Below are 55,062 nucleotides of genomic sequence, written 5' to 3'. Positions count from 1 at the left end.
CTTAATGTCGCAAACTTTTCAGTGTACGGGTCTTTCACCTCCTTGGTTAAATTTATTTCTAGGTATTTTATTCTCTTTGAAGCAACTGTAAGTGGGATTGTTTTACCTAATAGCTGTTGGTGTATAGAAATGCGACAGATTTTTGTATGTTGATTTTGTATCCTACAACTTTACTGAATTTTTCGTTCTAACGGTTTTTTGGTGGAGTCTTTAGGATTTCCTCTATGTAATATGTCACCTGCAAATAGTGACAGTAGGCTGGATTCCCTGTCCTTAAGAAAAAGAGCCACAGCTGGTGTTTAATATATGTTTAATATAAGATACAGAGGATTGGCAGAGTTGGTGCAAAACCAAGAGATTCAGTTCTAGTCAGTGAGTTAACAGCCTAGACACCTGAACCAAATACCGGCCCGGCTGGCTCCAGTCCTCCAAGGCCCGCCACAAGGCACCAGCCAGAGGCCCCAAGACTGATAGAGATTCTAAGTCTTCAAGAAGTGGCTGAGCGTTCTCGTTCCCAGAGTGAATCAAAAGACTGGCCCTAGTCATCACAGCAGGTGTAATTTTCGGGACAGACTTGAGGAGAAGGGGGGGGTGCAGAACTGGACACGGGGACCCGGGTTACCGTACGCTGACGACACGCAGTAGTCCCAGAGGCTCTTGGCTTGAGTGGTTAGCCTGTCCACCTTCCCACCCATGGCTTTGCCCTCCCTGACTGTGCATGGTAGGGAAGAAGGTGGCCATCCGATTAAGGAGAAGAGGTCTTTCCAGAAGCTGTATTTGGCATGAGCGAAGGCCACTGTTGGCGCTGCCAGCGGCCGGCACAGGCACAGAGGGCCCTGAGGAGTTGGGGTGAAAGGAGGAGACTGCAGGCGGAGCGGGGAACAGCCAGCTTGGCTCTCTGCCCCAGGAGCCCAGAAGGATAAAGGCCATGCAGTAAAGGGCGACACGTGGTCCTCCTCTTTGGTCAGGCAGAGCCCCAGCACGGCCGGGAGGTGAGAGGGCTGAGGGGCACAGACTCTGCCCTCGGGCCCGAGCTTTAGGCTCATCACATTGAGGTGGTGATGCAGCGAGGGGCAAGGCAAGGAGACGGTGGTCAGGCTGGGAATCTTTGGCTCCTAGGAGCTGCCCTTGTCCTTGTCATCCACGAGGTCATACCTGTGGGAAGAAGCAGAGAAGGCTCAGGTAGAAAGGGGACTTGCGTCCTCTTAGAAATGAAGCATGACCCAGGGGCTCTTGTACTGCAGTCACTGGTTCTCCCCTCAGTATGCATTCTTTTCTCCCTTCCCATGATTGGGATTTCTCCTGCTTAACTCTCCAGGCCCAGCCCCAGCCCACCAGATGCTCACCATTGGGCCGCTCCCTGGGAAAGGTCTATCTCAGCAAGGTCCAGCTGCACCTGCATTGGAGGATGGTGTGGGCCAGATGTTACTTTGGGGTCTCCAAAGACCACATCCCATTGTCACACACTCCTGCTCCAGACCAGTGCCGAGGGGATCGGGTCACATGTATAGGAGTGTCACCTGCGGTGCTTCCTCCCTAAGTCCCTGAGGGATGACAGCCTTGCTCCCAGCAGCTTCCAAGCCTTACCTTCGCCTTGCTCATCCTCGCCCTCTTACCTTCCCCAGCAGCTCACGCTCTCTTGACATGAAGGAGGAATTAGACTTCACAGAGACATCCAGCTTTCGCTTCAGGGCCTCATCCAGGAGCAGTTCCCACTCAAATCTGGGGGAGAGGGGCGTGGGGGGAGCTGGGTATTAGAGGTCGGGGTTCCCTCCCGAGCTGCCCAGCTCCGCCTGAATGCCTACTGACTGACCGTTCATTGAATTCAGGGTTCAGGGTCCTCTTCTTCTGTGAGGTCTTCCTCTTGGTGCCCCGGTTCTTGTCTGGCAGTAGCAACAGTGACACATAGGGGTCAGGGGGGTCCCGTCCATTCTGTCGAAGGGCCCTGCACAGGAAGGTGAAGGTGAGAAGGCAGCCCCAGGGGAGGGCGGCCAGGAGCCGGGACGGGAGGGCGGACGGGGGTCTCACCGGCAGCTGTGAACAATGCTGACCAGCTTCCGTTCTTCACCGTAGTACCAGACGGTCAGTCTCACCTGGCCCAGCGGCCCGGCGGGGGCCTCCAGGGCGCTGTGGGGAGACGGAGACAGGGCTGGGAGAGGGCAGTGCCCAGGGAGCCCGCAGCTCATCCTGCACATTCCCGGCCCCTCACCTGTCACCGTGTGGCAGGCGCTGCCGCAGCTCTGGCGCTGAGGGGGCGCTGTGCGGGAGGCCCCCCCAGAGCTCCGGGTCTTCGCTCAGAGAGGAGGAGCTGCGGCTGTGGGCTTCCACTCCCGAGTGCTGCGATACCAGGATCTGGGCAGGCGAGAGAGCGGTGAGCAGCCCCTGGCTGCGAGAACACGGCCCCTGGTCTCCGTCCCCCCTCGGCCCGTCACGTCCTGGCACTCACCCCAAGCTGTGCCCTCAGGAGCACCTGCCCTTGACCACTGTTAAGTGTGAACCAGCGGTCCAGGCAGAGCTGGTCAGCCGCGAGTAGCTCCGAGAGGGGCAGCGAGAGCGAGCCCAACGTGCCCATCCCCTCACCCCGCACCTGTGGAATCAAGAGGCAAATGATTTAACCCTGGTGTTCTAGGTCCAAACGCTTGGGTGGTTTTGGAGAGAGACTCCCCTTTGTGACGGCCCCAGGGCAGCCATGTTGCTGGCCCCGCTTCCTTTCCTAACCAGACTGGACTGTGCTCTACTTCCTAAGCTGTCACAGATTACACCCGAGGGCTGTCATAGCTGCCCAGGGTGGAGAAAAAGAACAGCAAACATGGAATTGCATGGTTCCTGCCCAGCCACCCCTCATTTCCACACTCCAGATGGAAGGACCTGCAAACCCTTCCTGTCTTCTGAGTTCTAGCATCATTCTAGCTAATACGCCTGTATGTCTCCTGATTTGCCAGCTTTAGTATCTCCTCATTCCCGGCTGTGCGAGGGCAGGAACGGAGCTCACGGACATCTCTGCCAGTGCTGGGAACAGTTACGTTATTCTAAGGTCTCTTGGTTTCTGTTGACGTAATTCTCTAATTATTTTACCAATTTCAGAAGGTCTTTGACTCCTCACGCTCCAGAAGAGGAAAAGCATCCCTATATTACCTCCAGCCCCCTCTCCCGGCTCCCATACCTCTTTACTTTTGTTCACCCTTCAACCCCGTGAAATCCAGTTTCTACTCCATTTGTGCCACTGAAGTTGCTCCAAATATCAGTTACCTCAGTTTCAAAGTCATAGTCATCTCATTTTGTTTCTCTGAAACATTTGGCCACTTCCTATCTTTTCAGACCCCCTTCTGTCCTGGCAAATGCCCCCCTGCCCCGGTGACACCTCAGGCCCTCTGGCCCTCTTCCTCCGTCTGCTCCGTCACTGCGTCACTGCTCAACCGTCCCTCCTGGGTCTTCTCACTCTCCAGGCCCTCAGGCTGCTTGTTCACACCCGGGACTACGGTGCTACGGGGGCTTGCCCATGGTGCTCAAACAAGAGGGAGAGGCAAGAACACCATACCTTCTGGATGGCTGTCTCCCCTTGGATGGTCTCAGAGATCTCAAATTCAAAAACTCCTGCTTTGCGACTGCCTTCAGCTCAGGTCATGATCCTGGAGTCCTGGGATCGAGTCCCACGTCGGGCTCCCTGCTCAGCAGGGAGTCTGCTTCTCCCTCCGACCCTACCCCCTCTTGGGCCCTCTCTTTCCCTCTCTCTCTCTCTCAAATAAATAAAATCTTAAAAACAAAAAAACAAAAAAACTCCCGCTTTGTCCCTTCCCTGTGTTAGCAATGGCACCCTTCTCTGTCCCGCTACCCCAGGCGAAAAACCCAGGAGTCCACTTCTAGGCTGTTCCTTCTTTCTCCCCCCACGTCAAAATAACCACCACTAAATACCATCGGCCAGATGCCTGGGTGGCTCAGTCGTTAAGCGTCAGCCTTCGGCTCAGGTCATGGTCCCGGGGTCCTGGGATCGAGCCCCGCATTGGGCTCCCTGCTCGGTGGGAAGCTTGCTTCTCCCTCTCCCACTCCCCTTGCTTGTGTTCCTGCTCTCTCTCTCTCTCTCTCTTTCTGTCAAATAAATAAAATCTTTAGGGCGCCTGGGTGGCTCAGTTGGTTGGGCAACTGCCTTCGGCTCAGGTCATGATCCTAGAGTCCTGGGATCGAGTCCCGCATCAGGCTCCTTGCTCAGCAGGGAGTCTGCTTCTCCCTCTGACCCTCCCCCCTCTCATGCTCTATCTCATTCTCTGTCTCAAATAAATAAATAAAATCTTAAAAAAAAATTTTTTTAAGAAAAAAATAAAATCTTTAAATAAATAAAATAAAATAAATACCATCGGCCTTCACCATGTCTTGCTTCAGAGCCTGATAGCTGACCTCCCTGCCTCCAGCACCATCTTCCTTCAGTCCACCCTTCGCCCTGCTGTCAGCAGGATCTTTGTAAAGGGCAAATCTGGGTATGTCACCCCTCACTCCTTCAAATGTTTCCCTATGCCTTTAGGATAAATCCACATTCTTAGCATAAGAGTCAGGAGCCCTTTTCCTCCTGCTCCTCTCTGCCTCTTGGATCTAGTTTGCCTTCTTTCTCCTCATTCCCTTCTCTGCCTGAGACTTTTCCTTCTCTTCTTGGTTGGAGCCTGTTTACCCTTAAGCTCGGGGGTCGTCTGGGGCTGCGCTCCTGTCTCCGCCGTTTCCCCTCAGTGCCTTTCACCGTGGCACTTGTCAAGATAAGAACTAAATCTTCTCTCTGAATGCCCGGTGCGTGGTTCAGTGCCTAGCCCGTGGTGGCAAAATGTTCATAGAATGAATTTATGGTACCTGCAGCTCCAGGCTCTCAGTGTTCGGTTTCCTGATGAGAAAGGAGGCACTCTCGTCCCAGACAGGGGCCGAAGTTTGGGCAATCATCTGGTGGAGATGAGGGGTTATGGTCAGTGCTTGGAACGCTCTCCTCTGCAGCTCTCATCCCTCCCAGATAGCCCTGCGCCATTTCCTAATACCTTCGTCTTATGAGAAGTATCTCCGACGGTGAGAGTAGCGTAAGGGCTGGGAGGCTTGGTCCCTTTTCGGAGCTAGAGAGAGAGTATCGTGTTGAATATTTTTTTTTTTTTTTAAAGATTTTATTTATTTATTTGACAGAGAGAGAAAGAGCACAAGTAGGCAGAGAGGCAGGCAGAGGGAGAGGGAGAAGCAGGCTCCCCGCTGAGCAGGGAGCCCGATGTGGGGCTCGATCCCAGGACCCTGGGATCATGACCTGAGCCGAAGGCAGCCGCTTAACCGACTGAGCCACCCAGGCGCCCCTATTGCATTGAATATTAAATACGGTCTTACACGGTGAGGCCTTACACGGTGAGGCCGATCTCCCGCTCCCCTCACAGATCACATCCCCGGCCAGCGAGCAGGTCCCCGTGGTCACTTGACAGCCACCACCCTCCTGGCCTTGAAGAGACCATTCTTCCCACCCCAGCACCACCCTGGGAAAGAGGAATTTGGAATTTACTACTCCAGATGGCCCAGGAGCATCCAAACCCGAGGGAGGCGGAGGAAGGGCCGGGGCTACGGGGCGCGGGGAGCGGCTCTCACCGGCAGCTCGTCCGCCCGCTCCAGATACACGGACAGCAGGGCCGCCGCCAGCTCGGCGCTCTTCTGCGTCTGGATCAGACTGTTCACCTGCAGCACCTGCAGGAGGACACGGCGGCCTTGCGGAGCCGAGCCGGACACGCCGCGCCCGCCGTCACCCGCCGTCACCCAGCCGGAGCCCCCTCCCTACCTCCTCTAACTCGGCGGCCGTGGGCCGGGGTGTCAGACGCTCCAGACGCAAGTGCAGGCGGCCAGATGGCACGTCCTCCAGGGTCAGCCACTGCGGACGCAGGCGGGCTTAAGACTTCGGGGCGTGGGGACCGAGGGGCTAGGGGACTGAGACGTGGGTCACGGTCAGGAGGGGTCACGAAGGCCTTGCTCACCTCATCGAGGAAGCCGGTGTTGAGGACCGCGGTGAGACTCACTTTGCACCTGTGGAGGAGAAAAAGAGAACAAGAGGCCAGTGGTCAGAGCCCAGCCTCCATCTCCCCAGAGCCAGACTCCCGTGGCCTGCGGAGGCCTCGCCTGCCTTCCCCTCCGGACCCTCACCCTCTCACCTGCCCAGAAAGTCATCCTTGTCCAGGTCCTTGTCAAAAACCTCAATGTCTAGCTCTTGGCCTGGAATTGATGTGACAATCACCTAGTGGGAGAAAACAGTGCAAAGACGGGTTGTGTCTTTTTCTTCTTCAAATGACTGGGAACCTTGCCCTCAACCACCCGAACCCCAGACGGCTTTCGGACCACTCTGAGAGCTAGAGGGAAGAAGAAGGGACTCGGAGGAGTCCTGGCTGCTCAGTTCTGACCTCAAAAACCTCATTCCAGCGGGGATTGAGATCTTCCCGAACAACACGGCTCCGGAAGCTTCGTCCTGCCAGCTTTAGTTTGACATAGGGGTCTGACTTGCCCTTCACCAGTCCCCCCAAGAAACGGTCTTTGGCAATCAGGTCCTGGGCCTCTAATACATGGATCCGAAGCACATTCTGCAAAAGGGACAGATTGAGGCACCAGATGGCAGTCAGAGAGAAACCTGTCAAAACCAGCCCTGAACCAGGCTTTGCACACCTAGGCAACAGACCCTAGCTAGTCCTTTCCAGATCTAGACTCACCTCTGTCCCAAAGTGACTATCAGGAGTAGTGTGAGAAGGTCGAGGTGGGACATCCACGCTGCTGCCTGTCTGGGGGCTCTCGCTGTCCAGGTCCCAAGCCCCAGGAGTTCCAGGCACAGTGGGAAAGTGCACTTCTGATGAATCCAAGTACAAGATCTGGGGAGGGTGGTGTACTTGTCCAATCGAAGAAGCGGAGCGAGCCACCAGCAGGCAAGGGATGTGGGGGTTGGGGGCAGAGCAGAGGCTCGGAAAACGGGTCCCTGCCTTGGCTGGGCTCATCTCTAGAGGGTTCCTTCCACACTCATGCTACTCATACACCATTTTTTCCCCAGTTTGGTCAACAAACATTTTTTTGTGTGCCTGCTAGGTGCTTCCACATACACTAGCTCGTTAGGTCTTAGAGGATTCCTCTTCTTTACTCTTAGTACCAAGGAATCTACAAGGCCCCTCACCACCCTCAGCGCTTCCTCTGTCTCCGTACCCTCATAACCAGTTTCATGTAGAGCCTGGAGTTTGGGCCAGAGCTGCTGAGCTGGAACCACTGGTCCAAGGTGAGTTCAGGGGCAGTCAGCAGGCGAGCCAGCGGCAGGGTCAGTGCCCCTAACGTCAGAGCCCTGGAGTCATCCTTCACCTAGAGGCACAGGAAGAGGAGGAAGAGGGGATGTGGTGAAGTAGGAAGACAGAGACATAATCATTTCAATGAAGGATCATTGACCATAAAATCACTTTTATTTTTTATTTATTTTTAAAGATTTTATTTATTTGACAGAGAGAGAGAGACAGCGAGAGAGGGAACACAAGCAGGGGGAGTGGGAGAGGGAGAAGCAGGCCTCTGACTGAGCAGGGAGCCCGATCCGGGGCTCGATCCCAGGACCCTGGGATCATGACCTGAGCCGAAGGCAGACACTTAACGACTGAGCCATTCAGGTGCCCAAAATCACTCATTTTAAGTATACAACTCTCAGGTATGAAGAATGATTCTAGGGACGCCCGGGTGGCTCAGTCGATTAAGCATCTGCCTTTGGCTCAGGTCATGATTCCAGGATCCTGGGATCGAGTCCCACATCGGGCTCCCTGCTCAATGGGGAGCCTGCTTCTCCCTCTGCCTGCCGCTCCCCCCTGCTTGTGTGGTCTCTCCTCTGACAAATAAATAAAATCTTAAAAAAAAAAAATTACTCTGGGGCGCCTGGGTGGCTCAGTCAGTTAAGCATCTGCCTTTGGCTCAGGTCATGATCCCAGAGTCCTGGGATGGAGTCTTGCATCAGGCCCCCCGCTCAGCAGGGAGTCTGCTTCTCCCTCTGCCCATCCCCTCTGCTTGTGCACGCGTACTTTCTCTCAAAAATAAATTAATTTAAAAAAATGATTCTAAAAGTTTAGGGGTACCTGGGTGGCTCAGTCAGTTAAGCGTCTGCCTTCGGCTCAGGTCATGATCTCCAGGTCCTGGGATCGAGTCCCATGTCAGGCTCCCTGCTCAGTGGGGAGTCTGCTTCTCCCTCTCCCTCTGCCCCTCCCCTCCACTCATGCGCTCTCAAATAAATAAAATATTTAAAAAAGAAGTTTGTTAAGCAATATCTCTACCCAGCATAGGGCTTGAATTCATATCCCCAAGATCAAGAGTTGCATGCTCTTCTAACTGAGCCAGCCAAGTGCCCCTATAAAGAATGATTCTAGAGGGGTGCCTGGGTGGCTCAGCTGGTTGACTGACTCTTGGTTTTGGCTCATATCATGATCTCAGGGTCCTGGGATTGAGCCCCACATCAGGCTCTGCACTCACGGGGGAGTCTGCTTGAGATTCTCTCTCTCCCTCTGTCCTCCAGCCCATTCGCACATGCGCTCTCCAAAATAAAAAAATACTAAAAAAAAATAACAATTCTAGAGAGACCGTTGGGAAGAGTGGGGAGCATGAAGGAGATGGAGAGTCTAGGTAGATGGACTGGAATATGATCAAAGGGAAGAGAGAGGGACGTGGTACAGACCTGGGAAGGCAGAAGAGGGTATTCAGGAGGGGCTCAGGAGGTGATTATCTCACCTGCACATCGAGCTCCTGGCTTCGAGGATCTTGTAAGAAGAACCGGAAAGCCTCCTCCCACACCGGGCCGTTGGTGCAGTAGACAGCCTGGAGGTGCACAGGGTGGGATCAAGGGTGCATACTGCAGTACCATTCCTGTTTTTCCAGAAAATCTTTGCCTTTACAGGCAGCCCAAAGGGGAGACTTCATCCGAAGAACAGTCCTCCCACCCAGATGTGCGTGCGTGCGTGCGCGCACACACACACACAATCTCCCACAGTGCTGTCCTAGCCCTCACCTTGCTCTCCTGGGTCATATCCTGAATTGAGAGTTGTACCATGGGGTTGGGTTCCTTGTTCCCCTTCTTCAGCTGTGGGGGTAGAATTCAGAAGTCACCATCTTGGGTGTTTTTGGCTTTGTCTCAGTGAAGGAAGGTGGGCTCTCAGAATCTTTTCCCTGAGGTGGCTCTGATCCCCTCCTTGGAACCCTTGTGTTACATGCCGCTGCTTCTGAAGCCGAGTGGGGGAGGGGCAAGAGCGGGTATGGGAATGCTGCATCCAGAGCTTCCTGTTCAGCCGCCCTCAGAAGCCACACTCACAGGAAGATCCTGGGCCCGATCCAGATAGACAACTAAGATGGCGGCTGATGGGGGCTCTGGGCGGGAGGAGATTCCTCGATTCCACTGCAGAACCTGGAGGGAAGGCGGCGGTGGGAGTAGTCAGACCCTTGCCCTCTAGTCCTTGATATTTCCAGCTTCCTATTTCCCACGTTGGTTACCTGCTCCAGTTTTTCTGCATTTGGTAAAAGTGACAGCCATTCTAGCTTTAAGTGAACTTGGCCTTGCCCACCTTGCAGAGGAAACCACTGGCGGGAGAGGCAGAAGAAAGTGAGGTATAACAGAGATCAGATACTCACACAACCTCTTCCCCACCGATGTAGCAAGACGTCAGCCCAGTGGGTGAGACCCCGCTCCCTCTTCCTCTTCTCTAACTTACGTCATCCAGTACCGCAGCCTGCAATACCTTCCCCACGTCCAGCTTCATCCTGGGGGGGGGGCAGTGAGTAGGGAAAAAGGGGAGACTTGTAACTAGGAGCGTGTCATGGGTCCTCCACTCACCCACCTAGAAATAAGTGGCCAATCTCAGACTCCCTTCTTATACTCAGCAGATACTTTGTGTGTGTGCGTGTGTGTGTGCGCGTGTGCGTGTGTGTGTGTGTGTACACGGGCACGCATGGTGGAGGCGAGGGGTGGGTAGGGCGGGAAGGAAAATGATACACAATTCTCAGGTCTGGAAAAGGACCGTAATTACCTCTGTGACCCTGGTAGCACTGAGGCTTTAGAATCCTAACACAGGCAGAGTCTCACCTGCCCAGAAAGTCATCTTTGTCTGGATCCTTGTCAAACACCTCCACCTCGATCTCCTGCCCTGGGACCTCATGCACCATCACCTGAAGGACACACAGGGACAAGGGTCTCATGGGCTACATTATGAGGATCATCCAGTCAGCATCTTCTCTCACGGCTGGTCCCCAGGGCCTCCCCCATTTGACAGTCCCACTCCTCAGCTCTCCCACCTCGTAAGTCTCTCCCCACTGGGGGTTGAGGTCCTCATCAATGACTCGACTGCAGAATGCCTGGGTGCCCACTCGCACAAGTGCATAGGGGTCTGACTTGCCCTCAATCAGGCCCTTCACGTATTTGTCCTTGGAGCCCAGGCCTCGGGCAGCCAGCAGGTGAATCCGAATAATGCCCTGTGCAGAGGAATCAGATCATGAGAAACTAAGGACCCAGAAGAGGTTCCTGAGAGGAGGACTTATTGGATGGAGGAGAGGCCATACCCTGGGAAGAGGGGAACGCAACTGGGCCACATCATGAAGGTCAGGCACAAGGGGCACCAATAATCGGTTGGGCAACACCAGGAAGGTGGCAATGGAGTCCATGATCATGGTGTCAGAGAGGGAGCTGAACGGGGGAGTAGAAAAGGAGGTGAGTGTGGCCCCAACTTCCAATATCCCCCCAACCCCAGCTCCGTTTCCCACAACCAAGAGAGACCTAAAGCTAGAGGGACATCCTTTCTTGAGGATCCTTTTTTGCTACTCTTCTCCCCGGATCCCCCACCTACTGCTCTGAACCTTCCCTGCCGTCCCAGCTCTTCGTTTTCTGTTCACCCCACGAAGCAGCCTGCAGCCCTCTTCGCTCTCTACCCAAACGCGTGCTCCCCCACAGGAGGAAAATCACAGTATGGAACTTCTCAGGGGTATTTGTCATCTCTCCAGCGAGGATGATCAAGGCTCCTGGAGGGTAGTGGCTGCATCGTTTCCTGTTTTGTATCCCAAAAACCTGCAGCCCAGCGCTGGAACATTGAGATGCTCAATAAATCCTTGACACCTGAGTCCTGGGATATCCAGGAGGTTGGTCATCCCCGTCCAGTTGATATCTAGGGTCTGGAAGGAAAGAGCAGTGGGATCAGGACAGAGGACATGGTGGCATGGTCACACCCATCCAACAGTTGCCAGACCCCTCAGCCCTTCCTCCCCCAAGCCCCAGAGCTGGCCACCCTCTCCCTCCCAATCCTGTTTTCCCTGCTTCCCCATTCCCCTCAATGTTCTCCCTTACCGGACGTCGGATGAAGAACATCGACACAGCCCCCACGATAGGAAGGTCCCCCATGAGTGGCTCGAGAATCACCCGTAAGACACCATGTAGCTGGGGCAAGAGAAGAACATAGCATTTCTCCACAAAACGCCACCTTTCCGCCCCAAACTTCCCCAGCCTTGATTTTTCCAACATCCCACTTCCCCACATCTGATGAAATTTAGGGCAAAGGCTCCCTATTATGGGGGCCCCTGACATCTGCCCCACCTGCATGCCTTTGACTCCTGCTTTGCAGAAATATTTCTTCACTTCCACATCAATTTGCACATCACCTACATAACTGGTGGTTGATAAGAAAGAGAACAAAGAGAGTTGGTACTGGGCTGAACTGGGGGGAGAGGGGATGAAGCGGTCAGAGTGACCAGGATCCTGTTGAATGGGAGGCTGGAAGAATGAGCGGTATTACCTGATGTTCAAATCCAACAGGATCTGTTCTTTGCTCCGACCAGGGTGAACCTTGACACCTACGATACGAAATGGCTGTGGAGAGAGAAATTCTTAAGAGAGAGAAAAGGGAAAGGGGGGAGTATCTCAGCCCCTTCTGGGCCACCCACCTTCCCTGCCCTGTCTCCTTCCTCCCGTTACTTTCCTTCCTACGTACATACCTTTTCACCCAGTTCCACTCGTGTAAATGTAAATGTCTGCAGATGGGTGTTAGAGCCTCGAACAGCCGGGGCCACAGTTTCAGCCAGAAGCTTCTCCATGTACTGCCCCAGAAAGGGCCACACCTGGGCCACAATCTGGAAGGAGAGGGAACCTGTCATAGGAGAGCCTAATCATCCCCCTAAAGACAAGTGCCTACAGAGGGCACTGGGGCTAGACCTGAAGCGTGGCAGGGTCTGGCTAGAGAAACGAATCCCATTCCCCGCTCATGAAAAACAGACAATCAGCGCTCACCTTATTTAGCCACTCAGCCTTTTCCACATCTGGAAAGCTGACCTGGAGGCGAGGAAGGGGGAGAGAGAGATGAGCACAGCCTCCACCTGGGGTTTCCTACTAAGATGCTGGGTGGCACGCCCACAGAGGAAAGGAGAAGCTGTGACAGGACCTCCTCACACCCAGGGTTCGGTGGTGGTGGTGGTGGTGGGTGCTGGGATGTCCAGAGCATTCACTCCTCCACAGGGTTTGGGGGTGCCGCGGTCTGATGGGGGGCCCTGACAGGCTGTCGGCCACGCAAAGTTGCTTTGTGGACAGCTGGGGGATGTGAAATGATGACAGCTGCTGGAGCAGTGGGGGAGGGAGGAGAAGGGCACATTCTTTCTGGAGGGGGAGGTCCTAACAAATCAGAGTTTAAGGAGGAAATCCTGGGATTGGAGAAGTCTTGGTCCCTTTTTGCAGCCTTCCCACCTCACCTCGGACTGGAGCTGCTTCTACACCAAGAAGGTGAAGAGGGAAGCAGCTCCTAGAGTTAGGGAGGGGCCAGAAGAGCTATTTAGGCCCTAGCCGTGTTGTTTTTCTTCTTCTTCTTCATCAGTGTGACTCCTTTTATGGGAAAGAAGGACACCTGTGCTTTGTGTTGGGGAGGAAGAGGGACAGCCGCTTCAGGAAGGAGACTGCTTTCCATGATGCGGAGCAGGAGGAACAAAGACAGTTGCTGCCTGGGCTGCACGTCCCCTGGGACGAGGTCTCCCCCTTTCCCCCTCTCCAGTCCCGGGCCTGCGCAGCACGGCCCTATCTGCCTAGTGTCAACTTTGGTTCCTCTCCTCGGCCATTCTCCCCCCAGACTGGCGCCTCTGCTGGGAAGGGCAGGAAAGCGGAGGCGGGGAGGGGCCGGGTAACGGGCGCTGCCCCAGCAGGGCCGTAGAGAAGGCAGGAGGCGAGGGCGCGCAGACCTAGGGCCCGGGTGCCCGGACCCAGCAGGCGCGGCGCGCAGTCCGGAAAAGGGTGGGGCCGACCAGGGCCGTGGAGTGTGGGCAGCGGGCACTGCAGCAGCCGCACTACCCTGCCCCCCGCACCCCCGCCCTGCGTCCCGCAGCCGCCTCTGCTGCGCTGCGGCCCAACTGCCTGGGGCTGGAAGGCGAGGGCGGGGGGGTCGGGCGGGGGCGGCGGCTCTCCTGGGCAGTGCTCCTGGGCCTGGGTCCCGGCGGGTCCCCGGGGATAAGAGCGGGAAAAGGGAGAACCTTATGACCTTATATAGGCAAAAAAAAAAAAAAAAGTCTCAAGGAAGACTGGAGAGACGAGGGAACCGCCTGAGCCGCAACGGGGATGTCCGGGAGCAGCAAGGCGCGAGCGGCACCAGAAGCGAGGAACGCTCAAGCAGCATGGCTAGGAGGGCGGGCCACGGCTGAGACCGGCTCCCCAGATGTTCTTACTGCTTGCCCAGGAGCAGAGGAAGAAGTTCTGACTCTGTGGAAGGATCGGGATCTGGGCGCGCGGAAAGGAGGGGGGAGGGGGAAGAGTGGCTACTCGGTCCCAAGAGTGGCGCGTCCCAGCAGGCAGGCGGCTAGCGGGGCGAGAGGGGAGTCTCCCTCCCGTGGTCCCAGGGTGGGGAGCTGCCTTTAGGGACAGGAGGGAGACCCCTAGAACCGGGGGACTAGGAGGGGGGCTATGCAGCACTGAGGGTGCTCGCTCACCCAGGCAGGTAGCTCTCGATGGCTCATATAAAGTGTTTTCGCCGTGAGCCGCTCCTCATCGTCCAGCAGCTGCCGCGCTACTCGAAGGCTCCGTTCTTTCTCATCGCGGACCCGGCGCCAGCCCAGGTAGAGGGCGAGACCGAAGAGCACGAAACCCACGCTGAGTCCCACTGCGCCGGCCAGGTACACCGGCACCAGCACCAGCAGCCGCCGCCCGAACGAAGTCAGCAGCGCCAGGGCCTCGCCCGCCGCGCCTGGGCTGGCAGGTTGGTTCCCAGAACTCAGGTCCGGCTTTGTGTGAGCAGCGGGGGGCTGGTCAGGGGGTTCGGAGGGAGCAGAGGGCTGGTCCACGAGGCTGGGACCGGAGCCGTCTCCAGGAGAGCGCTCCATGGTGCCGCCTCTGGGAGGACCCGCCCGACCCAGAGACCAGCTGGAGGTTGCTTAGTCTAGCGCCCAGCGGCCCCCTGCAAACAGTAAACCGCACACTGCGGGAAGGGACCCTAAGCCACGCCCCCTCGATCTGACGGCTCGGGTTGGCCGGCGCTGCACAGACCAAGGTGGAGTCAAAAGATAGAAACCCTGCCCCTCTTCCGCCGGGAGCCGGTAAGGTTCGGCAGAGGCAGGACCTCCTTGATTAGACCGGCGTGCCAAGATGGGCGGTCTGGGACGGCGGGAAAAGGAGGAAAGAGGCTACAGAGCGGCACTTGATTGGTCAGAAAGAGAAGGAGGTGTGGCGTACCGTTTAAAGAGAGGCGGACCAGGCGCTCCCCCACGTGGGATTGGAGTGCCTGCGGTATGACGTCATGCGGAGCCGCACCGCCAATTACTCTGTTTTACAGGGACTTGGGGTTGCTAAGTTGAGGGGTTGTGGAGGATCAGAATTTACTTCCACTCCATTGGGACGGTTTGGGAGGATTTGTCTGGGATTCCTACATGTTCGATTGTCAGTTTTCCCTAGTCTTCATACTCTAGGTACATTACTTATCCTTCAGTGTTTCCCTGGCTGTCCTTTAAAAAGGAAAACCCCATTTGGAATGAAAATGTTCGATGACCGACCCTGTCTATCCTGTCCCCTCCTGTACTTTGTGCAGTGCAACGATAGCCGCTAGAAAAAACTGGAAAATACGAGAATTACAGAGTTGAGATTATCCAGCCTTTAGGGAAGAGAGGGAGAGAGAGAGAACGGCGTGACTAGGAAGTGAGGCTTTATTTTTTTAAGAAATCTCCAAGACTTAGTTATTTCTATCATAGAGGACAAGTTAAATTGGCTCCCAAAAGGTGGGGGGAGGGGAGACGCCTCAGCTGCAGCGGATTTGATTACATTTTCCAAGAATTTCCTGACCCTGTGGAACTGCTAGGACACTAAAATGAGAAATCAAGAGTAATGAGACAATTCTGTTTCTTATTTGCCTGAGTTGGAAGGAAAGTTCGGAATACAGTCACGTAAACTAGTGCAATTCCATGTTGTACTGTGTAAGTTTAGGAAGGGAGAAGTGCAGGGTATATTGCTGACCACTGTTACTAGTTAACTGCACTTAGGAGTGTTGTCCAGGGACTTAGAAACTAAACTGGAAGCCCAGGAGGGAAGAGTTGGTTATAAAATGATTATCTTTTAATGCAGTATGTGTGGGGCTTGTGTTATTGTTTGGTGCAGCAGGGGAAGTAGGGTTGATTGGTGGGGAGAGCCTAGATCTGCAGCTGATAAATATTATCTGCCTCTGCAGGGCACAGATTTCATCAGACTGTGTTTCACTGTTTAAAACCTATCCCTGGGGGCGCCTGGGTGGCTCAGACGTTAAGCGTCTGCCTTCAGCTCAGGTCATGGTCCCAGGGTCCTGGGATCGAGCCCCGCATCGGGCTCCCTGCTCAGCGGGAAGCCTGCTTCTCCCTCTCCCACTCCCCCTGCTTGTGTTCCTGCTCTTCCTGTCTCTCTCTCTGTCAAATAAATAAAATCTTTAAAAAAAATAAAAAAATAAAACCTATCCCTGGGGGCACCTGGGTGGCTCAGATGGTTAAGCTTCTGCCTTCGGCTCAGGTCATGATCCCAGGGTCCTGGGATCGAGCCCCAGATCGGGCTCCTGGCTCAGCAGGGAGCCTGCTTCTCCCTCTCCCCCTGCTCATGCGCTCTCTCTCTCTCTCTCTGTGTCTCAAATGAATAAATAAAATCTTAAAAATAAATAAAACCTATTCCTGCTCAGCCTTACCCCCTTAAATTTTCCCACTTCCCCTTCTCTACTTCCCTGAGGCTAACAGTATCTGGAGTGTTTCCTTCGGTGTGCAGAACTGCATACGGAACAGCTTTCTATCTCCTGTGTGCATTTTCCATGTTCTCAGAGGTAAGCAGGTAGGAAGGAGCTCCTGGAGTTTGGAAGAAGTAAGGGTGACCTGCTCACCGAGGAAGCAGAACTACAGCAGGAAAATGGAGGAGCCTCCTTAGAGGGAAACCTCTCTGTAAACTGAAATTTGCCAAGCACTGGAGTAGGAGGAGCAGGTCACTTAGGCAAGGGGGTGGAGAGCGCGACCAACGGGGTTTCCTTTCCAAGCTTCTCCACTTTCTCACCCCATCTGGATCATCAGACCCTTCTACTAAAGACAGTCTCTGGAAGACAAAAGCCCATCCTCAGGAAGGTCTCTTCCCAGCTGGGGCCCAGGAGCCACAGGATCAGCAGCTGCAATGCAGGCACCAGAACAAGTCAACAGGGTGGGTCCCTGCCCAGAGACAATTCTGCTACCCAGGTGCCACCTGGTGGTGATGAGCAGTAAATCAGTAACGGGGGAAAGCATGGCCATTAGAGGAAGTAAGTGTCTAAGTGATGAGAATACCAAAACTTCCTGGATTTGCCATCTGCATCTATATGTAAACTTCATTTAAGTCCTAGGGGAGGCAGAGGGCTACACGTGGTAATCTAGTCCTTGCCCTCTCTTCAAGATGGAAGGGACAACGGGATTTGAGGAAATTTCCTCTATTATTCCTCAAAAGTTACTGCAAAGTAGTTTTATCATTAGAACTTTCTGCCTGAATAAACTCCTGGCTCCGTTCCTTACTAGTTGCAGAACCCTGGGCAGCTGACTCTCGTTAGGCCTGCTCTCTCCTCTACAAAACGGGTTCGATAACAGTACCCATTGTGTCAGTGAGATGGTGCATGGAAAGTGCTAGCACAGTGCCTTGTCTTATATTGTTAAGTGCTTAGCTATTCTTCTAGAACTGTTCATCTCCTATGCAGCAAGGCAGGAACTTTTGGGGAGCCCTTCAAATATTTGAAGATATTAGGTCTCCCCCCAGTCTTGTCCGTTTTTTTTTTCCCCTGCTACCCCACTGGTTTATCGATGGGCCTCTTTAAAAATTACATTTAGAACCCACAATACGTTAGGAGTGGTTCCACTCAGACACGGTAGACCCACTCTATTTACAATGCATTACTACAGTTCTGTTACCCTTATGGAGCTCCTCAGAAGGTGCCTAAAACATAGCAGGCTCTTAATATTTATGAATCGACCTACTAGGAGGCCTGAGATTTTGTTTTTACAACCAGCTGGAAGTGCTGTGTTGTTTTCATGTGAATTACTGCTAACAGAGATCTCTGCATTTCTTCCTCAGGCAGGCTCAAGCAATTTTTTAGGGGGAGGGTCAATCCAAATTGATCCAAACTGTCCTCTTGGATTAATTCAGTGAATCCATATTACAGCACTTTCAGCATTACTTGGTATTTCCTTGTGTTACTGTTGATAATAGGGCTTTTCATATTTTTATACAAGTTTTTATTTTCTTTTTTTTTTTAAACAGAACGTAGCCCTTGGGTATATCACTAGAGACTAGAGGTTTCTCTAACAAAACGCACTAATCAACATTTACTAGGCACAGATGTTGAGTTTTGACCCACCAAACTCGACTATTAACTGAGCTGTGATTATTGTCTTATCCGCAATGACTGAGCAGGTGAGAAGCAGGATAGCAGCCCTGCCATCTGGGAACTGGCCTGGCACGGCGGGGCTTTGGGTCTGCTAGGGGCTGAGCTGAGCTCACGGCTGGGAAATGGTGTTCTCCTACTGGACACAATCTCACAAAACAACATCACACAAGGGCATCAGTGACTGATGAAGTGAGGCAGAAAACAAGATCACACTTCACAATTTTGTTTAAACACGAAATATGGTCGGTGTGCAAATCATGAAATAGCAACCATCCCCCTCTCCCAGCTAATGAGTGACTGCTGCTTTGTCACCAATTTCAGCTTCACTCTGTCTGCCTTTTTCCTAGATAAAAGATACCCAGTCACAGAAGTGTCCCTGCTTCCCTGACAGCACCCAATCCAGAGTCAAGCCCCACTTCCTTGAACCTTCCCCCAAATCACTTAACCAAAGTCCAAGTCCTGATAGTCCTTTCTAATGCCCCCTTGCTAGGACACACCATGGATCCCATGCGCCAGGTTTTCTCCACCACTGCAGTGAGCATTAAACCCAGCTTGTTCGACTACAGGTGTATTCCTGGCGGCCTTTAGCTGGCGTATGTTAATAAGGAACATACAATGTCTGCAGTTTCCCAAATCTACCCCTTTAGGGATACTCAGCAAAAAGAAAACAGTCAGGATTTGGCTGGGATGAACTCATGTTGGTATCTATGATCACATTTGTCTCTAAATGCTTATAAACCATCTCTTTTAATAATCCAGAATTGTGCCAGAAAAATCAACATTAAGCTTATCAATGTGTGGTTTCTAAAGTCCACAAACAGTATTTCAGTATTTGCCCACTTTTAGTCTATAGGCCATTTCTTTTTCTTTTTTATGACCATCCTTGACTTAGCCCACCATCTCCAATCCCAGGTGTAACCTGAGTGATCAACCAGACAAGAAAGCAAGAGGTAGCAGGAGATATGATGGGGGAAGCACAACTCAGGATCACTTTCTCTACCCCAAATCCACTGTCCCGTCATACACCTGAGTTGTTTCCCCTACATCAACCATGATCTGAGGAGGAACTGAGGTTTGGCTCTGGGGGCCCCTGGCCTTACTGACTCTTAAATGTATTTAAAACCTCTGTGGTTCTATTTGGAGGCAGAGGAAAGAGATGAACACTGCGGCTCGTGTCCCCAGAAGAACTTTCCTTTTCCCAGCACCTCCCAAGCCTTGAAGGCTTAAGGCATTGTAACTGAGGAAGGGATGGGGTAAGAGGGATATTAACTGACATCAACAACTCAGAGAGCAACTGCCACCTGCCCTACTGTTTGAATAAGGGAAGGATCTGTCAATATATATCCCATTCCCATTTCCCAGCACAGCCACCCCTCCTTAGTACCTGCCCCCCTAAATGACCCCAGGAGCCCTGGTTACTAAGGTATCCTGGGAATAGTACATGCAGATAGAAACCAGAAACAGATGGGACTATTTTTAAACTAGACTAGGTGGCTCCAATGCTTTTACCCCACAAAGCCCCATTTGGTCTTGTTCTGGGTCCCTACCCTTCACACGTGGCCTCAGCCCAACCTTATCCAAGCTATATGAGAGTGGGTCTTTATCCCATTTTGGCATGAGATCTATTTACTGCTCCCATCTTCCACACAGAATATCTAAACAAGTTTTCACTGCCTCCATTTGTTAAAAATAATTTTTTTTTTATTTCTTTGGAAAGTGGTGGGCCCTGCCCTATGGATTTCCAGGCCAAGCCAAGGTAATGAACGCTCCCCTCGTCTTTGGGCTGGAGTACTATGGTCCCCACCTTCCCATGGGCCCAGGAACAGTTCCTGTATCGTCCAACTCCACTAGGCCCCCAGTTGTCTGAAGGCTCCTATCAGGCCTTCTCTCCTGGCCACCCGCTTCCCAATCTTTCCTGGCTTTCCCTCTAGGCAGGGTATTTTTTTTTCTTACAAAGCCAGTGCTGGAACCTGTGCTATACAGAAGAGAGGACAAGACCAGGATGTCCCCGTCTTCCCATCAGGGGACATACAGCCCCTCGGTCAGTCCTTCCTCTCTGCTGGCTTCAGTCTGCACTCCTATGCAAGCCCCCTCTGTGAGGCTTGAAGGAAGATGGACAAGAGGACCCTCATAAAAGGGAGGTGAGCGAAAACAGACCAGCCCAACCCCTTCTCAGAAGCAAACTCCTGGTAGTCTCTCATCCTAGTTCTTGAGTGAGCCCTTTAGACAGGGCCTGGGAGGGCTAGGCGAGCGGGTAAGGGCCCCTCGACCCCAGCCCTGGGAGGCTATACCAGGGGAGTGTCCATAGCCCCCTCAGTGTGGCATGGCTGTGATACGCATGCTCTGGGAAGCGATGGGGTAAGTCACCATGGGAGTGGTGGTGTGGCTCATTGTGATTCCTGCCAAGGGCTGGGCCATCGATACAGCCACAGGGGCCACAGGAGCCACAGATACAGCCACGGGAGCCATGGAGACAGGTGGGGGTGCCATGCCCTGGGCAATTGTTTGAGCCAGAGCCGCTGACAATGGCGTGATCTCTGGGTTCAAGTGTGGGGGTGGGGGTGGTGGAGCAGCAGGAGGTGCAGCATTAGCTGGGGGAGCAGCCGGAGCTCCGGTGGGGGCCACCAGTTCTTGCTGGGATACGGGGCGAGGCTGTAGAGCCTGGCTGCTGAGAGTAGTGTGAGTCTGGGCAATGCCATGGTTAAAAGTGGCGACAGTGCCCACGGTGGGGGCCAGAGTCTGCTCCGTCGCTGGTGCAGTAGAGCTCAGGGTCATGACCTTGGCCTGATTGCGGAACTGGGCATTTTGTTCCAGCAGTACCTCATTGGTGGCCAGCAGGTTGCTGACCTGCTTCTTTAGCTCCTCCACCCGCTTCCTGAGCATGGCATTCTCCTCCTCCAGCAGTCTGCACTCCACCCCTCGGGGTGGAGCCAGGCTATATTCATAGGATTCAAAATGGGGGCCATCTGGGGGGCAGCATCCACCTCGCCGGCGCTTGGGGCCTGGCTCATGGTCCTCAAAGCCCCTGTCAGGGAGGTCGTAGATATCATAGAGGTCATGACGTCGTCCCGGGGGGACCGGGCCTGTTGAGCCGCCACCACCACTGCCGCCTCCACCCCGAGCATCAAACTCAAAATCCCGTTGCAGGTGGCGGAACTTGCACTTGGCTCCTCTCTGGCAGTCACCCTTGAGGAAGTCGCGGCAGATAGGGACCTCCTCCTTGCCATTGGGCAGGTCAGCTGGTGAAAGGCCCAGGCCGGCTGCCACTTTCTGCCTCAGCCGAGGGGGAAGCTCTCCTGTCTTCTTATAACCATCCTCATCCTCCTTGGAGCCATGGATGAATCGGCAGTTAGGGCGGCTACACTCCTTGTTCTGGAAGTCATGGCAGAAGATGAACTCATTTTTGCTCACCCCCAGGTTGGATACCTCACTCATGTCTGGATGGCGATAGCGGCAACGCTTGCCTCGCTTGCACACGTTCCTCAGGAAGTCTCTACAGATGGCATCTGAGCTGGCCCCGCCACTGCCCGCCCCTGCCCCACTGGCCTCCTCACTGCCACCGCCTCCGGGGCCTCCACTGCTGCTCCCAGTGCCGTTGGCATAGCTGTCCCGGTCAGGCATCCTGGTCCCCCCCAACTCAGGGCTTTCTTCTTTTTCTTGCCACCCTTGGTGACCACTAGGAAAGAGGAGAACTGTGTCAAAAAGGAATCTTCCAGAGAGGCCACATTCTTCCCAGCTATACAGCAGGCAGTCCAGCAAGAGGCAGGCCAGAGGGGCAATGGCTTTGGAGATGGAAAATCTAAGGGATGAGAATTCTGGCTGGACTGGCTGGCTTGTCAGAAGTCCCGCCCAGGCCCTTGTGCACCTGGTCTGGGCCAGAATGATTCACACTAGCCTGACTAATGGCGGGGGGGGGGGGGGGGGGGGCGGGGGGCGGGGGGAGCTGGGGTGAAGCCACCTCATCTCACTAATGATGTTAGGCCAAGGAGCAGGCAAGGAGAAAATAGTGTTGGGTTTTATTTCCCCTTCTGAGCTGACCTTATTAAAGTCGAGGAAGTGAAATTAAAACTGCTGTCTCAGTGTCTCAATAGGTTATGAGAAGACTGGGAAGTGGCCAAGATGGGCTGGTGAGCTTACTAGGGCTCTGGATATTGGGACACTGCAGACAAAACTTCCCTTAACTCCTCTTCTATGAGATCTCAGGTGAGGGCACTGTGAAGTATCAGATCTCAAGACCTCAGGAAATCCTAAGTGAAGAGATTGGTGTCACCAGCTTGAGGGCAGTCCCTAAACCTATCATTTTTTAGTATTCTCTCCCAGCTCACCACCGCTCTCAACTCATGCGGTCAGCTCCCTCCACTCCATTTCAGGGTAAGAGTTCTACAGCTGGAATCTCCACTTACAGACCCCCCCCCCAAAGGACCAAGCCATTTGTGGTAAGATCAAGGTGGGAGGAAGGAGTTAATTTCACAGGAACAAGTGACCTTTCTTTCCCCATTCTACACCCCCCCTCCTATTCCCCATTAGAAGATCCCACTGACATCAAACCACACCATTCCTCACCCCATAAAGATCCTCTTTATTTATAGACTCTATGAAAGTTTTTTAAGTCTCCTCTTTCCCAAGAGAGCTCTGGAATGTCAGTCCACTGCCCTGGTTCTAGCCCTCCCCTCTCCCCACCCCCAAGAAGACTGGGAGTCCCTGCCACCACGTGTCTGACCTCATAAGCCTTTCTAAGGCAGTGATCAGGCTCCCCCTGCTGTTCAAAGAGGAAAAACTTCATATTGTTTCCTCTTGAGTATAAGGGAATCTTTCCTGGTTTCTTTGGTCTTCATCTCCCCCCAGCCACCTTCCCCATTGCCTTGACTTTGCCTTCAGGGCTTCCTAAAATGAACCAACCAGATCAGAGCCCAGAGTTACAGAAGAATCTGTAAAAGAAGAGGGATCCTCTTCCTCCAAAGGGATGTAGTCCCAGAATAGAAACAATCAAGGAAAAAAGAATGGTAGATAGGAAGATACAAACTTTTACTAAAAGTGAAATGCCCTGGTGAAAGATAAATACCATCTCTCTAAGCCTGAACCATGTTGCAAGTCCCACCAGAAGCAGATAATCAGGTATAATATTCCTCCCCACCCAACTCTCCCAGGATAGTTCAATACCTGAGGTAGCTCAGGTGAAGTCCGGGGCTCCTGTGGGTCTCCACCTCCACATCACTGCTGGGTTCTGATCAGGAATAAAAAACAAACAGAGACTGGGTGGGAGAAGGGGTAAGAACACAGGACTATAAAATGTTTGTTCAATAAAGAAGTTTGACAAAATGGCAAGAGCTCTGAACACTTCCAAGATTTCCTTCGAGTTCAAGCTGAACTTCACCTGTCAAGGGGAGGAGTTGTCAGTAAGAAGAGTAAGAAGATAGAACTAATCTGGAGAGCCTAGGAGGACGGGTTGGAAAACCAGCCCTGGGTGAACAAAGGGTGAGTGGTGCCCTGCCTCAAGATGAAGGAAGATGTGAGGATCAGAGCCCGGCCTAGGGTTGAGATTAATTAACTCTGAATGGGGAGTCGTGCAAGGGCAGCGGCTGACAGTGCAGTGGGATGGCTGATTAGACTTGGAGGCGGTGATTATGACGCTTCGCAACACCCCAGAGTTTGGGGAAAAAGTCCTAGGAGTTTCCCACAACAAGTCTTCTAGCTTGCCAGGTTCTGTGCAGTGCGACCGGCGCTCAGCCGTGGACCAGACGAATAGGACACTAAGGGAGCACAAGTGAAGCGGGAAGGGGAGACTCCAGGTGACATCAAGCTGCGGGGATGGGCAGGGCTGTGACGTCACGGAGCTGGCGTTTGCTCGCGAAGCGGGGTCAGTCAGAAAAAAGGGCTCGGCCCTGGGGCGTGAGAAAGAAACAGCTCGGTCCTGGGGGGCCTTGTGTAGCCCGGCCGAGCCCAGCTGCTGGGCCGGCCCCGACTCCTCCCCTCCGGGCGCGGCCTCTACCTAAGTCTCCCGCCTCCCTCACCTGCCGCCGCCGCCGTAGTTGCTGCTGCCGCCTGCCGGTCCTCTAGCTTCGACAAAGAGCCGCCTACCCTATCGCCCTTCCGCTTCCTGCGGAAGAAATGGCGCTCTAGCCACAGACCCGGAACTACTCTATGGTGTGCAAAGTACTTGTGCAGATACCAACAGGAAGCTCCCGGCAAGCTTCGCGCGTCACCATAGCAACCCAACCCAACAGCACAGTAGGGCCCCCAAACGGGAACTTAGTAATTGTAACGTAGGCCCAGACAAGAGTAGGGGCGGGACCGCCGTTTGCGCCCAGCTTGGCCGCGAACCACCTTAAAAGGCGTCCCCGTGCGCGTACTACACCCAGTATGGGAGGGGCCCCCCAGTTATCCAGCTGCTCCGAAGGCCCGCGGACCAGATGTTAGCCAAGGACGGGAGTCACTGTAGCCCATGTAGCGTGCTTGACACTCTACAGCACGGGGTATTCAAGAGGGCCTGCTGCACTGATCCAGAACCCCCCCAGCCAATGAAACCATAAAAACCACGTATCAGACAAGAGCATTTTTTTTCTTCAGCTAAGACAGCAGAAGAGATGATTTATTGTACACGTGTTACATCCAGCCACAAATGAAAACAGAGTTAGTCCCGAAAGTCACAGGTCCAGGGCAAAGGACCAAAAGGGACTGTGTTGGTATGAACAAGGCAGGTCTCTTCAAAGGTGGTCGTTGCGATCGGATGGCGATGGTCTAGAGCCCTTGAATCCAGCTCTAGAAAGTAGGCATGCAGTCCAACAATTGGTACCAGCGCCCCTGGCCTCTGGCTTTCCCTTCTTTCTGCTCCCGTGGCTCCATGGGTGCACAAGCTAGCGGTTTACTTGGACCTCTGCCTCATCTTTCTTCTTTTACGCTTCAGCCTGAAAAAGCAGACACGGGAATCATCTCCTGCCCACAAACCCAAGTTCAGTCTTTCCCTCCCATCTTAAAAAACGTGCATCCGATACCTGAGGTGGCAAAACAAGCAAGCACTTGGTCCTATTATCTTGTGTTCAATCCCTGACTAGTAAAGGCAATACTTAGAACTGTTTTTCACCTAAAGTTCTTTCCGATTTCTAAACCAAATGTTCCTCCCACGTTTTGTCCGAGGCACGCTACATTTCCCTCTTCCTGTTTTGGCCGGTCAAGTCTCAACATACCTGCGCATTCGCTTCTTCCTCCACTGGCAACCGATCATAACCAGAGGCAGTGAATAAAACGAGAGATTATTAGCTTTAGTAACAGGTTTAGGCAGGGATGTGAAGGGCATTATTTAAAACCTGGCAGGTTCCTGCCCAAGCAGTAACCCTATCAGTAATTTGGCCTCCCACCCTCACTCGCCGACATAAACATGAATCCCGCGTGCGCTTTTCTACTCCCGCCCTCTCTACCCACACTACATAGCCACCTCCTCTGCTTCTCCCCAAATTATCCTTCCTCCCCCACGAGCTCCTGGGCACCCTTGAGAACCCAGCGGCTCGGGAACCATGGCGGACTTCCCTTGCCTGGCTATCCCCCCACCAATCATCAGTAGCTACTGCCTCAGGTTACTGCCAGGGACTGCTTACCTTGGCTCTCATGGCGCAGACGTTTCTACAGGTAAAGAGAAAAAGGCCACAGTTAGTTTGCTGTAATGATGGCAAGCGCAGAGACCAGATGTTAATGGATTGTGCACGGATCCGGACACACGCAACAACAACACTCACCCAAGAAGATGGCGCTAAGGCCGAAAGAGCGCCAGCAGCCCGCCTCCACTTATTTAATAGGGAGTTGTGTCGTCACTTCCGCTATTTCACTCTTCCTCCAGCGGCGGGACTACCCAAGGGGAGAAACAATGGTTTCGGCCCCTCGGGTGCCAGATTAAGTGATTGAATTAGCAGCGCTCTTGGAAACATTTTAAATTTGAGTTACAAAATTCCCCTTCCCCAGTTTTCTTATGAGGCCATTGTATTATTTCAACGTGAGCACATATTTCCAATGTGGGACCGAGAGGTGCCGACGAACAGATGATAGTGACTTCCGCCTTCCCTCTCACTGCTTCATGGGAGTTGCAGTTTCCTGGGGACACCCTCCATTTTATTATGGATAAGTGCGGACTCTCCAAAAATTCCTGATTTCTTTTACTGGTTTATTTTCTAAATTGCTGTAGGGAGATTCTATCTCGGAACTTAACGAAGATCCTAAGATTACAGAACGTGGGACGATGTAAAGTGGGGAGTCGAGAAAGCCGTCATCCTACAAGAAGAGACCTTTGTAATTTAGATCAACGCTTTTTTCTTGTCAACCACGGTCTTTCCCCACAATACCTGAGGCTGAATGAATGTCACAGGGTTCCTGGCCACAGTGCATCTTGTTCAGAAGATACTTCAGTGACTTTCCCTCTACTGAGGGGTGAAGATCAAATCAATAGACAGAGGAAGGAAGATCAGCTGTCTTCTCTAGAGTGAGAATATTTGGTGTTAAGATAAAGAACTTCCCAGTTTCGCGGTATGGTCAGGTCAGAAGCACTCAGAAAACATACCCATAGGTTTGGCTATAGGAAACTTGACTTAGGAAGGATGAAAAAGAACCCTCTACCATACAGACGTCACCTAACTTTTATAATAAGAGATTCTAAGGCTTTTGGTGATCATCCTTTTTTCGTGGTTTCCCTTTATAATTTATACGGTAACACTTCACCTTTTTAACTCTGGAAAAAAAACTTTGTTTTTTTACACTTAGGACCCTCATTCCAAGCTTTTAAGTACTAGTATTGTCACCATCAGAATATGAAAAAAAATTTGAGAATAAAAAACCCCAGCAACGTTCTATCAAGTCCACCAGGATTTCACCTGTTGATTGTCCGCTACGGCTGACACCTGAACACGGGTTTGACTGCCGTGGGTAGACGTACTTGTGGAGTTTTAATATACACACAATATTGTAAATGTATTTTCTTTCCCTCTGATGTTTTTTCTTTTTAAGATTTTATTTTTTTTAAGATTTTATTTATTTATTTGACAGAGAGAGACACAGCGAGAGAGGGAACAGAAGCAGGGGGAGTGGGGGAGGGAAAGGCAGGTTCCCCACAGAGCAGGGAGCCCAATGCGGGGCTTGATCCCAGGACCCTGGGATCACGACCTGAGCCAAAGGCAGACGCTTAACTGACTGAGCCAGCCACGCACCCCTTGAGATTTTATTTGACAGAGACACAACGAGAGAGGGAACACAAACAGGGGGAGTGGGAGAGGGAGAAGCAGGCTTCCCAGGGAACAGGGAGCTCGATCCCAGGATCCTGGGATCATGACCTGAGCCAACACAAGCAGGGGGAGTGGGAGAGGGAGAAGCAGGCTTCCCAGGGAGCAGGGAGCTCGATCCCAGGATCCTGGGATCATGACCTGAGCCGAAGGCAGACACTTAAGGACTGAGCCACCCAGCTGCCCCTCCCTCTGATTTTCTTACTTTCTCTAGCTTACTGTACTAGAGTATATAATGCGTATAACATGTAAAATGTGTTAATCAAGTGTCATCCTACAGCTTCTGGTCAACAGTAGGCTATTAAGCTTTGAGGAGCCAAAAATTACATATGAATTTTCAACTGTGCCAGCACCTTGGTGCCCCTAACCCTCATGTTATTCAGGGCTCAATTGTAGTGCATAAGCTCTTAGGAAGGGACCTATGCTGTTTTGTTTATTATCTCCAGGTCAGCAATGCCTCACATCTAAGATAGTCTAATAAATTATCCATCCATCTCAGACTGGCCCTGAAAAATTGTGTAATAGTAAAGGCATTCTTTATGGCTTCCTAAATCAAGATAAACACTTGTATATGGTGCTTTATTTTTTACAATACACCTCGTCCTGAACAAACTGTCACCAATAAGGGGTAAGATTTTACTCTAGAAAAATTTTAAAACTTTCAAAAAAAAATTTAGTTTTAATTCAGAGAATGCAGGATTTAGGTCTTCCCAACCCACAGTATTTCTCGTTTTAAAAAGGCAGAATATGGCAATATAGAAAACTAGTTCCAAATGACCATCACTTCAACTGACATTTCCCCCACCTCCATCAAATAAGAGCAGCATACAAAGGCACATGATTATGAGCAAATCCAAATTTATTTTAACGCCATGTCATTTTCAACATGTTTAAAAACCTCGTAAGTTAGCGGGAGCCCTAGTTCCCTGGGACAGCATGCCAGAGGTACTGAAACTCATCACCTTTCTTTCCAAACCCCTAGCAATTCATCCAATCCAAGTCCACAGCTTCAAAAAGCCAGGAGTTGTCTCTTCAGTCAGTCTGCTCCTCTGGTTCCTGGTCTTTCTTTCAGGGAGGGAGGTCAAAATATTTCAAACAGGGAACAAAACCACAGTTGAGCTTCCAGCTCAGGTTTCTAAGATGGAGCAAGGGAATGCACCGCCCCCCACCCCCCCTGACTCCAAAGAAATAGACAAGGTTGAGATGGATTACTCCTTTACAGCTTTGTGAAGACAAAAAAAAAAAAAAAAAAAGTCCTGTGGAACAAAAATGACTAAAGAGATTTACAAATGAGGATCCATTTGACAGATGAGAATCCCTTGGTAAATGCAGGCTCCGGCTCCTAAAAATGAGAGGGGCCTAACCAGACAGTCTGGATCAGAAAAGGAATCTGCCACATGTGAATAAAAACAATCTGAAGAATATAGCTCCTCTCTATTTTGAGGCCTGGTAAAATACCTGGGGAGAGTGGGAAAAGAGAGGAACAAGGCCCAACAGATGGGAAAATGCTGACACTAGAGTGGTATAAAAAAATTTCAGCTGAGTTTTTAGTGGTGGTGGCTACTTTAGCCTTCTCCCTGTTCTGTTTTAGGGCCATAAACCTTGACCAAGCAGACAGTAGTAGAAAAAGGCTAGAAAGAGGGGCTTCAAGACGATGAATTTTGACTCCTGATTTTATTATTCAATTTCTCTTTTCTATTTAAAGTAGTCTTCGGTGGCTGGGAAGCCTGGCCTCCCAAGACCAGAGTCAGTTGGAGCTGGTTGTTGTTGGAAGGGGTTGGGTGGGGACAGGGATGGGGGCAGGGAGACCCTGCTCTGTTGGCGGTCCTGGGTGGAGAAGACGAACTGCACTTCACAGAGCCTGGGGTGTGGTGGGAGGGGGATGAGGCAGGAGCAGCAAGCTGGGGAGATGGGACCCACCTCAGTCCCCAGCTTCATTCTCTTCTAATGTTTCCCCACTGGTGGCATTCTCTGCAGTCTTGGAGGCCTATGTTCATGGAAAGGAGAGGAAGACTTCTCAATTTCCAACTACTTGCAATAGTATCTGGGAGACCAAGGACAAAAATATCCTAATGCTCTAGGTCAGGGCTGAGGTGGGGGGGGGGGGGGAGAGGGGAAGTAAGGGTATACAGAAATATGTATGCCCACCACAACCCGGGAAGGTAGACTAAAGAGGGATCAGGTTCACCCTGCCAGAGAGCGAAGATCATTAACACACCTTCTTTTTTTTCTTTTTCTGGGTTTTCCGACTTGCCGAACTCTGGAGGAGGGCCTGGAAAATAGGAGGAAGGAAAACAAATTTTGAGCAATGTAGAAAAAACACGAAGTGTCACTCTCAGTATCGGTAACTCTTTTCAAGACTTTGTTGATACCTCATTCTCACTCCCAGGACAGGTGCCATATGCTCACACTTTCCATCACACACTGACCTTTAGCTCTGCATCCTGGACCTCCATCTCAGACTTGTAGAGGTCAGGTTCAAAGGGACCACTGGTTATCCGCATGGGGCCATTGGGCATGAGCAGGACTGTAAATTTAAACTGGGCAACAAATTCACCTACAGGAGAAAGGAAGTGTTTTTGGTAAAATGCTCCCTTGTCGTACTCTTTTCTGTAAGCTAGAGGGAGGGGACCCTAATCAGGGGCTCCAAAGTGAAGCTCTCTCTTAGAACTCACCCTCCTTCTCATAGAGAACATTAAATGGCTGCAGCAGTTCATGTTTGGCGCACTCCACCACACCCATCCGGGCCTTCTTCTCATCTTCAAATGCTCTGGGTGGGGGAAGACAAATTCAGGTATCCTTAACCCCCTATCAAGTCTTACCATTTTCCTCCTGGTTTTAAATAGCACCTACCCTCAGGCAGAAATCATGCTTAGGATTGCTCTTTCACATTACCTTCAGTGAGAGGGCAATGGGGAGAAGGAGAGAAGGCATGCAAGCAGGCTGGAGCTACAAGTCTAGGCAGGGGCGGGGTGGGAGGGGGGTGCGCTGGGAGAAGGAACAGTGTTCTTGGGTGTGTGGTCTATGAATCAGACTGGTTCCAAGTCCTGTTCTTGCTAAGTGAGGTCGTAGTACCTTAAAGTAAATGGCATGGCATCAAAACGCCTTTCAACCTCACTGAAGAAGGCACGCGAAGTTTTCATTTTCAGGCCATACTGTTTAGAAGGGTCTCGTTTGTAAATGGTGGTTCTTTGCCCTGCATCCTTGGCCTAAAAAAGTAGTAAGTTAGGTCACGTTTGGTCTGGCGCTCTTAGGACACACCCTCAGGCACCCCTCTTTGCTAGTTATGACCAACTCTCCTCACCTTGCCCTCTCCTGAGCTGACAAGAACATCCACAGCATATACTTCATGTACCTCAAATTCAGCTTTTTCATGGTCCTTCCTAAAAGAAATAAAAAGGGAATAATAAAAACAACAAGTAGTTCCTGGAGCTTGGAAGTAGAAGGTAGACACGATTAGGCTGGGCGTATGGAAGAAAACATTCATGACTAGTCTCAGATAGTGGAAGGTGAAGGGTGGAATTGGCACCTACTTCTGCTGGTCTGTGGGATTCTGGATAATGGTTTTCTCTCCATCGATGACATGCTGCTTCAATTGATGTGACAACATACCTGTAGGAAGGACAAAGCCATCTAGAATCCCAAAAGGTTTCCAAATCCACCCACCTAGGTCGTTTGATGACGCAGGCAATGAGGGGAAAAATGCCTAGCTATGAAAACTCAGGGTAGTAAGGGTTTTGGCTTAGACTGGGCTAGAGCCAGGATGGATCCTCAAAGGAACAAAATCCTTAATTCTACTAAAGCACTCAGACCCTCAACCCTGTTATCTGAGGTCTCACCTTCTATTGGTGTGCAATTAAACGAGTGGGCAACTTTGTTCCAGGCTTCTGTCACTTGTGTGTTCTACAAGTACAAGATCAAATAACAGGTGAGATATGTACCAGGGGCCAACAAGTTCTCTACCGTGAGAATGAAAAGCACAAAAGAACTGAGAATCCCCATATCCTCCATCAAGAGCAACAATTCTCACTGGTTTTTCATTTCATAGCCCTTATTATCCCTATAACCTAAAAATACCTTATATTTGCATATCATTTTACAAAGTGCTTTCACAAAGATGGTCTAACTAGACAACAATTCTTAAAGGTGAATAGGGCAGATCTATATCCCATATCCCAATTTAGAAGATGTAGAAACTGAGGTTCAGAAAGGTTAGGAGATTTGTCCAGAGTTAAGCCAGTTAACTGAAAGAAACTGGAATAAACCCAGGTTTCCTGGTGATAAATCCAGGGTTTATTCCACAATATCCGTTGAGAGGGAACAACAAGCTCTGATTTTCCCCCTTTTACCTCTTTCAAATATGATCTGATTCCCATCTAAGCTATTCCATTTGTTTCATGAAAAATGAAAAAGAGAGTTAACAATATTACTAAACTATGTGTTAGGTACTTTACAAGGATCATCTCAATTGTCACAACAACCCTGTGACGATAAGTGACAATTTTATTTTTCCTATTTTGCAGGTGAGGAAATCTGAATTCAAAGTTATTTTTAAGCAGTAAGGGGTGGCAACAGGGCAAGAACCCAGAAATTCTGATGTATGTCATATCTATACAATAGCCACTATACAACACTACCTTCCAGCGGAGATACACAGTAGTTAGTATATAAAGAATAAAAATAATCAATGTGCAAAGTAATTATAGCCAACACAATTGCTTCCTATGTGCCAGGCACTGTTCAAAGTGTTTCATAACAGCTGTATGAAGTAGGTATCATAATAAGGAAACCCAGACAGAGGTTTAAGTAAAAATGATGTAACCAAGTAACAATGGGGATGAAGTACAAACTATTAAAAGGATAAAGAACAAGAGAGCACAGGGGGAAAAAAAGGGGGGGAAGCTTTAAGTATTAAACAGGACCCTGGAGACTGAAGTGTTAGAAAAAATGTCTCCACTCATAATCTAAGATGTAAAACTGTATTAATTCATGACAGTTCATGATCCCTGGGCTTCCAAATATTGTCTTGCAAGGCACAGAACTTTTGGCCTCTCTCTGCCACCAGTTTACTGATTTCTGTTTTATAAGCTTTTAAAGTTGCATTTTTTGGGGGTACCTGGCTGGCTCAGTTGGAAGGGTGAGGCGACTCTTGATTCTGGGGATGTGAGTTTGAGCCCCATGTTGGGTGTAGAGATTACTTAAGTAGTAAGTTAGAAAAGTCTGTTTTTGTTTTTTGCATGTGTTTTACTGTAAGCGATATACCTCAAATTATTTTAGGAAAAGATGCACATCCAAAACACGAATAAGGAAGGATCTCTAGGCTCCATGAAGAAAGGACCATATATCCCCGTACACCCAGCATGGAACTTACTTATGATAGGCACTCAGAGTTAACTGCCTCTTCTCTTTCAAAAATCCCATTCTAAGATAAAGCTAACTTTAAAGAGCTGTATTAGGGGCACCTGGCCGGCTCACTCAGTAGAGCACATGACTCTTATCTCAGGGTGGTGAGTTCAAGCCCCACCTTGGGTATTGAGCTTACTTTAAAAAAAAAAAAAAAAGCTATTTTATAAGGGGGCTGCAGGAGAAGCTGGCAATTCAACAGAGGACAACTATAGCTGCCTAATGCATCTTTGGCTCTATCATCTTTGGAGCTGGACTAAACAGCTTACCTGGTTTCCAGGTTTGACCAGGCGTAGGGCAGCTTCAGCACAAAGGTGAGCTGCTTTAATGACATCTGCTTTCCGCCCTGTTACTTGGGTCCCCTGTAGATAAGGAAATGCAATCAGTGCCTTTCTGGAAAGCACTGTAACTCAACTGGTCACTATGTAAGGCCAGCCAATGAGCAGGAGAGAAAACACTTTTCTCCTTTTATTTCTCTAGGGACTCTCTCCCTAGAGTGAGTGAGTTTTTGGTGGTAGGGGGTGGGAAAAAGAAGCAAGCAGCAGCATATTCTCCCCCACTCCCCACAGGTGGAACAAGTTGAAAGCAGGCCACCTACCTGAGCTACATCAACCACGAAAGTGTGAGCCACATTAGCGATGAAGCCATCCACATGGACCCCAAGGTCACTAAAAGGCAAGAGCAGAGCACAGCATTGGCAACTAGCACTATGCAAATGCTTAGGAAAAAGACAAGTGCTCTAAAATGGCTTAAGCTTACATTTTTACCAAGTCACCTTCCTTGAGAATATAGTCCTGGTCGCTCTTCAAAGGGGAGAAGTGACATACACAATTATTTACTGAAATGCTGGTGGGAAAGGCAATACCTGTAAAGAGACAATCATCAGCCTTACTGCCTTGCTGTCTCTCTCGCCCAATCTCTCTCTCTTGGAGCCCTGTTGCCCCTCAGAAAAATGGAAGGATTTTCTTCAGGGTCTTGCCTGTTTAATCAGTTTGGATTGGGTAGGAAACTGCTTGCATCCCACCTGCCATTCCAAATTTCCAAATATCTCAACCAGAGCTAGGGTGGGGGTTACATCATTACAATAAAACAAACAGGACTGAATAAGGGTCAAACTTGGGGAATTAGTGGGGGATTGTTTTTTTTACCTTTCTTCATTTCTTTTTCTTTCTTGAAAATTTTCCCTGTCTCTTCCATAATCATGGCATCACCTTTCTCACACAGGCTCAGTACCGACACACCTGAGCAGGATGCTTCCACCAAAGACCGAAGTACCCCTGGGGACAGAATCCCACCATGTCAGCTCTGCATGTGTTGTCTAAGTTACCATCCAAACAACACCTAGAAGTTAAGAGTTTCTAATATTCCCTGGTGCCATTACCCAAAGGTTGAAAGAGTGCACAAGTTTTGCCTCTTGGAATATACCTACCTATAATCACTAAATTTCTACCTTCCTTTTCCTAAAATAAGAAAGTCAACACACCCTTCCTTCCCTATAGAATGTGACAACTGGATAAACACCATCTGTCTCCCTAGTGAAGGGAGACTTTCCAAAGATACCTGTGGCGTGGTAAGACAGTTACGAAGTTCAAGGGGGTTCTCACCAAGGTAACCAACATACATGCAAAGCAGACTAGAAGAAATTTATAGGCGTCGGGAACAACAGGAAGGTGGACACAGAACTGCTGACTCCAAGCTGATGCATTGTTAAATGCTACCTTCTTCCCTTCTCAGACACCCCAATTAGATGTTAGTAATCTCAATCTGTGTAAACTTATTTCCTCATCAACCAGTGTATAAACCAAAGGGACTTAATCTAATTTTCCTGGGCTTCAATTCAACAGGCTCATGGCTTACAGCTCTTAGCACATCTCAAAGAGGTGTAAGACCCGAAATAGTTTCAAACTGGTATCTGGGATTTTACAAGTGCCTCCGAAGTTATAAATTGCAAGGGAAAACTTTTTTTTTCTGATTCAAACCACTAATACTAAAAAGTACCCCAAATGGGGGTACTACACTAAATGCCCATTATGTTATAAAGCATTGTTCTGCTCACCGGATGTCCTCTCCATGGCCTATCCTGAACTACAGGTTTGATTTTTGTCATCTAGGTTTTGGTGATTCTTTGGAAATGTGAAAAACTCACGTTTTCGGCCATAGGACTAAAGGGATCCTAAATACCTATCTTTACTGTCAAAACCATTCAAAAGCCCAAGCCCAAGCATTTTCTGTCCCCCTAACTGGGTATTAAAGTGAAAAGGTGAACTGGAAAGAGAGAAAATAGAAAGTGAGACATCTGCCTAGATTGGCAGGCAGCTGCTGAGAAAGTCAGAGCACGGTGGTAATAAGGATGACTTCTGAGATCCTAAAATCAGCCCCCCCCCCTTTTCAGTACTATTTACAAGACTGCCTAGTAGTTGGGGTGAGAACCTCAAAACACTTCTAGAGTTGTCAAGCCCCAGAGAACAATCAACTTTGACGGCTAACTAAGGCTATCTGCACAGATTGCTGGTAGTAATGAGTAACTTCAAGGAAAGCCAAATATATCTCCGAGCTGTGTTAGATCTCCAGGGGTGCCCTCCAACGGTCCCTGAGCTGGCCCAAGAGTAGAAGGGGGCCCCCACCAGCGAAGGAGGTGAAGTAAAAAACGAAAGACTCTAGCAAAGCACGTGGTAGGGAAGCCGGTGTCAGGAACGGCAGCAGAGGAAGAGGGAGCCGGCGATCCGCATGGGAACCCGGCGACACGTGCCGGCTGGGCCCCAGACGCCGGGGAGCCAAAACAAAATAGAGGGGCGCTTCCGTCGCCAACAGCTGGGCGCTTCCTTTTCGAGGTGGCCTCGCCGCTGCCAGAATCAGAGCAGGCAGGGATCCGGACCGAAGGGTGAGGGGCTGAGGATGAGCCCTGCCTCCTGATTAACGGCCGAAGGTCCGAGCCGGCTGGGGGCCCCCGCTCTGCGCTCTTCCCGGTCCGGGCCCGCACCTCCCCAGACTCCAGCCCAGGCCTGGCGGCACAGGTCCCAGGCGCAACACGGAGTCTTCCCACCACGCCACCCCCAGCGGACCGGAGCAGAGCCCTCAGTAGCTCACTCTGCATGACCCCACCGCTCCAGCCTCTCCAGAGCCAGCCCAGCACCGTCCCCTTTGCCTCCCCCTCTCAGCCTCGATCTCCGGACCCCCGAGGCCCGCACTCACGGTTGGCGATGTCGCCCCCCATCTTATACTTGGTCACGACCAGGTCCTCGGCGATAGTTTGCTCCTGCTGCTCGTCCTCGCCCGACATCTTCCCACCACCACCACTGCAGCCTCGTTCCCCCTGAGCCGCCGCCTCTGTCTCCCTTCCCAGCCGCAGGCTGTGGCTAGAACCCCTTCGATCCGCGAGGAGAGCGCGAGCGAAAGCGCGAGCTAGCAAGGGAGCGGGCGGGCGAGCGAGAGCGAGAAGCTCGAGCGCGCGGGCTGAGGCGCAAGGCACGCTGGGACAACGAGTCCTTTCTACAGACCGCCTCTAGCCGACCTTGTGGACACTTGAACTACAATTCCCAGCCCGCCTTTCGCGCCCCTAAGCCAGGCCCTGGGGCCTTGCCCTCCGAGGGCCTCGCACGCCGGAATCGCCGAGCACGCTGGGAAGGGTCAGGCTCCGGCGGGAAGGCGGAGCCGTTGGCGAGCCTGGGGGGAAGCGTGGTCTCTCCCGGAAAAACCACATCCACCAGGAGCGCTAAGCGAGAACCCGTAATAGAGAGGGGCGGGCTAAAGGGAGAAGGGGCGGAGCTACGGCGGGGCCACGGGAGTAGAGGCAGCTGGGCAGGGTGGAGTCTCGGCGGTGGGGGGAGTGACTACGGTAAGGGCGGGGAGGCTGGGTGCGCCCTTCCCCGGATCCCCGGAGCGGCTGGCGGGACCGGCTCAGCCGGTCCAATCATCCTCCGATGTTGGGAGAACGGAGAGCGGCAGGAGCGGTGTGGAAGGAGACCAAGGGAGCAACGAGCCGGCGCTAACTGGGCAGCTAGACTCCGGCAGGATTCTTCATTTACAGCCTCCCAATCTAGAGGCCAGACTCCCACTGAAGATGGCACTATTGTTCCAACAATAGGCTTTGATGGCACCTAAGGAAAGTGTTCTTACAGACTTTTTCAAGAGAGTAAGAGTTCTGAAACATGGGAGTTTCAGTGTTCCACCTCATGAGGCACCACATCAATAGGGCTTTTTCTTATTTTCCCAGACGTGGGTTTTCTTGTTTTTGTTATTCCCAGTTGGTTGTCCTGTAGAGATTCCTGGTAAAAGCCTTCAATGAAAAGGACTGTGCGCTATGCTTGTCTTCAGTGAATACAGAGAAAAGTAGGGCTGGAGAAAGGTGCAGAACAGGAGTGTCAGAAGACAGAAAGCAGCATGCGGTGGTGGCTATCCACTGCTGAGGAGCAAAGGGGTGATTTATCTTACACACACGAGGTTTTCTTCACTTGACAGACAGGAAGCTGCAAAACCGGCATTTTTATTCAGGTGTGTATAAAAACAAAACAAAAATCTTCAGTAATACAAGATACCCCGTTTCCCATCCAAAGGGACAAAGGCCTGAAGCTGGGTCCTCTTTCTATCCCAACTGGAAGTTTCCCACTACTGGATGAGAAGAGACCCTAAAAGTGGCTCTTGGGACAATTGTGACTCTGTCCCTTGGGTAAGAAGTGATCATTTACAGCACATACAGGTTATGGTTTACACAAAAATGTCCAGTTATTTTTCCTTCCGACCACCCGGTTCCCCCCCACTTCCTGAGATGATAAGTCTGGGTGTAGGAGGCGGCTGTGGTTGTTGGGGTTAGACTTGATTCAGTGCAAAAAGACAATGCCCCTTACAAGAACTTTGACTTGTATCAGTTCGCCTTGATACCTTACAGTGAGCAAACCTGCACTGGAAGATTCTGAATCCTGGACCCACCACTTAATTTACTTAAGTTTCCTTATTTGTGAAATGGGATAATACCTGGCTCACAGAATTGTTGTATAGATTAGGTGAGATAATCCACCTAATTGGATTAGGTAGGGCATAGTAAATGCTCAATTAATAGTACTCCTTAATATCTATGCCCAACCTCTTCACTCAAGATTTGAAGCTTTCCATTCTTCCCAGGGGGTTGAGTCATCACCCCAAATTTTACTTTTCCCTGCCAGGTTACCCCGCTTTTCCTCTTCCTTAGGAGTCTGGTGGGAAACAAAAGCACACTTTAAAGCCTAATCTCAACAAGTCAGAGTCTGAGAGAAAGGGACATGGGAGTAATCCTTCATATCTCCAGGGAGTCCCCCTGAGGAAGCAGAGGAATGGGATTAGGGAAGCACACAAAATAGGGGAAATCTCTTTTCCCGGGATTGGGAAAGACAAGAAAGTGCCCAGCTGGCTACATCTCACAAGAATTTTGTGTAAAAGTGTTTACAAGCCTCCAAAGGTTGAATGGAATTGTCTAGGACTGGGGAAATAGGACTGAGACCTGTGAGGGAGGGACTAGGGAGAAGAGGGGTACCTTCTAGAGGCACTAGCTGCCATGAAATGCTCCCTGAGTACTTCAGGGAGCAGGGGTTATGTTCTCTGAGCATTAGCCTTGGGGAAAAGCCTGCTATGCCAGTAATCAGGGTTATCAAAAGCGGAGTCAGTGGCTTCTAAACTACGGAGAGTTTTGAGGCGGGCACAATGGACATGGGGGGCATGGTGTCCAGGCCCCTGGAAAGCTCTCATCTCTTCATACCCTTGCTCAGCTGCTGGGCAGGCCCCCATGGCTGCGTAATCTCCCCCAGGAGCTCCTCCACCATGTCGCCGATTCATATATTCATAGTCCTCATCTGGGGTTGTGCCAGCAGCAGGCATGAGGGGCACAGGGTTGAGGGGGCAACTCTGGGTGCTGCCCAGGGAAGCGCTGAGGTCTGATCCCACATCCATGTACTCATAACCCAGCTCCTCGAGAGAACTGGGCCTAGGGGGACGAGTCGGACTGCGCCTTCTCTTCCGGTTCATGTATTCATACTCATCATCTTCATCGTCTTCTTCAGTACCCAGGACAGAACTGAGGCCCACTGAAGAAAGGGTGCCTTCCCGGGAGGAGGGAGTACCTGGGGATTGAGGAGAGAGGACAGGTATGTGGAGAACATGGTGGCAGGCGGTGGGGAGTTGGGGAAAGTTAGGAAAAAATGAAAAGGAAGGGGTAAGATCAGAGAAGATGAAAGGATTAAGAGGAGCCTGGGGAAGGGATCAGAGGAGGATTTGAGGAAAGCTCTAGGAGGAGTCAGGCACCTTTGAGGTGTGCGTCTGGCATGACATATCCGTTGACATCCTCTTCCTCTAACCCTGGTGGGGAGAGTGGGGTGACAGGAGTGAGCAGGCTGTGGCGCTGGGAATGGTAGGCACTGTCCCCACGTGGCCGTGGGCTCCGGCTCCGGCTCCTACACATTGACACCTTCTCCTGGAACTCAGCCTCAGAACCTGTCACGTGGCCCTCTGAGGACTCTGATGCCAGGCGTCCCCGTGGCATTGGGTGCAAAGAGGCTGGCCGGGGGCACCGCTCACCACTCCCACAAACTGCAGACTCCTGAGGAGGAAAATACATGGAGATTTACACAGAAACAAGGAAAGAGAGATTTGTTCAGAAGACTGGGTTGTTCAATGCCTTCTTTTTTGTGGGGCACTGATGAAACCTCAAAGATTTCTAAAGTCTCCCACACTGCCCCTATGGATCCTAAGACTGCCACCCAGCCTCCCAGCAGCCCCTTAAAGAGACAGACCTTACCTGGCAAGTCTCCCCAAGATTACCCTGGTTCATAGGCATATATCCAGAAGATGGGCTCAAAAGGCTCTGGCTCTAGGATGAAAAAGGTGAGGAAGAGGTTTAGATTAAGGGAGAAATCTACTCACCATGGGGGTCTTTGAGTAGTTAACCTAGGCATCAGTGGGGTTCATGAGGGTGCAGGTAGGTAGACGGCTCAGGGTGCAGAAAGTCTTAAAACGCTGGGAAATGCCTTACCCCACGGGGCCGATTAAGTGTTCCAATTGGCAGACTGAGGGCAGAGCCTAGTGTGGCCGCCAGACCATCCTCCTCTGCCTCCAAGTCCAGGTCTAGCTCCAGTTCTGGCTCCAGCTCCACCTCCTCCAGTTCCTTGTTTGTCAGAGCAGGGGGCTCTGCTCCCGGGGGAATTCCAGGCCCACTCTCTCTCTGTAGGGACAGGTGATTGTTAAGGTGGATCCTAGTTCCAGCCAAGTCCCCGTGCCTTTAGATCTCCTTGACAACTCCTAATCACTGCTCACCTTTATGACCAGATACCGTGGTGGGTCTCGGGCCATCCTGGTGAACTCGTTGGCTAGTTCTTTAAAGGTTGGACGAATGTTCTCATCAATCATCCAACCTGGGGGTAAGATGTAAATAGAGCCATAAGAGGGGAGTGGAGTAGGGAGGGAAGTCAGAAAATGGCTGGGGGGGCGCCTGGGTGGTGTAGTCAGTTAAGCCCCAATTCTTGGTTTCGGCCCAGGTTATGAGATCAAGTCAAGAATCAGGCTCCTTGCTCAGTGTGGAGTCTGCTTGGGACTCTCACTTTCTCTCCCTCTGCCACCCCCCCCCCCCCCGAGGTCTCTCTCTCTCAAATAAATAGATAAATCTAAAAAGGAAGGGAGGGAGGGAGGAAGGGAGGAAGGCAGTAAGGAAGGAAGGAAGGAAGGAAGAAGGAAGGAAATGGCTGGGATCGGCAGGTAACTCACACTTGACCATGACCATGTAGACATCAATGGTACAGATCTGGGGCTGTGCCAATCGCTCCCCCTTCTCTAGCAGGTCTGGTACTTCAGCCAGTCGTAGCCCAGCATAGGGCTCTGCCCCAAAGGTCATCAGCTCCCAAACTGTCACTCCTGGTATAGGAAGACATGACTAGTTGATGGCAAAATAGTAGACATGGGAGTGAAGATGAAGGGAAAGCAGAACTCGATCTAACACAAGGATCTGGAAGGCTCAGAAATTCTAAGAAGGGGTCTCTCAAAAGGCAACAATGGAATTTGGGCCAGTGATGGTATGGAGGGTATCCAAATGGACTGACCATAACTCCAGACGTCACTCTGGTGTGTGTATTTCCCAAAGTGGATACTCTCCAGGGCCATCCACTTAATTGGAGTCTGGGGAATGAAAGGCAAAAGTGTCATCAGTTGACTTCCACAAGTTTTCTCGGCACTTCTAAACCCCAAGTTCTCAATCATTCTTTTCCTTGTTGCTTTCTGAACTTGAATTTCTGGCATCTCCAGGTTCCTCTCCTTGAACTTACTGTGCAGCATCTGATTGCCTCTGAAGGAGACCACTGACTGCTCCCTATTCCCCTGCTTCACTCCACCCCCACCTCCTTACCCAGCCCTTCGTGTCACCTCACCTTGGCCTCACTGTGTAGTAGTTGCTTATCATCAGGGGGCAGCAGGTCAGCCACCCCAAAATCTGCCACCTGAACCTGACTGGGTGACTTCAGGAGCACATTTCGGGCCGCCAGGTTCCTATGCACCATACCATGCTCCTCGAGGTAGTACATCCCCTACAGAGGAAGGAGGTATTCTCAAGGTTGGGGGAATTGATCCTTGAGATCCAGAATCATCCCAAACCCTGAAGGCACCTCTCAGAACTTCAACCTCCCTGCCAGCCACCAGGCAGGCAGTTCAGTCACAGAACTCTTCCAGATTCCTCTCACCTTGGCAATCTGGACTCCCCAGTTGAGCAGCAGCTGGGGCCCCAGGGCTCCACGGTGTTGTCTCACGTGATCCAACAGGGAACCCAGAGGCAAGTACTGAGTGACGAGCTGCAGAGATGATCCTGGGCACAGTCCCAGCAGCCGTACGATGTGGGCGTGGTCTAGGCTGCCAATGGCCAGCATATGCTACGAGGCACAGGAAGGGTTATCCAGGGACCGAAAAGGTCCACGTACACCCAGACCAGGGCTACCCCAACATTCAAGGACATCAGTATGGCTAGCAGTATCTGCTAACACAGGACCATGCTTCTACAAAATTGTATCTAATAGTGACCTCTCTCCCAGTGGCATACACAATACCCTTCCCTCACTCACATCTGTCACATCTTGAAAACTTTGCCGTCCACTCTTGTCCTCAATGACTTTAATGCAGACTGGAATCTTGATTGATTCACCCTCAGGAATCCATACTCCCTGGGAAGTTTTGGGCAGGAGTCAGCCTTAGGTCATTCTCCCCGGGCTAGCCCTTTCCCTAAAATCTTTCTCTCCTTCACCCTAGATCCTTTCCCTTCCTCCTCCACAGACCTCTTGTGGGCCACTCACTTTGTGCACAGTTCCAAAGACGCCTGAGCCAAGCACTTTAAGCTTCCTCAACTCTGTTTCTTTGAAGATTCTGGCCAAGACTTTGTTAGCCTTCTCACTGGGATCCAGAGGCTCTATGCTCTGAGGAGCAGAAGGAAGAAAATACTCAGGGAAGTCCATTCCCATGTTCCACTCCAACCCCCTCCCTATGGGTGGATGCCCAGAGCGACAAAGCCCAAAGGGGTGGGGAGCAAGAAGAGGAATTGTCTTTAGTCTTAAAAAGCACTGCAGGCATATTGGAGAGTAACAGACCCTAAGGACTGAGGACGTTGTTTGTGTTCATGAAATCAAGAATCAAGAGGGTAGGGTTTCCTCTTTGATGGGAGGAAGGGGGGAAAAGTCGGTAATGCTATCACTTTAAGTACTTTTATACAATTCTCTATGCTTTCCAAAGCACTTTCACATACATCATCCCCTTTCACTCTTATAGCCATCCTATAAGGATGAATGCTATTATTTCTTCTGTATACGTGCATAAAATGAGGCACAGAGAAGGAAAGTAACTTCTTCAAAGTCATGTTGGCAAATTAATGGCAAAATCAGGACTGGAATGCATGTCTCCCATTTCTCCGGCCAGAGGTCTTTCTAACAGACCATACTACCTCCTTGAAGAAAGGAAATCAAATCTCTGGGAAAGGAGGAGGCTCCTAAAGACTGACGGTATAGGGTACCTTTCAAGAGTAAGCTAGACACTCACCTCACCCCGTTCCAAGTAGCGCCTCATAGCCCTCTTATTCTGAATCCGGCGCCCACGCCAATAGAGAAAAGTGCCTCCGAGGATCAGGAAAATCACTGCCAATCCTACTACCACTGTTAAACCCACTGCCAGATGGGTTTTGCTGTGCGATAGAGAAGTCCAGCATTATCCTGGGTCTACACCTTCCTTACAATGTCATCTATGCCTACATTAAAGGTATAGTACAGATCTGGTGCAAGAAATTAACATTCACATATACACATATCCCTGAGCACTGAAAGGGTTAACCTAAATCTGGACTTCTTGAGGATACTACAGGTTAATTTTAGGAAGGGAAGGCCAGAAGCCTGGATTCTTGTGTATCCAAGTCCAGTGACAGTGGTGTATGTAGAAGGCCAGAATGAATAGAGACTCCTCTCTTCCCAGCAAGTTAACTGCCCCCTCCCTAGCTTCTCTCCCAAATATCCCCAGCTAACTAAATCTCCAAGCCCACCATACCTGATCAGTGCCAGTGTTTGACCTAAACAGTCTTGTAGCTCTGGTCCCTTACACCTGGAGAAGAAAGTCACCTCCTTAAATGGGAGCTTGGGAGACTCCCATAGAAGCTCAATTCCAACAGCCTCAACATACAACATTGTTTCAGATCCTACCATGCTATTCCATCCTGGAGCCCAAATCATATCATAAGACACGGCCCCCATCTCTAGCTTGCCAACTCTCCCCGAGTCCCTCTCTTGAATGAAAGTCCCCTGAGCTGAGGTTATTCCAGGTTCTCAAAACTGTGGTATAATTTTGTGCTGTTATTGAGAGATCCCCTTTCTCCAATCCTTCCTAATACAGCTTGGAGTGATTCTTAAACCATAGTTCCTTTCTTCTTTCAGCTCCCATTTACCCTCTTCTTTCCCCCTAGTTTTGTTTCTCCCCCTCCCCCCTTATCATCCCATCACTGACCCCTGGGTGCAATTCTCGTGGCAGGGCCGACATTCATTCTGAGCATCTGGGTACTTGTAGATGGGGCCCTTGGCACCGAGGACTCCACTGGGGCAGCTGCTCACACAGTGGGGCCCATCTCGAAAATGGGCACACTGAGCACAAGCATCAGAGCCCTGGGTGGAAGAGAGAAGGTTGGGAAGAATGGGATCCCAAGGTCAATTTCATACTTCCCAGCCAGGACCAACCCAGCCATTTAGGATGCTCCGTCCACAGAGCCTGGTGTTATCTGGCCTCCCTGTGTTGGCCTTGTGATTTGGCCATATCATCCCCAAGACCTTCTCGTGTTGCCCTTGCCCTCTGCCCCCTCAGAGATCCTGGTGCGGCTACTGTACCGAGCCATTGCATGTGGCAGCCCCCTCCATGGGTTGGCACTCCGGGTGGCAGGAGAAGCATTCAGCCTCGTGGGCAAACTCACGAGGCTCCCTGCAGTGGGGGGCAAAGGGAGAGGGTCACTTCTAAGTCCTGACCTTTATGTCCCGATCCCCCAACGACAGCGTCCCCTTACTCATTCCCACCAAGGCATATGCAGAAAGTTGTCTAGGGGCGCCTGGATGGTGCAGTCGGTTAAGCGTCCAACTCTTGGTTTCAGGTCAGGCTGTGATCTCAGGCCCCATGTCAGGCTCAAGTCTGCTTGGGTTTCTCTCTCCCTCTCCCTCTGCCCTTCCCCCACCCCTCTCTAAAATAAATAAATAAATCTTTAAAAAAATAAAAAAGAAAGTTGACTAAAGGCTTTCAGGTGCCACCTGAATAGCTCCATCCCACGGCCCCATGCCCCCACCCCTGCTTGACTCTCTCGCCCCTCAGTTACCCATTCAGAAAGTTGCAGTGGGTCACACAGACACCCCCTCGGCTGTAGTTTCGACAGGATAGGCACTGACCGGGACCTGGGCCCCAGCACCCCCCAGGGGAGCACAGGGGGTCACACACTTTGCCCTCTGCCACTGGAAAGGAAGGGGTGAGTCAGGAGGGGGCTCCTCACAGGCCCTCTTCTGAACTCTTCCTCCTAAGTGCCTCCAGCCTAACACGCCCCTCTCCTTGGCTCTGCCCCGCCCCCATCCCTATTCCTGCTTCCAGGCCAGAACAGTCCCTACACTGCACCCTCCCCTGCCGGACTTCTTTTTCCCCTCCACCCCATGGGCCCTTTCCCTCACCGCAGTCCCTGCGGGGCCGATTATGCTTGATGTCTAGTCTCTCCTCCGGAGGCCCCCGAAGCAGCCTGGTCCAGTTCAGAGAATGGTGGTAGCAGAGCTGCCTATTGGCACTTATGTAGATACGCCCAGCACTAATTTCTTTCAAAGACCGGAGGCCCAAAGATGTTATATTCAAGTTCTTCATGATCAACAAAGAGAAACCCCGGCTGAGAACAAGGAGACAGGATAAGAAGGGAGACTACACCGGGAAAAATGACCGTGCAGTGGATTCATTTTCATTCCACACATTTGCTCTGGGCCAGTCAGACCAGTAAGAGCGATTCCCCTTCCTTTTGCCTTTTCCCCTTCAAACTGTCAGACCCCTTGGGCATGCTCTATGAGACAACACCTGTATTTCACTCCAGGATGCCTGAGAAACGGGGTTCACTGCCTGGGTTCATCCGACCACCGCCACACTCTTCACTACTCACTTGTACAGGCTTCTGCCCCCAATGGTTGTCAGGTTGGAAAAGACACTGAAGTTGTGCATGTGCGGAGGCCAGGACTGGATGTTCAGGTAACCTGAGGGGTTGGAGAGAAGCACGTGAGCAGGGAGTCTTCTCCCTTCGCTTCCTCAGGTTCTACAGGTCCCTCTCCTCTCGCCTGGGACATGATTCTGTAAGTAGTTATACAACAGTCTGTCCCGGTGGTTCACCTCCTCCTCCTAGAAAAGGCACCCTCTCCTCCCGCTCACCTGTGATCTCCCGTACTGTCCGGAAGACACTGAGCTTCTCAGGGTCCAGGGCAGGGATCTTGTGCCAGGGGTCTCTGGAGAGAACAGTAAAAACCAGTCAACAAGGTAGAAGTAGAACCCAGTAGCAAGAAGCATGCCTAGCCTCAGAAATTAGTTTCTAAATACCATTCTCCACTAAAAGGAAACAGGGCTCCTTGGAGAAATGGCTAGGGCAGGAGAAATAGAACGAGTTTAAAGCAGCTGATGCAAAAAAGTAAGGAAGCGCTCAGAGAATGAAGGGTACAAGCCCAAAGAACACAGGATCCGGCTTGAAGAAGCCCCCAATGGCCAGATCAGAGACAACTGACCACCAAAATAATGACTATAAAAGATTTTAAAGGACTGAACAAAATAGGTATCAATCAATCAATCAATCAATCAGTGGAAGGGAAGACTCTTCCTAACACTAAAATGCCAACAAATAAATGCAGAAGGAATAAGGAATAATGGAATTAGAAAATCATCATGTGGCAACTCTCATTAAAAAACTGATTCAGGGAGGGGCGCCTGGGTGGCTCAGTTGTTGGGCGTCTGCCTTCAGCTCGGGTCATGATCCCAGGGTCCTGGGATCGAGCCCCACATCAGGCTCCCTGGCCGGCGGGAAGCCTGCTTCTCCCTCTCCCACTCCCCCTGCTTGTGTTCCTTTTCTCGCTGTCTTTCTCTGTCAAATAAATAAAAATTAAAAAAAAAAAAATTAAAAAAAAAGTTGATTCAGGGGACACCTGGGTGGCTTAGTCAGTTAAGCGTCCAACTCTTGGTTTCAGCTGGGGTCATGATCTAAGGTCATGGGATCGAGCCCTGGGTCAGCTCTGTGCTCACCTCCTTCTCCTTCCCCATCTGCTTCTCCCCCAACTCCCATGTGCTCTCGCTCTCTAATAAATAAATAAATAAATATATAAATAAAACCTTAAAAAATTGATTGGTGGAGCATGTGACTCTTGGTCTCAGGGTTGTGAGTTCAAGCCCCATGTTGGCTGCAGAGATTACATAAAGATAAAATCTTAAGGGGTGCCTGGGTGGCTCAGTCCATTAGGCATTGGACTCTTATTTCGGCTCAGATCATGATCTCAGGGTCATGAGATCGGGCTCCACGTGAGGCTGTGCGCTTGGCATGGAACCTGCTTGGGATTCTCTCTCTCCCTCTCCCCTTCACTCCCCCACCTCTTGCTCTCTCTCTCTCTAAAATAAATAAATAGAATAAGTAAAATCTTTAAAGAAAGAAGTAGGAGGACACAATGTCCTTGTCCCCTGCCATTCAGCTAGATGGTATCAGATTGCTTAGGGATGTCTCTGAGGGGATTCAAGTCCTGGGTGGGAAACAGAGTTAGGTGTGGTTAGGTACTGTGTGACCTCTAAAATTTTATGATTTATATTCCTTTTATTTTTTCTTTAATTTTTTAAAAAGATTTTTATTATGTATGTATGTATGTATGTATGTATGTATGTATGTTGAGAGAGAGAGAGAGAGAAAGCAGGGGGAGGAGCAGAGGGGGAGGGAGAGAATCTCCAGCACAGAGCAGAATGCAGGGCTCGATTTATATTCATGATATGATTTATATTCCTAATCAGCTGCCCATATGAAGGGTTGAGCCAAATGTAATGAACTGTGTGGGGATGGATGGAGTGGGGGATTAGAGAGAGGAAGCAAAATCTCTAACCCATTGAGGCCAGTGATAAGAAAGTCCAGGTTGCCCAGGATCTTGGTGCAGTTCACAAATCCATCAATGTTGCTAGAGTCCACAGTCTGGAAGCGGCTCCCAGAGCCTGTCCCCTCACAGGCTGTAAACACAAAAGAGGCTCAGTGGGTGGGGCCTCATTGGTCTCTTCACCACCTCCTCACCATCTCCGACTCACCTTTGGGGCACAGGCCCCCACAAGGTTCACACATCTTAAGTCCATTTTTATCTACTTCCATCTTGTCGGGAGGACAGGCCCGGACACAAGACGTTTGATCCACCACAAAGTTATCTAGGAGAGAGGAGGGCACCATTAGAGACGAGGGAGAAACACTGCCAACGACCAACTGAACCTTGCTCCCTCCTGCTCTGTGCTGGATTGTCCCAATCCACCACCCAAGGTTCCTTAAGCTCTGTCCTATGGATGAGAAAGGCCCTTTGCTCTTTGTTGCAGAACTAGGAGCAATTGCTAAAAATCATGGGGAAGCAGATGGGCGAGCAGGACAAAGGGATCATTCACTGGAGGTGGTTAGAGGATCACAACCTACATCCTCTATTTACCACCCAACTTGATCTCTTTTACCTCCTAAAATTTTGTCTAAAATTCTGGTTCCACTACCATTGTTCCTCTTCTTAGGCACTTACGAGGACAGCTGGCCACACAAACTCCACCATACTGATACTTGGTGTGGGGATTGGGTTCCAGCTGGAAAGTTAGCTTGTTGTAGACAAGAGGCTGTGGACACTGGCGTACGCAGGCCCCACTGTCATTGAAGAGTCGACAGGCCTAGGGACATAGGAGATTCATAAAACTCACGTTATGTGTGTATCCCTACTTCCTCCCCAAAGCCCACATCCCCATTTCGGAATCTGGGCAAATGGTGGTACATACAAAGCAGTCTGTATCCTGAGGGCCTGAGCAGCCTCCTGCGCACTCATCATGGCAGCACTGGTTGGGGTTGGGCCCAAAGCAGTGACCATTACATTGAGGGGCACAGATGGTCTTGGTCACTATAGAAAGAGAGAAAGCATGGCAGTCAGGGCTCTTAAGACTGTACTGAGGCCAGTGCTCACCCTCTTGCCCTCTAGGCTTGTCCCTACCCACAGTGTTGACATAGGTTGGTGGTGGTGGGGGAAGGGATATGAAAGTGTATGAGCTTGAAGTTTTTGGAGGGGAGTAAACTCACATGTCTGGCAGTCTTCTGGTCTAGGACCCCAGCATCGTCCCTTGCAGGTCTCATGACACGGGGGACCTGGTTGGGAAGGAAAGCAACACAAAGAGCTGTCAGGGCTAAGAAAGGCTTGCTTGAATCAACAGGGTATGATGTCAGCACACAAGCACCCCAGTCCCACGAAGCGAAGAGCCAGGGCAGTGTCCCTCCTTGCCCTTGCAGAGCAGGGCTGGGCTCAAGTGAACCTGTCAACAAGGGGTGGAGCCACACCTCCGCACCACCCACAGGGCAGCTGAACGGGAGAGTCTGGGGCAATTGCCAAGCTCGGCCCCAGTCCCAACCCAGGAACTTGGTTCCTCCTTGGCAAACTGAACCCAGTAGGAATATGTGTGTGTGTGTGAGTGGACAGGGAGCAGCAGACTGTGATCAGGGGGAGGCAGGTTCCAAGAAGGGAGAATGTTATAATGAAAAGAGATGTGGATATGGAGTCCAAAGATCTGGCTTCCCCACTTAGTACACAGACATCTTTTGCTCCTTTTCTTCACATAATGCTTTGGGAGTCTGGATTCTAGGAGACTGACCTGCTCTCTCCTTGGCAGGTCTAGGGCCTGGAGTGTTGCTTTTCGGTGGAGAGGTGGGTTCAGATTAGGGATATAATGATGATGGTGAAAGGGGTCACTCTGTTTGGTGGGGGTAGGGGAGCAGTCTTGATCATGGTCACTCACAGCTCCTGCCATTGTCCTTCACCACTATCTCGGCACCTCGGTCCCTCACGATGTCCCTCCAATCGATTGTGTCCATGTGACAAAGCTTATCATTCTTCTCAATATAAACGCCCCCTGACAGAATCTCTGAGGTAGGGAAGAGAAGTGACAGGGTTAAGGGCTACAGCAGCCCTCCTCTTCCCTCCCCCTCCCCCTGCACCAACCCAAAAGGCCACCCAAGACTCAGGAGAAGGGGAAATGGGGCAGACAAGGATGTCTAATTAAATCCAAACTGCAGAGAGAAGGCTTGCCTTGTAAGATAGAGGAGGAGCCAGGCCAAAAGAAACTCCGGCCTCCTCAGACACCTGTCCAGATCCGGTTTAGCCAGTGGGGGAGGGGAAAGGAAAGAAAGAGAGAAGATCCCTGACTCAATCACCTCCTTCCTCCACCCTACCTGTGTGTTTTCCAACTGACTGGGACAGGGAGAAGTAAAAGGTAACCATGTGGTATTTAACCCTATATTCCCCCCAGCTTGTGGGGAATTGTGAGGGGGTGGAGATAGGATTCCCATTCCCAGGGATGGAGGGACATCAAAGTACACTGTACTTTAAAGGCAGAGGAGTGGGTAACAGATCTAGCTCCAACTCCAGCCCCGTGGGACATGAGGACCCTCCCCCTGGGGAGTAGTGGGCCTTTAGACCACAGGGGTCAAGGTGATGGGCCCCATGAAGGGGGCGCTTAGCGAGCAGTCCTGGGTTATCATCGAGGAGGCCCCTGCCTGCAGGTTGGTTGAGGGGCAAGACTAGAAGGAATCGTCAGGAACTGACCAGTGAGCTGAGTAAAGCGGAGCTGGCGCAGAGCATGGCTGGAGTTGGTGTTATAGTTCAACATGACAAAGATGGCAAACTTCCCATCGTACACCTGCGTCCCCCGCACCACCCGGAGATTGGGCAGTGGCAGCGTAGAGAACTCATTCATGGCCACGAGGACATAGCCGGTCACTTCTCGGATCCACTGTGATGGAACAGATTGTGTCAGTGGGAGGGAAAATAGGGAAAAAAGCCTCAATCTCCTCATTAAGGAATCCCTAACCCCTCTAATTCTTTCTAATTCCTACTGTGGAGTAGGGAGTAGCTGGTGTCACACTGCTGTGTCCCTTCTGCCAAGGAAGACAGGCGGCAGAAGTGACTGAGGAATTCTAATCTCCTACCCTTTCCTTCTCAGAGCTCCTCATGCCAGGAGGGTCCTTGCTTGGTCCCTTCCTCATCTTCCTAGGTGCCTCTCTCCCTTGGCCCCTGGTGCAGAACACTATCCCACCCCTGCCCGCTTCTCATCGCCAGCCCCTGTGCATCCCTGGCGACAGCGACCAGACCAGAGGTTCCAGATTCCAGTCACTGCCCCATAAACACACAGGTTGGGATCTTCGGAACTGCAGAGTTTTAGGAATGCTGAACTCCAGCAGAGGATGGCCCTGAGGAAGGGAAGGAGGCTTCTGTGGGGAGGATTAAGGGGGAAGAGGTTGAGGTAGGGAGTCAGGCACTCTAACCTGCAGGAAGGAGAGGTCAGCATTGTGTCCTGTGAGCACAATCTCAAGGTTCCCCATCACCACCTCGCACCTCTCGTAGAGCTTGTACAATGTCTGGTATTGGTTCTCGGCATCGCCCGTCACACTCAGCCCATTCAGAGTCCCAGGACACACTGCTCAAAGGGGAGGTAAGAATGACAGAGAGCTGGACACAAGTTTTCAGCCTGGTCCCCCAAAACCATCCCCTGGGTTGCCCTCCTACAGTAACATTCAACAGGATTAGGAAGCAGCCGCCTCCAACCGTCACCCCTAGAGAGAGAAACGAAGGCTTATGTTGGACTGAGAGCCTTAATCCCGCCTCTCGCAGAATCCCCTCACCATCTCTCTGAACAGGCAGGTGAAAAGGTTTCCCTCTTCCACCAGGGCCTCCTCTGTTCCTCTTTCAGGTACGACTTTGGGTACTAAGGAGTTAATCAAAGAGGATGTAGGGTTTTCTTTCCCCCCCTAGAGAGGTTAGAAAAGGACCACAACTTGGTTACCCTCCTCTTCCCTTCCCCCTCTCTGACCAGGGTACTTACTTCTCTACCCCATCCTGCCTCTCTCTAGGTCCTGGAATAAATATCTCTTTGGGGCTAGCACACAGCCCCTATTGTGTCTACTGAGGGTGGGATGGGGGCAGAGGGTGGGGGCAGTGCCCAGGGCCACAGTTCAGCCCACAATGAGGCAATTCTATCTAGGAGGAGGGGGCTGCTCCACCCTGTCCCGAGACACCCTGTCCTCAGTAGCACCCGCCCCCCTCCACCCACAAGCCTTAGGCTCAGGCAAGTGACCTCACTAGAGGGGGAGCTCTGGTGGGGAGAGGGGGTCAATGTGAGCTTTGTCTTTAAAGCTGAAAGATAAGGAGCTGGTTGCCTACCCCGCACCCCCCTTCCTAAACTCTGGCTTCCCTTTTCCTTTCCCCTATCCCAACACACCCCAGCTCCTCCGCCTCACATTTTCCAGTCAATACACCGTAGCCTGGAGGGAAACAGCGAGGATTGCCCCCATTCTAAGCCTTCCACCCGATTTCATTGTCAAAAGATTCATTAAAAAGCTTTCCAACATGGCAATCCTCATGAGGTATGCCAGTCTTGGGGGTTCACTTGACCTTGTAAATATGGAGGATATAGGGGCTGTGCGAAATCTTGGTCCCTGAGGCCCTACCTCTCTTTCCTCTGCTCACTGAAAGACTATGGGGAGGGTGGGGGGTAGATACCACCTGTTCCAACCACCCTTCCCTGAGGCGCTGGCAGTTGAGTAGGAGGCGGGAGTGGGAATGGAGGAAGGGAGATTAGTGAGGCCCCAACCCCTCCTCCTAGATACACCCCTAGGCTGACCACTTGACCTTTGAGGGCTCCCATTCCCTGTGGCTCCCCACAATGGGAAGGAAGGGGGTAGGCTAGACCCAGCAGAGGGGTAAACGGGCTGGGAGCTCGCAGAGGAGCCTGGTAACTCTAGGGTCCTTGGGCTGAAAGGAAAGAAACTAGGAAGGTTAGTCATTTAGGGAACAGCCCCACCCTAAACCCCTTCCTGGCAGGACACCCCCTCTTCCAAGTCAAGGTGCCAATCCTTCTCCCCAGATAAGGGAGGAGCCAAGATTTCTGCACAGAGAAATGGGGTATGTGATGTGTTTGTGTACATTCATGTGCGACCTACACTCACACACACACACACATAGACAAGCGTGTGCCCAGCTCCCCCACTGGCCCAGAAATCCATACTGGTTCTGTCCTTGGGTTTCCTTATAAGGAAGTATTTCAGGTGGCCCCATCATCCCACCTGCCTTTATAGTGTTTGTGCAGACTCTCTGTCTGTGTCCGGAAGGCTACAGTGTTAGAGGCCCCGTTCTCTGCCACCCTGAGGGTAAAGTCCATATTACACAAACAGGGAGCAAAGGGCCTGCTCAGGAAAAGAACGTGAAAACCACCTCTAAGGAGAACAGGCAGCTTGGGGAGGAGGGCAGGGGGGAAGGAATAATAAAAATCCCTGCTGTACCCAGGCACCAGGGGCCTAGGGAGGGGCCTGGGCGCTCCTTTGGTAGAGAGCACTGGGGTGGGTCAGACCAGGAATCTCCAGCCCCTCCTCAACCAGAGGCCTCCTCTCCAATATCCCCCACCCCCATCACAGCCAGGACAAAGGGACTATAGAAGGACTGAGACAGGGCCGGATGCCCAGAGGCTGCAGGATCCAGATAAAGGGTAAAGAAACCCAACCATGCCTGCCTCCTGTCTCCTTCAGGGAAGGTGGCCAGGATCTGGGACTCCTGGGTTCCTGGGGGAAGATTCTGAGGGTCTGAATGGGACCCTGGTGCATTCTATTTGGTCCCTCCCACTCCAGTCCCCAGACCCCCGCCCTCCACCAGCTGGGAGTTTCACATTCAAGATCCCAGGTCTAAATTTAGGCCCAGCAACTGTGGGGGAAGCACAGGTGTTTCTCCCACTCCCACTCCGGGGAAGAGGCCCTGGCCGTGCCAAACCCCAAGCTGAGATCTGGGGGAGGGGAAGAGATCAACAGGATTCCTCCAATGCGAGCAACACCAGCACCCTCAGGTGTCCATGGTCCCAGAGACACCCCAAGGGGGTGGGCTCGCATGGATGGGAGTTGGAGGAACCGATGAGCAATGTGACTCTTGTCTAGACTCCAGGGGACAGAGTCCGACAATAAACAGACTGTAGGTGTGGGAGAAGCTGGGGATTTCGGAAGGACTCCCAGGACAGGAAGCTCAGAAGGTGGGAGATGCCCTGTTGGTCTCAGGTTGGGGAGGGAAAAGACAAACTGAGAAACACAGGCTGGAAGTCCTTGACCCTCCAGCTCCTGGCCCAGAGCCTTGTACATAGTAGATGCTCAATAAAAATTAGTTGAATTGATCTGGGTCTTGACAGAGAGGCTGGTCAAGTCGGGACCAGCCAGCTTTATTATTCTCAGGAAAAGCGGGAGGTCAGCCTCTGCGTGGCCTCTCACCCTGATGTCACCTGTACTTGGCCCTTTGGTTAGTCTCAGCCCTTCCCAGGGCAGGCCGACTCACGGAAGAGGAGGTGCCACTCTTGTTTTTCCAAACGTAGAAAACAACAACCCCCTCCAACCCTTCCATAGCTCCGCCCTGTCGGCAAAACAACGAAACTGGAGGTGCTGAAACCCGAGGGATGGGCTTGGGGAATGAACTGAGCCCCCCCCCCCCCCCGCCAAGACCTCCACCTCCGATCCTCTCCTCACGTTTACAGAACGGAGGTCCCAGCCCCCTCCCTACATGTAGGGCCCCTCGGAAGCGTGATCTGTCTCGGCGTCAGCCCCCTCGAGAGAGACAAATTAGAAGGCCGGCGACGCGCTGCCGAGGGTTGGGCGGGGGGAGCGGGGAGGGTGGTCAGGAATCCCGACCCCGCCCGGACCGCGCGGAGAACCCAACCTGACGGTTCCTGCCTAGGTGGTCCCAGCGGACCCGGGTCGGCACCCCAACCTCGCCCCGCCCCAACTCCTGCCCTCCAGGATTCCGCGCACTCGGTTCGGGATCCCAGGTTCCGAGACGGCCGGTGATCCCGCGCCGCTTACCTGCCTGGGAGTTGCCCACCTCGGAGCCCCGGGCCAGGTTGAGAAGGAAGCCCAGCACCTGCAGAGCCGCGTTCGCCCTCATGACTCCAGCGGAGGGTGAAGGCAGCCCCGCCGAATCCGGCCCGGGGCGGGGGGACGGGGGGCGCTGGACTAGGACATCGAAGCGGAGCCACCTGAGCCGCCAGCGACTTGGTAGCGGCGGCAGAGGAGGTTGCAGACTGCAATCGGAGCCGGAGCCAGAGTCCGGGGCGGGATAGCAGGGGAGGGGTGTACGTCTGTGAGAGGGCGAAGGAGGGAGCGCAGGGGGAGGGGGTGAGTCACGGCCGCGCCCCCTCCGGCGCGAGGCTGGCGTGGAGACGGCGGGAGCCGCGGACTGGCCGCCCCGAGCGCGCCCCACGCCCCAGTGCGTGCCCGCTGGGGCCACGCACATCGAGCATCGGTCTCGCCCTAAGTTTTCTTCGGGAGCTGGACTAAGGGGAGACCAAGATTCCAAACGCCCCCAAATGCCTCCAAAGGGAAAAGGTACTGGGGGTGGGGAGAGCGCTTCAAAGCCCGGCCCCCTAAAAGTTGGCCTCGCCCATTAACCAAATCACTCAACTTCCCTAGCCGGTTGGGTCACTTGGGGGATTTTTCTCTCTGAATATGAATGTTTTTTTCTGTGTGTGTTTGTGAGGAGGAAGGTGTTGGCCTCACGCTCAGGCCACCTCAGTTTCCCCGGAAGCCCTTCGAAACCCCATAATTCATCTACCCTGCCGAGGAACCCGAGCCCTAGAGACCGCGTGAAATCGCACTGTCTCGGGCCGCTTCCTCCTCCAGACCCGGCGCCGGCCCGGCCTCTCCGGGGGATTTGGCTGGAGGGGCGGGGGCGGGGGCGGTTTCCAGCCTGGGAACAGTCCCGAAGCCCGCCTTTTCACTTCCACCCCGGGAGGGGCTCCCGCACCTGTCG

At 51.7% G+C, this 55,062-nt stretch overlaps 4 protein-coding genes and 1 long non-coding RNA gene across 7 annotated transcripts; all 5 read right to left on the bottom strand.

The window, feature by feature from the left end:
- Positions 1-293: 293 nt before the first annotated feature.
- ESYT1 (extended synaptotagmin 1) lies at positions 294-14,443 on the bottom strand. Its single transcript, XM_036077435.2, has 31 exons — positions 13,936-14,443; positions 12,260-12,301; positions 11,968-12,102; positions 11,769-11,842; positions 11,570-11,642; positions 11,324-11,413; positions 11,096-11,151; positions 10,546-10,669; positions 10,282-10,458; positions 10,073-10,155; positions 9,702-9,750; positions 9,484-9,570; positions 9,305-9,397; positions 9,005-9,076; positions 8,728-8,814; positions 7,180-7,329; positions 6,699-6,854; positions 6,396-6,572; positions 6,150-6,232; positions 5,976-6,024; positions 5,783-5,872; positions 5,596-5,691; positions 5,013-5,084; positions 4,834-4,920; positions 2,447-2,587; positions 2,210-2,352; positions 2,029-2,127; positions 1,814-1,945; positions 1,617-1,722; positions 1,347-1,396; positions 294-1,155 (listed from the first exon to the last, which is right to left on the bottom strand). The coding sequence occupies exons 1-31, from the start codon at positions 14,323-14,325 to the stop codon at positions 1,116-1,118; spliced, it is 3,303 nt and encodes a 1,100-aa protein (XP_035933328.2). The 5' UTR covers positions 14,326-14,443; the 3' UTR covers positions 294-1,115.
- A 680-nt stretch (positions 14,444-15,123) lies between these two features.
- On the bottom strand, positions 15,124-23,961 carry ZC3H10 (zinc finger CCCH-type containing 10). 2 transcript variants are annotated; one of them, XM_036077436.2, is made up of 3 exons: positions 23,858-23,961; positions 23,007-23,070; positions 15,124-21,522 (listed from the first exon to the last, which is right to left on the bottom strand). In XM_036077436.2, the coding sequence occupies exon 3, from the start codon at positions 21,465-21,467 to the stop codon at positions 20,160-20,162; it is 1,308 nt and encodes a 435-aa protein (XP_035933329.1). In that variant the 5' UTR covers positions 21,468-21,522; positions 23,007-23,070; positions 23,858-23,961; the 3' UTR covers positions 15,124-20,159. The 2 variants fall into 2 exon arrangements, with proteins under 2 accessions (XP_035933329.1, XP_077932247.1); XM_078076121.1 differs by lacking the exon at positions 23,007-23,070 and having other exon boundaries at positions 23,858-23,951.
- Positions 23,962-24,397: 436 nt separating this feature from the next.
- Positions 24,398-25,578, bottom strand: LOC118526273 (uncharacterized). The gene is made up of 3 exons (XR_004912534.2): positions 25,439-25,578; positions 25,031-25,053; positions 24,398-24,751 (listed from the first exon to the last, which is right to left on the bottom strand). It is a non-coding gene; the product is annotated as an uncharacterized LOC118526273 (long non-coding RNA).
- Positions 25,579-27,947: 2,369 nt separating this feature from the next.
- PA2G4 (proliferation-associated 2G4) lies at positions 27,948-35,975 on the bottom strand. The gene is made up of 13 exons (XM_036077437.2): positions 35,702-35,975; positions 33,658-33,786; positions 33,269-33,374; positions 33,108-33,177; positions 32,779-32,871; positions 30,946-31,009; positions 30,640-30,718; positions 30,411-30,489; positions 30,182-30,315; positions 29,782-29,876; positions 29,536-29,663; positions 29,325-29,378; positions 27,948-29,093 (listed from the first exon to the last, which is right to left on the bottom strand). Exons 1-13 carry the CDS (start codon positions 35,787-35,789, stop codon positions 29,028-29,030), a joined length of 1,185 nt encoding a protein of 394 aa, XP_035933330.1. The 5' UTR covers positions 35,790-35,975; the 3' UTR covers positions 27,948-29,027.
- Positions 35,976-36,976: 1,001 nt separating this feature from the next.
- Positions 36,977-54,374, bottom strand: ERBB3 (erb-b2 receptor tyrosine kinase 3). 2 transcript variants are annotated; one of them, XM_036077423.2, is made up of 28 exons: positions 54,117-54,374; positions 50,553-50,704; positions 49,834-50,020; positions 49,028-49,153; positions 48,318-48,383; positions 48,023-48,141; positions 47,776-47,917; positions 47,309-47,422; positions 47,113-47,233; positions 45,416-45,489; positions 45,153-45,243; positions 44,683-44,888; positions 44,340-44,472; positions 43,864-43,954; positions 43,490-43,644; positions 43,037-43,090; positions 42,539-42,680; positions 41,803-41,922; positions 41,575-41,673; positions 41,200-41,385; positions 40,891-41,046; positions 40,567-40,642; positions 40,235-40,381; positions 39,788-39,885; positions 39,507-39,695; positions 39,273-39,344; positions 38,780-39,074; positions 36,977-38,598 (listed from the first exon to the last, which is right to left on the bottom strand). In XM_036077423.2, exons 1-28 carry the CDS (start codon positions 54,196-54,198, stop codon positions 38,072-38,074), a joined length of 4,020 nt encoding a protein of 1,339 aa, XP_035933316.1. In that variant the 5' UTR covers positions 54,199-54,374; the 3' UTR covers positions 36,977-38,071. The 2 variants fall into 2 exon arrangements, with proteins under 2 accessions (XP_035933316.1, XP_035933317.1); XM_036077424.2 differs by lacking the exon at positions 54,117-54,374 and adding an exon at positions 51,110-53,719.
- Between the last annotated feature and the right edge of the window lie 688 nt (positions 54,375-55,062).

The sequence above is a fragment of the Halichoerus grypus genome, chromosome 6 (genome assembly GCF_964656455.1).
Source record: "Halichoerus grypus chromosome 6, mHalGry1.hap1.1, whole genome shotgun sequence".
NCBI lineage: Eukaryota > Metazoa > Chordata > Mammalia > Carnivora > Phocidae > Halichoerus > Halichoerus grypus.
The sequence above is the reverse complement of the archived record's forward strand: the minus strand, read 5'-3'. Positions and strand labels throughout refer to the sequence as shown.

Bases quoted from the DNA above. Each gene is read 5' to 3' on its own strand.
- ZC3H10 (XM_036077436.2), bottom strand. From the start codon at position 21,467: ATGCCTGACCGGGACAGCTATGCCAACGGCACTGGGAGCAGCAGTGGA.
- ESYT1 (XM_036077435.2), bottom strand. From the start codon at position 14,325: ATGGAGCGCTCTCCTGGAGACGGCTCCGGTCCCAGCCTCGTGGACCAG. The intron at 9,571-9,701 runs GTAAGTTAGAGA...CTCTCCCGCCAG, and splicing joins AGGCTGCGGTACTGGATGAC to TGGTTTCCTCTGCAAGGTGG. The intron at 2,588-4,833 runs GTACCATAAATT...TTGATTCCACAG, and splicing joins CTGAGAGCCTGGAGCTGCAG to GTGCGGGGTGAGGGGATGGG.
- ERBB3 (XM_036077423.2), bottom strand. From the start codon at position 54,198: ATGAGGGCGAACGCGGCTCTGCAGGTGCTGGGCTTCCTTCTCAACCTG. The intron at 41,674-41,802 runs GTGAGTGGCCCA...AAAACTTCCCAG, and splicing joins TCTTTGGAACTGTGCACAAA to GGAGTATGGATTCCTGAGGG. The intron at 40,643-40,890 runs GTGAGGTGACAC...TTCATTCCCCAG, and splicing joins TACTACACAGTGAGGCCAAG to ACTCCAATTAAGTGGATGGC.
- PA2G4 (XM_036077437.2), bottom strand. From the start codon at position 35,789: ATGTCGGGCGAGGACGAGCAGCAGGAGCAAACTATCGCCGAGGACCTG. The intron at 33,375-33,657 runs GTAAAAAAAACA...GTCTCTTTACAG, and splicing joins AGAAAAAGAAATGAAGAAAG to GTATTGCCTTTCCCACCAGC. The intron at 33,178-33,268 runs GTAAGCTTAAGC...CTTGCCTTTTAG, and splicing joins GAAGGTGACTTGGTAAAAAT to TGACCTTGGGGTCCATGTGG.